This window comes from Theropithecus gelada, chromosome 13 (assembly GCF_003255815.1).
Source record: "Theropithecus gelada isolate Dixy chromosome 13, Tgel_1.0, whole genome shotgun sequence".
Lineage (NCBI taxonomy): Eukaryota > Metazoa > Chordata > Mammalia > Primates > Cercopithecidae > Theropithecus > Theropithecus gelada.
In genome coordinates, this window is record NC_037681.1 from 23,936,957 (window position 1) to 24,008,406 (window position 71,450).

The 71,450-nt window shown below is 46.2% G+C and overlaps 2 protein-coding genes across 4 annotated transcripts in view; both read right to left on the minus strand.

Annotated features, from left to right (window-relative positions):
* Window positions 1-2,063: 2,063 nt before the first annotated feature.
* On the minus strand, window positions 2,064-28,304 carry ADI1 (acireductone dioxygenase 1). Of its 2 annotated transcripts, none has more exons than XM_025354263.1 (4): window positions 27,944-28,304; window positions 22,108-22,227; window positions 4,462-4,641; window positions 2,064-2,694 (listed from the first exon to the last, which is right to left on the minus strand). In XM_025354263.1, exons 1-4 carry the CDS (start codon window positions 28,061-28,063, stop codon window positions 2,575-2,577), a joined length of 540 nt encoding a protein of 179 aa, XP_025210048.1. In that variant the 5' UTR covers window positions 28,064-28,304; the 3' UTR covers window positions 2,064-2,574. The 2 variants fall into 2 exon arrangements, with proteins under 2 accessions (XP_025210048.1, XP_025210049.1); XM_025354264.1 differs by lacking the exon at window positions 27,944-28,304 and adding an exon at window positions 23,057-23,158.
* A 27,120-nt stretch (window positions 28,305-55,424) lies between these two features.
* The window catches only part of RNASEH1 (ribonuclease H1), a 16,136-nt gene continuing 110 nt past the window's right edge, over window positions 55,425-71,450 (minus strand). The window contains exons 1-8 of one of the 2 annotated variants that reach the window (XM_025354956.1): window positions 71,322-71,450; window positions 70,012-70,127; window positions 64,589-64,753; window positions 62,809-62,908; window positions 59,286-59,340; window positions 58,866-58,950; window positions 58,147-58,271; window positions 55,425-55,722 (exon numbers count right to left, since the gene is read on the minus strand). The exon at window positions 71,322-71,450 is cut by the window's right edge and continues 110 nt beyond it. In XM_025354956.1, the coding sequence (XP_025210741.1) occupies window positions 55,636-55,722; window positions 58,147-58,271; window positions 58,866-58,950; window positions 59,286-59,340; window positions 62,809-62,908; window positions 64,589-64,753; window positions 70,012-70,127; window positions 71,322-71,449 (861 nt within the window). In that variant the 5' untranslated portion in view covers window position 71,450 and the 3' untranslated portion in view covers window positions 55,425-55,635. Of the gene's footprint in view, window positions 55,723-58,146; window positions 58,272-58,865; window positions 58,951-59,285; window positions 59,341-62,808; window positions 62,909-64,588; window positions 64,754-70,008; window positions 70,128-71,321 lie in introns of those variants that run through there. The other variant, XM_025354957.1, reaches the window with a different exon arrangement.

A 71,450-nucleotide genomic window follows, 5' to 3' on the forward strand; every position in this document is an offset into this window, starting at 1 on the left:
TTCAAGCGATTCTCCCGCCTCAGCCTCCCTAGTAGCTGGGATTACAGGCACTCGCCACCATGCCCAGCTAATTTTTGTATGTTTGTAGAGATGGGGTTTCACCATGTTGGCCAGGCTGATCTTGAACTCCTGACCTCAGGTGATCCACCCACCTCGGCCTCCCGAAGTGCTGGGATTACAGGCGTGAACCACTGTGCCCAGCCGAGGATCCGTCTTCTCTAACACTCGGCTTACAGAGACGCCCACGACTTTCTTCAGGAAGAACAGCCTTTTACCTCCCTAGGTTCTCTCCCCGCCTAGAGTGCTGTTTCTTACTACAGTCCGTTTCTGTTCGCTTCGTGTTTTTCAACCCTCCAGCTCTCCTCAGACCATTCCAGTGTTTAAGATACTAACAAGCGGCTGCCCTGACCCAGGAGACAGTGTAAGTGTAGGGATCAGGGAACAGAAGCGGGAGCGCAAGACGCCAGACACAAACGTGAACATGCTCAGGATTCTATACGCATCAAATTCTAGAAAAGCCAAAACCCAACCACACGGGTTGCTTAGGATGGGGTGGGCGGGACTAAGAAGGGGCAGGAGAACCTTTTTTGGGGGATGAAAATGTCCTGTGTTGTTCTGCCTGTGGTCATGTTGCATTTGTCAAAATTCAAAAACACTTAAAATGAGTGCATTTTATTGTACGTAAATTATACCTCAATAAAAACGAAAGACGTGAGCAATATCCTGGGAAAAGAAAATGTGATTTCACCTTAAGTGCTTTAGCCGAATTCTATTATAATTCTATTATACCCGTCAGTTCTTACTCTTTTCTTTTTTGAGACAGAGCCTTGCTCTGTCGCCCAGGCTGGAGGGCAGCGAGCACGATCACAGCTCCACAGCCTCGACCTCCCAGGCCCTAAGAATCCTCCCACCTTAGCCTCATGAGTAGCTGAGATTACAGGCGTGAGCCACTGCACCCAGTAACTTACTCTTGCCTGTAAAAATACAGCTCTGAAGTGAAGAAATCCGAGGCGCCACATCAAGGAGGACAAGGAGACAAAACTGGAGTCTGCAGGAAGCCAGCGCCGCACGAGGAGTTTCAAACGCTAAGGATCCTGACAGGGAAAAGTTATATGAAGCAAGAAAGGCAATTTAAGGTGATATTTTATCATATGAATGTTTCATTCTTAAAAATGAACAAGCTGTATTTATAATGCCCATTTAGAAATGAATCCATTAAAAAAAATCAGTAGATCAGCACTTATTTTAATTACTGAAATAGAGTCATACTCGACAGAAGCAAGCCCTGGGGTGTGTATGTTATCATCACACCACCTGTGGATACTTTAATCCTAAAATTGAGACAGAGTTTACTTAAACATTTAAGGCTTGAGTTTCCTCTGTCCAATGTGGAGGTGATTAAAAACTTAATCCTGACATGAAGGTTTTTCATCCAGTTAAAAAAGGAAATATTTTAAAAATGACCTGCCCTTCCGAAACATGAAGTTAACTTGGGTTTTCCTATGATGTAACAAACTAGGCATAATCCTATCTCAGAATTGTTGAGAAGATTTATGTACTAATACTCTTGTTAAAATCCAACAGCTTGATTGTGAAAGAATCCAGAGATCTCACAATGAAAAAATACTAACACAGCTCATATATACATTATTGATATATAAGAATAATTATTCTTAGCAAACTATCACAAGAACAGAAAACCAAACACCGCATGTTCTCACTCATAGGTGGGAACTGAACAATGAGATCACTTGGACTCAGGAAGGGGAACATCACACACCGGGGCCTATCATGGGGAGGGGGGAGTGGGGAGGGATTGCATTGGGAGTTATACCTGATGTAAATGACGAGTTGATGGGTGCAGCAGACCAACATGGCACAAGTATACATATGTAACAAACCTGCACGTTATGTACATGTACCCTACAACTTAAAGTATAATAATAATAAATAAATTTTAAAAAAAAAAGAATAATTATATAAAGAATCTAAATGGGGCAATTTTAACAAACTAGGCAAAATATCATACATACCTGAATATAAGGTAACTCCAAGCCATGAGCATAAGATTAAGGCATTCACTTTATTTTGAACAAGGAAGTGGCATAAGCAACTCAGTGTGTGCCCCTTAAGGTGCGAGCTCTTCCCCCATACCACTCCCCACCCCAAGGCATAATTTTGGGAGAAAAAAGCGTCTTCTATCTGGCTAGCTGTTATCTATGATTGCACCTTCTTACACGGCAGGTACGGTATCACGTCCAGACGAGCATCTATGGAGCTGCATTTCGGGAGATGAAACTTTCATTTGGGTCTGAACTGAATGCATGAACACACACAGGGCCACGGACCCACTAGTCTTGATTGAGTTATAGAAAATGAAGGTGACTCTTTACACTTCCAAGTTGCTTTCTAGATCCTTTCATTACAAAAGATTCTGGTCAAATAATCTTACAAAGGAGAGATAACCTAGCCTCAAGTCTATCCTCTAAAAGCAAAGAGAAAATGGTGGATTTTCTGCTCAGTCATCATACTGGGGACCTTCACGAGGCACGTGTTAGTTCCCAGGCAGCACTGCTAGGCTGTCTGTGCCAGAAATTTCATGTACTGCCCGCGGGCTTCGAAATGGTCAGCAGGCCGGTTGTACGCTGTCCACACCGGTTCTCCCACAAACAGCCGCATGGCCTTCGCGTAGTTCTGGAAAACAGACAAACACGCCCAGCATCTCATTAAACCAGCCGGCCTTCTACTTACTTTTATTTATTAACATATCAACTTATTAACATTAATTGCTATAAACACTTCCCTTGCTATTTTTATTCTGTGTCTTTAACAATTTAGGCCACATTTTATTCTCGGATGGAAAGTTTGTATCAGGTGGTGCAGCTGGCACTGCCTGTCCTCACGCACCAGGTAAGAGCATCTGGAGCCAAGGCTCAGTGTTGAACTCCGCACCTCCGCACTCTCTATAGAGACGCACAGTTAGGAAAAGCACCGGCTCCAGCCCCATGTACCCTTCACCTCCTCTCCACCTCGTTTGGCTACAGTTTTCTTAAGAACTAGCATCAGGGCCCACGTGTTGCTGGTGGGCAGGAAAGGACAATTCAGAGATCTCTGTCCAAACTAAAAACGCATGTGCCTTTTAATTCAGTTTTCACTTTTAGGAATTTACCCCACAGAAAAACACATAAGTGCAAAATGACAAGCATGTCAGGATATTTATTACAGCACTGTTCACAAGAGCAAAAAATTGGGAACAATGTATGTCCTCATTATTGGGGCTCAAGGACTCGCTGAAATAACTTAATGGTTAAATGCAGTAGAGTATGTCCAGCGCCAGAGTACAGTGCAGCTGTAATCAGGGCTACAGGCTGGGAGATACTGATATGAAACGTCCCCAGTGAACATCATGTAGAAAAAAGTAAAACGTAGAACCACAGGCAGAGTCTGCTGCCTCCTGTTTGAAAAGGGGGATAGTAAGAATCCTGACCAGGCCGGGCGCAGTGGCTCACGCCTGTAATCCCAGCACTTTGGGAGGCCAAGGCGGGTGGATCACTTGAGGTCAGGAGTTCGAGACCAGCCTGACCAACATGGTGAAACCCCGTCTCTACTAAAAATACAAAAATTAGCTGGGCGTGGTGGTGGGCCCCTGTAATCCCAGCTACTCGGGAGGCTGAGGCGGGAGAATCACTTGAGCTTGGGAGGCAGAGGCTGCAGTGAGCCGAGATCCAGCCACTGCACTCCAGCCTGAGCGACAAAGTGAGACTCTGTCTCAAAGGAAAAAAGAAAAGAATCCTGACTGACATGCGCTTGGATATACATCAAGTCACTCTAAAAATATTTTTTTAAATGGAATACTGGTTCCTTTCAGGAGAGAAAGTGGGGGGCTGGGAACAGGGGTCAGAGGGATACCTTTCATCGGGTCCCCTCTCTTATTTCTAAATTTTAAACCATGTGCATTTACTATTTATTCAAAAATTACACTTAAATCTCAGCGTTAGCCCCAGTCACCTCCAGTGAACCCCAAAACTACCTTATTTACGTTTATTGCCAATCCTGACTGGACTGCGTTACTGTTCAATTCCAAAACTGAAATGTTTTTAAAAGTGACAGTGTGGCAACATGACAACCCTGCAGATGCCTCAGCACCAAGCACGGGCTGGGGCAGGGCCAGGCTCGTGGGTGTGCCCCGCCTGTACCTGCCCCCACCTGGGTATGAAACGCACCAGGATCGCAGGATCCACCAGGATCGCAGGCAGGGGCCCCGGAGGCTGCCACAGGACAGCAGTCGCCTCGGACACCGCCTGCGGCTCCACAGAGACTCTCCTTGAAGCACAGGTCGAGGAGTCCCGAGCCCGGAGACCACACTCAGAGTCTGCGGAGGCCGTGCAGTTCAGCGGCAGGGATGCCGCAGTCAGGGCCACCACACAGGCCAGGCTTGGGGACAAAGCACAGCGCTCCCACCTTTTCGTCCACGGTGAAGCGGTGATAGATCCCTGCGGGGAGCGTTATCATGTCTCCCTTCTCCATGAAGATCCGGATCCACTTGTCCTCCTTGTCCCTCACGTCGAAGTACCCGCTGCCGTCCAGGATGTAGCGGATCTCATCGTCCAAGTGCAAATGCTCCTCGTAAAACATCTTAATCTAGTGCAGGACGAACATTCCTGTGAGTCTACCGGAGACCTGTCACGCAAGCTCGCACCTGCCCACTCAGCAGCCTGAGCCTCTGGTGGGTCAGAACTCAGGTGAATGGGATTTCTCTCCATAAAAATGAAAACTACACTTGCTAAGAATTATTTTCCTAACAGTATAAGGGCCAGAGCTAGAATATTTTATGAAACCTGTCAACAAATGGGCAGTAACTGAAAGCGAACAGACCTGCAGCAAAGGTTCTGAACACTTCACACGGGCCAACTCACCCAACACGCACGGCCCCACGAGGCTTCACACGGGCCAACTCACCCAACACGCACGGCCCCACGAGGTGGCTGCTCTGTCAGCCCCATTTTACAGATGCGGGAATGGTGGCACAGAGAGGCTGTCACTGGCCCAACCTCACACAGCGAGACTGCCCCAAAGACACCCTGGCCCCAGGCTCACACCCACCCAGTGTGCTGGACACAGCAGTCATGAAATCACAACACACAGGGTGAGTGAGAAGCCAGTGGACATTGCAGGGAAGCAGGCACAGACTCCACAAGCACCTTCTATTTCTTCACATTTGACTTTTGTCTCTTTTTTTTTTTTAGATGGAGTCTTGCTCTGTCACCCAGGCTGGAGTGCAGTGGTGCAATCTCAGTTCACTGCAACCTCCACCTCCTCAGTTCAAGTGATTCTCCTGCCTCCCAAGTAGCTGGGATTACAGGCGCCTGCCAACATGCCCAGCTAATTTTTGTATTTTTAGTAGAGATGGGGTTTCACCATGCTGGCCAGGCTGGTCTCGAACTCCTAACCTCAGGTCATTCACCCGCCTCGGCCTCCCACAGTGCTGGGATTCCAGGCAGAAGCCACCACACCTGGTCTGACTTTTGTGTCTTTCTGAAGGTGTTTTCTTCCTAACATTTTATAATAAAAATATTCAAGTATGCAAAAACATGGAGAGTATTTGACTGTAAATATCCATACCCCCTTCACCAAGACTGTGCCCTTATAATCTGACTCTGCTTGCATTGTTCATATCTCCACATCTCCCACTCGGGGGGTTTTAAAGCTCCATATATATATATATATGTATGTGTGTGTGTGTGTGTGTGTGTGTTGTGTGTTTTAAAGCTTCCATATATATATCACATATAAAATATATACACACATACATTTTATATATATACATACACACATATAAAAGACAGGGTCTCACTCTGTCACTCAGGCTGGAGTGCAGGGGCACAATCATAACTGACTACAGCCTCAAACTCTGGGGCTCAAGAGATCCTCCTGCCTTAGCCTTCCAGGTAGCCAGGACTACAGGTGTGCACTACCACACCTGGCTAATTAAAAAAAAAAAAATTTTCTAGAGACAGGGTCTTACTATGTTGCCCAGGCTAGTCTCAAACTCTCAGCCTCAAGTGATCCTCCTGCCTTGGCCTCCCAAAGCACTGGGATTATAGGCATGAGCCACTGCACCCAGCCTACTTTGTTATGCTTTACAAAATCATAAATAAAATGAAAACAGTATTAGAAGGAAAACCTTAAATTTGAAATCAATCTATTCATAGCCACACAGAAAGAAAAGAGAAACGGAAATAACTTTTTTTTTTCTTTTTGAAATGGAATTTCACTCTTGTTGCCCAAGCTGGAGTGCAATGGCACAATCTTGGCTCACTGCAACCTCTGCCTCCCAGGTTCAAGCAATTCTCTGCTTCAGCCTCCCGAGTAGCTGGGGTCACAGGCATGCGTCACCACACCCGCCTAATTTTATATTTTTAGTAGAGATGGGGTTTCTCCATGTTGGTCAGGCTGGCCTCGAACTCCCGACCTTGGGTGATCTGCCCACCTCAGCCTCCCGAAGTGCTAGGATTACAGGCGTGAGCCACCACACACGGCGACAAACAGAAATAACTCTTGAACATATTATTTTGACTACATCCTCAGGCTAAGACAGAAAAACCGCAACCCAAGCTTAGGTTGCACTCAGTAGGCCTGCTGTTCGTCACGGTCTGGCGGCAGCCATGCTGACGCTGGTGTGTGTGCTGTGGGATTGAGAGGATGGGAAAAAGATTGGTATGACTGGGAGCCGGGCTTCTCACAGTGAGAGGAAAGACACAAATACTGATGAGGAGGCAAAGGAAAGCCCTGTGGATTTCACTGGAATTAGAGTTGTCCGTTTGAACTACTTGATATACACACACACGGACACACGCACACTCACACGTGCACTGTCACACATGCACACGCTCACACACTCACATGCTAGTATTCACACACACCTACACACACGTACACATATGTGTGCATTCACATTCATATGCACATACATGTACACACGTGCATTCACACATCCACACACATGTACACTCACATGTGTGCATTCACACACGCACACACATGTACACACGTGCATTCCACACACAGCTACACACTCGCACACACGTACACTCACGTGTGCATTCACACACTCACATGCACACACACATGCACATGCATTCACACATGCACACACATGCACTCTCACGTGTGCATTCACACACATGCACACGTGCATGTACATATACACACTTGGGTGCATTCACACACATATGCACACATACACACACTCTCACATGCGTGTATTCACACACACACACTCTAATCCCGCCCACTGAAAGCACCTGAGCAGTGACTCTCAGCTGAGTTTCTAAACCCCAGGGCTAGGTGCCAGGAAGAGCAGCTGACGCCGCACGAGGTTGGGAAAAGCAGGAGGTGGGCCTGGACACGCTGTGGGTCCAGAAAGTAATGGGCTGGGGATGCGTCAGGGGACAGACGCCAGCTAACGAGGCTCCTGCTTGCCAAGCCTGAGGTCTGGAACAACGTGAAGATCAAAATAAATTCCAGCAAGAACAGACCCTAGACCAACAAGTGAAACAAGAAGGCCTCGAGCCCCAGTGGACGGCGAGTGAACAGGGAAGAAGGGGACACGCTTCCCGACAGTGAAAACCAACCCCCGGGTGAGTGCCCATTGCACGGCCATGACACTCACAGCCCACAAAGGCAGGAAGCATCAAGACTTACTAAAAACGTTGGGTGAAAGTGTGAGGGGAAATGGGATATTCATGGTCTAAAAGTAACTCTCCACACGTATCTTACCGGTTACAGAGGAAAAGGAACTTCCCCACGGAGAAACCTGACGGACGCGGGCTTCACCCAGGTCACACTGTCATCAGCAGTGAGGGACCCTCGGACACGCTTACTCACAACGCCACCGCCCACTGTGTAGGATTCCCACTACATACAAACACACAACCTGTCTAACACTGAGGAAACCAGTGGCAATCACAAGATCGTCAGAAAATAAGGTTATTTTAGAAAAACAAAGGATAAGCCTGCATCAGCAGGAGGGTTTATACCAGGAGAGAAGTAATTCCAGAAGACAGCGATGGTGAAGCTAATGTAACTTACAACATCAGCAGCAGGCCAGCCTCTACTTTGTGAGATCAAACGTGGCTGAGAAGAGGCCGGCTCACCTAAACTTCCGCGTCAGAGTCACGCCATTTACATCCACCAGAATCTCGTGAATCGTAGAGCACTCAGTGAGCAATAAAGACAATATCTGGACTCTGGCCAGCAAGAATCATCTGACATAGGGCAAAAGGACTCGAATCACACGACAGATCTATTTTTGAACAATTTCCACATTCTTAAGCTCTTCTGCTATTAGTTCTATCTGGTATTGTCAGTTCACCTGCGTATGTTTCTAAGGAGCTTAGAAGTTCCCACTCCATCCTACCAAGTGAAAGCAGAACAAACTGAAAACCAACTCTTTTTAAATCTGTAAGAGAAGTGAAGTCACAGAGCAAACCACCACCCCTCACACTGGAGAGAAGGTAGACAGAAAGATCCACACCAAACCAGAGCAGAAACCCCGATGGGAACCAGGGCTGGGGTCGAGAAACCCAAACTGTACTTGACCAGCTGGGGGCTCAGTGTAGACAAGTCGGAGAGCTAAAAAAAAACTCCAGACCCAGGCATCAGGGGCCTCACACTTTTGTAAATTTTACTTGCAAAAGCTCTACCAGGTCCCAAAAGTGAGTATCAGAGAAAGTTCCCTGTGCTTCTGGCAGAAGGAGGGAAAGGGGGCCGTTCTGAAGTCTATCAGGAGACATGTGAAATCTGTTCTTATGAAGGCCTGAAGTCAGGAGACCTCAGCCAGCGAGATCCCTGCCTGCTGGGCTTTCATGAGAGCCTGACCCGGGTGAAGGGAAACACGCAACTCCAGCGCCTCCAGAATTCCGTGTTATGGACTGAATACAATTACCCCTCTCCCCGGGGTCCATGGGCTGAAACCCTACCCTCTAATGTGGTGCTATTGGCAGGTGGTGTCTCTGGGAGGTAATTAGGATTAGATAAGGTGATGAGGGTAGAGCCTTCATGAATGGGATTAGTGTCCTCATAAAACTCCCAACAGAGCTTGCTTCTTCTACCCACCACGTGAGAACACAGCAAAAACACAGTCATCTATAAACCAGGAAGCAGCTCTCACAAGACACCAAAGCTGCCGGTGTCCTGACCTCGGGCGTCCCTGCCTGCAGACTGTGAGAAATAAATGTTTGTTTTAAGCCACCCAGTTTATGGTATCTGGTTACGGAAGTCTGAGCTGACTAAGACAGGAGAGGAAGGGAAACCCCAAGTCCAGCCGCTATCAGCCATCATGTCCCACTTAAAGGAAGGAGTCTGAGAAACACTGGTGAAGTTCATTGCCCAGAGGCACAGGCTGACTACAAGACTGAGACTGTCCTAACTAACGCAATATGAAGAAATATAAGGCGTACTGATTAGAAAGGAAGAAATAAAACTCCCTTTGCTCGCAGATGATATCACTGTCTAGGCAGGAAATCCAAAAGAATCAACAACAAAAAGCTCCTGGAACTAACAAGCAATTACGGCAAATTTACGGGAGACACACAGGGTTAATACACAGGGTTAATCACTTTCCTATACACCAGAAACACAGCAGGTGATATCTGAAATTAAAAACACAAAACCATATACATTTGCACCCCCAAAAAAGAAATGCTTAGCTATGAATCTAACAAAACATGCATGAGATCTACAAGAAAACTACAAAACTCTGATGAAACAAATCAAAAACTAAATAAATGGAGAGATATTCCATGTTCATGAATAGGAAGACTCAGTAGTGCTAAGATGTCCATTTTTCCCAACTTAATCTATAGGTTCAGTACAATCCAATTCAAAGTTCCAGCTAGCTGTTTTGCACAGATCAGCAAACTGATGGTGAAGTTTATCTGCAGAGGCACAAGACCCGGAATACCCAGCACAATATTGAAGAGGAACACAGTTGAAGAACCGACCCTACCTGACTTCAAGACTTACTATCATGCTATAGAAATCAAGACTGTAACACTGGTGAAATAATAGAAAAACAGATCAACTGATCTTTGACAAAGGACCAAAGGCAATACAATGAAAAAAATAATAATCTTTTCAACAAATGGTACTGAAACAATGGTAAATCCACATGCAAAAAAATTACTCTAGACATAGACCTTATACCCTTAACAAAAATTAAGATAATATGATCATGGGCCAGGTGCAGTGGCTCACACCTGTAATCCCAGTGCTTTGGGCCACTGAGGAGAGAGGATCGCTTGAGGCCAGGAGTTTGAGACCAGCCTGGGCAACACAGAGAGATCTCATCTTTGCAAATTAAAAAAAAGAGAGAGAGAGAAAAAAAAAAAGCCAGGCATGGTGGTGCATGCCTGTAGTCCCAGCTACATAGGAAGCTGAGTTGTGAGGGTCACTTGAGCTCAGGAGTTTAAAGCAGCAATGAACAATGATCACTGACTCATTTAAAAAAGTCTCTTAAAAAAGGTTTTTAATGATTACAGACCTAAACATAAAATGCAAGACTCAGCCGGGCACGGTGGCTCACGCCTGTAATCCCAGCTCTCTGGGAAGCCAAGGTAGGCCAATCACTTGAAGTCAGGAATTCAAGACCATCCTGACCAACATGGTGAAACCCTGTCTCTACTAAAAATACAAAAATTAGCCGGGCATGGTGGCACGCACCTGTAGTCCTAGCTACTCAGGAGGCTGAGGCAGGAGAATCGCTTGAACCCGAGAGGCAGAGGCTGCAGTGAGCAGAGATTGCACCACTGCACTCCAGCCTGGGCAACAGAGTGAGACACTGCCTCAAAAATAAATACAGAAATAAAATACAAGACTATAAAACTTCTAAGACAACTTCTAAGATAGGAGAAAATCTAGACAACCTTAGGTTTGGCAATAACTTTTTGGATATGGCACCAAAGGCACAACCCATAAAAGAAAGAACTGGGCCAGGTGCGGTGGCTCACGCCTGTAATCTCAGCACTTTGGGAGTCCGAGACAGGCGGATCACAAGGTCAGGAGATCAAGACCATCCTGGCTAACACGGTGAAACCCCATCTCTACTAAAATACAAAAAAAATTAGCCGGATGTGGTGATGGGCGCCTGTAGTCCCAGCTACTCGGGAGGCTGAGGCAGGAGAATGGCGTGAACTCAGGAGGTGGAGCTTGCAGTGAACCAAGATGGCGCCACTGCACTCCAGCCTGGGCGACAGAGCGAGACTCTGTCTCAAAAAAAAAAAAAAAGAAAGAACTGATAAGTTGGACTTCATGGAAACTAGATTTTCTGTTCTGCTATCAGGAGAATGAAGACAAGCCACAGACTAGGAGAATATATTTGCAAAAGACATATCTGGTAAAGGACTGTTATCCAAAATATACAAAGAACTCTTAAAGTTCAACCATAAGAAAACAAACAACCTGATTAAAAAATGGGCCAAAGACCTTAACAGACACCTCACCACAGAAGATGTACAGATGGCAAATAAGCACATGAAAATATGTTCCATGTCATATGTCATAGGGGAATGCAGATTACAACAAGAAGATACCACTGTACATCCAGAAGCATGGCCAGAATCCAGAACACTGAGCACACCAGAGGCTGGGAGGGTACGGAGCAGCAGAAATCCTCACTCCCTGCTGATAGGAACAACTGGGACAGTCAACTTGGAAGACGGTTTGGCAATTTCACATAAAACTAAACATACTCTTACCATACGATCTGTGATGGTTAATACTGAATGTCAACTTGATTGCATTGAAGGATGCAAAGTATTGATCCTGGATGTGTCTGTGAGGGTGCTGCCAAAGGAGATGAACATTTGAGTCAGTGGGTTGGGAAAGGCAGACCCACCCTTAATCTGGGTGGGCACCATCTAACCAGCTGCCAACACAGCTAGAACATAAAGCAGGCGGAAAAATGTGAAAAGGCTAGACTGGCCTAGCCTCCCCGCCTACATCTTTCTCCTGTGCTGGATCCTTCCTGCCCTTGAACATCAGACTCCAAGTTCTTCAGTTTGGGGGCTCGGACTGGCTCTCTCTGCTCCTCGGCTTACAGACGGCCTATTGTCGGACCCTGTTATTGTGTGAGTTAATACTTAATAAACTCCCTTTTATATATATACCTCTGTCCTGTTAGTTCTGTCCCTCTGGAGAACCCTGACTAACACACTATCCAGCAGTTGTATTCCTTGGTATTTACCAAAAGGAGCTGAAAACTTATGTCCACACAAAAACCTGCAAGAGGATGTTTACAGCAGCTGTATCCATTAATTGCCAAAACTTGGAAGCAGGCAAGATGTCCTTCAGTAGGTAAATGGATAAATAAACTGTGGTACATCCAGGCAGTGGAATATTACTCAGCAATAAAAAGAAATGAGCTACCAAGCCACAAAAAGACAAGGGAGAACCTTCGATGCATCTTATTATGTGAAAGGAGCTAGTGTGAAAAGGTTATCAACTGCATGATTCCAACTATGGGATATTCTGGAAAAGGCAAAGCTATGGAGGCAGTGAAAAAATCAGTGGTTCCGTGGGGCTGGGCGGGGAGGAGTGGAGAGGTGGACCACAGAGGGTTTTTAGGGCAGAGAAACTACTCTGTATGACTTGAGAATGGTGGACATGTGTCATTATACATTTGTTCAAATCCACAGAATGTACAACAGCAAGAGTGGACCCTAATGTGAACTGTAGACTTTGGGTGGTACTGATGTGCCAGTGCAGGTTCATCAGTTGAAACAATGTACTGCTCTGGGGAGAGAGGTTGATAAGGGGGAAGACTGTGCAGGTCAGGGGGATGGGTGTGTATGGGAACCTTCTATATCTGCTTCTCAATTTTGCTGTGAAGTTAACACTGCCCTAAAAAACAAAGTCCAATAAAACTTTATTTTTATTTTTATTTTTTTGGGACAGAGTCTCTCTCTGTTACCAGGCTGGAGTACAGTGGCGTGATCCCGGCTCACTGCAACCTCCACCTCCCAGGTTCAAACAATTCTCCTGCCTCAGCCTCCCAAGTAGCTGGGACTACAGACCCACACCACCACACCCAGCTAATTTTTGTATTTTTAGTAGAGACAGAGTTTTACCATGTTGGCCAGGATGGTCTCGATCTCTTGACCTCATGATCCACCTGCCTCAGCCTCCCAAAGTGCTGGGATTACAGGCGTGAACCACCGCACCTGGACTTAGTATTTATTTATTTTTTATTTTTTTGAAAAAAATTTTTTTTTTTTTTTTTTGGAGACAAAATCTGGCTCTGTCGCCCAGGCTGGAGTGCAGTGGCACGATCTCAGCTCACTACAAGCTCCGCCTCCCAGGTTCACGCCATTCTCCTGCCTCAGCCTCCTGAGTAGCTGGGACTACAGGTGCCCGCCACCACGCCCGGCTAATTTTTTTTTTATTTTTAGTAGAAATGGGGTTTCACCGTGTTCGTCAGGATGATCTCGATCTCCTGACCTTGTGATCCACCCGCCCCGGCCTCCCAAAGTGCTGGGATTACAGGCGTGAGCCACCGCGCCCAGCTGAAAAAATTGTTTTCAACTGAAAGCATTCAGACGCACAGAAGCTGAAGGAATCCTTAACAACAGATGTGCACTACAAGAAATGTTACACGAAGTCCTTCAGGCAGTAAGGAAAGAATGTCAGACAGAAACATGGCCCCCGCACCACAGAATGAGGAACACTTGGAATGAGAGCTACACGGGTAATCAGAGAAGATTTTCTTCTTCTTATACAAATCTCTTTACAAGGTAACTTACTATTTAAACAAAAATAAAAACACTGTACTGTGGGGTTTGTAAAAGTAAACTGGGCCGGGCACAGTGGCTCATGCCTGCAATCCCAGCACTATGGGAGGCTGAGGCACGCAGATCGCTTGAGCTCAGGAGTTCAAGACCAGCCTGGCAACACAGTGAGATTCTGTCTCAAAAAAAAAAAAAAAGTCAATTGTCTGAAACAATGGCACCAAGATGAGGTGGAGAAACAGAAGCTCAAGCTGTGCCGACATGCAGAGGTGCACTAATACTTGAAGGCTGGCAGGTCGGTCAAGGATGAAACTTCTGGTTTCTGGTTGGACACGTAAAGCACTTGGAAGTTTCACTCCCCTTCTTAGATCCAACGCAGAACTGAGGTCCCTGGATAGATTACCACCTTGAATCTGGAGAGAGACGCGGATACACAGAACCACAGCTGAGATCAGTTTCCCAGGAGCCATGAACTGGTAGGAACACTTCCAAGGCAATTTGGACAAACTGCTGCAGGCTGAGTGTGGACTAGCTTGAGAGAGATCTTGGGCGCCTGGTATGACAGGGACACTGCACTTTTATGGGTTTGCACATCCAGAAACCCCCACCTTGTGCTCACAACAAAGATCCGAGAAAAATCCCTTTATGTATCAGGCAATAAAAGGGAAAAAGGAACCATTTTTTAAAAAACCCAGAACTCTGTCCATAACAAAAACCAAGGGAAACAACTTTGCCGGAGCCTTCTCTGTCATGGGAGAAGGGCAGCTGGCCAACTCCAGCCCTCTCTAGCCCAAAGGAACAAAGAAGAGGCTAAGAAACACTTTGAAGGTCGGCCCAAAAACTCAGGCCCAGTAAAAGACTAAGACCCCTAATCATAAGCCTAAGATTATAGAACACTTCTCCTCCCCAATGCCTCACCCTCACATCAACAGGGCTCCAGAACAATAAGTGAATCAAAGCTGCAAGAAATAAATCTTTTAACAAAGGAGTTTTTAGGAAAGCAAAGACATTCAGGGGAGACAAAACAAGACAAGGAAACCAAAGCCTCTGGCATCTACAGCTACAGCAAACATTCAACACAGCAAAACTTCTACCCGGATAACACAACACCTCACATGAATGGCCTCTTCACCTCAGCTCCTTTTAACAGCTACAGCATATCAGGCTGTCAACAAAAATAACAAGGCATGATATAAGGCGAGAAAAAATATAGTGTGAAGAGACAAAGCAAGCAGCAGAGAGTGACTGGGACGTGTCACGTATTTTGGAATTATCAGATACAGAATTTTAAAAATTGTGGCTATATAGTAAGGGTGATATGGTGTGGCTGTGTCCCCACCAGAATCTCATCTTGAATTGTAGTTCCCATAATCCCCACGTGTGGCTGGAAGGAACCAGTGGGAGGTAATTGAATCATGGGGGGCGGCTTTCCCCATGCTATTCTCGTGATAGTAAGTTCTCATGAGAGCTGATGGTTTTAGAAGGGGCTTCCCCCTTCAGTCAGCTCACAATCTTCTCCTTCCTGACACCACGTGAAGAAGGATGTGTTTGCTTCCCCTTCTGCCATGATTGTAAGTTTCCTCCCCAGCCCTGCAGAATTGTGAGTCAATTAAACTTCTTTCCTTTATAAATTACCAGTCTTGGGCAGTTGTTTATAGCAGCATGAGAACGGACTAATACAAAGGGCTCTATGGAAAAAGTAGACAACATGCAAGAACAGATGGGTAATATAAGCAGAGAGAGGGAAGCTCAGAGAGAATCAAAAGAAAATGCTGGAGATCAAAATCACTCTAACACAAACAAAGAATACCTTTGATGGCTTCATTAGTAAATGGACTAAGTTGAAGGAAGAATCAGCAAGCTTGAAGACATGTCCACTGAAACTTCCCAAACTGAAGTGCAAAGACAAAAAAGAATGGGGAGCGGGGATTGGGGGAGAATAAAATAGCCCTGAACTGTGGAACAATTATAAAAGTTGTAACATATGTATAAACGGTATAACAGAAGTAGAAGAAAGAGAAAAAAGTGAATAAATATTTGAAATAATGTCCACAAATTTTCCAAAATTAATGACAGACACCACACAGATCCAGAAAACTGAGAGAACACCGAGCAGGATAAATGCGAAAATATCTGTACCTAGGCATATCATATTAAACTTGCAGAAAGCAAAAGACAGAAAACCTTGAAAAAGGCCAAAGGAAAAAATGCACCTAACCTATAGAAGAAAAAAAATAAAGAATTACATCAGACTATTCCTCAGAAACTATACAAGCAAGCAAGAAAAAAAAAACTACCAACCCAGCAATCTGTATCCAGGAGAATTATCCCTTAAAAGTGAAGAAGAAATAAAGACTTTCTCAGACAAACAAAAAAGAAAAGAATTTGTCGCCAGTAGACTGACCTATCTTGCAAACAAATGTTCACAGAAGTTCTTCAAATGAAAAAGGAAATTATGTAAGTCTGAATCTCAGATGTAAGTAAAGTGGAAAGAGAGAGTAGAAATAAGCAGAAAACTGAAACACAATCTTTGATTTATTTGTTCTTCATTGATCTAATAGATAACTTTATTCAAAGTAATGTCAGTAATAATGTATTAGGTGATTATGAGATATGGAGAATAAAATAAGTAACAGCTATGTTGTAAGAGATGGGAGGGAGGAATTGGGAATACTCAGTTACTGGGTAAATGTATACTATAAACTCTGAGGCAACCACTAAAGTTTTTTTTTTAATGATAAGCTAAGAGGAGAGAAAGCAGAATCATATAAAATGTTCAATTAAAACCAGACAAGGCAGAAAAAGAGGGGAATATTTAAAAACAACAATAGGCCGGGCACAGTGGCTCACACCTGTAATCCCAGCACTTTGGGAGGCCGAGGCAGGTGGATCACGAGGTCAGGAGATCGAGACCATCCTGGCTAACACAGTGAAACCCCGTCTGTGCTAAAAATACAAACAGATTAGTCGGGCATGTTGGTGGGTGCCTGTAGTCCCAGATACTCAGGAGGCTGAGGCAGGAGAATGGCATGAACCCAGGAGGCAGAGCTTGCAGTCAGCCAAGATTGCGCCACTGCTCTCCAGCCTGGGCAACAGAGCGAGACTCTATCTCAAAACATAAATAAATAAATAAAAATAAAAATAAAATAATAAAGAACAAGCACGACAAATAGAAAACAGTCCCAAATATGGTAGACATTAATTCAACTGTATTAATAACCAATTTAAACACGAATGATCTAAATATACCATTAACAGAAACTATCAAAATGGATTTTAAAAACTAACTATAATACATGTCATCTACAAGAAGCCCTCTCTAAATATAAAGACACAAATAGGTTAAAAGTAAAAGAATGGAGAAAGATATACCATATTAACACTAATCAAAAGAATGCTTCATGCCAGTAATTCCAGCACTTTGCGGGGCCAAGACTAGAAGATCACTTCAGCCCAGGAGTTCAAAACCAGCCTGGGCAACGCAGGGAGACCCCACCTCTATGAAAAATGAAAATGAATTAGCCAGTTGTGGTGGTGTGCACCTGTAGCCCCAGCTGCTTAGGAGGCTGAGATGGGAGGATCACTTGAGCTTGAGAGGTTGAGGCTGCAGTGAGCCATGATGGTACCACTGCATTTCAGCCTGGGTGACAGAGAGATACTTTGTCAAAAAAGGAAGAAGGGAAGAAGGAAGGGAAAGAGAAGAAAAGAAGGAAAGGAGAGGAAAGGAAAGGGAAAGGAAGGGAAGGGAAAGGAGGGGAGGGGAGGAGAGAGGGAGGGGAAGGGGAGTAGAGGGAAAGAAGGAAGGAAGGAAGGAAGGAAGGAAGGAAGGAAGGAAGGAAGGAAGGAAGGAGAGGGAGAGAGGGGAAGAAGCTGAGGGAGCTATCTGAATTTTAAAAACAGCAAAATCATCAGAGATAAAGGGGGACATTATGTAATAATAAAAGGGTCAATCTTCCAAGGGAACATAACAATTTTTATCACATATGTATCTAACAGCTGAGCATCAAAATATGTGAGGCTAACACTGACAGAATTGCAAAGAAAGATAGACAAATCCACTATTATAGTTGGAAATTTCAATACTAACAGTAATTGACATCCAACAAGCAGAAAATCAGTAAAGATATAGTTGATCTGAATAATACCATCAATCAACTGTTCTTATTGGCATTCATAGATTACTTCATTCAACAACAATAGAATATCCATTCTTCTCAAGCTCACAAGAAACATTCACCAAGACAGATACCATTCTGGACCATAAAACAAGTCTCAATATATTTACAAGGACTCAAATTATACAAAGTTTATTCTCTGACTACACCGGAAATAAATTAGAAACAAATTTAAAAATCTAGAAAAATTCCCAATTAATTGGAAACTAACAAATATCTAAAAACAAAACAAAACATCCCCACAAGTCAAAGATAAAATTGAAAAGTAAATTAATTAGAATGTATTTAAAATTAAATGAAAATAAAAAATATATCAAAATTATCAAAATTTGTGTGATGCCACTAAAACAGTACTCTGGGGAAAATTTACAACACTAAACCCCCGTACTAAGGAAAGAAAAACAACGCTCTGCAAGGCCAGCGTGGGAGGATCACTTGAGACCTGGAGTTCAAGACCAACCTGAACAACCTGGTGAGATTCCATCTCTACAAAAACTTTTTTTAAGAAAATTAGCCAGGCCAGGTGCGGTGGCTCATGCCTGTAATCCCAGCACTTTGGGAGGCCAAGACGGGCAGATCACCTGAGGTCAGGAGTTTGAGACCAGCCTGACCAACGTGGAGAAACCCCATATCTACTAAAAATACAAAATTAGCTGGACGTGGTGGCGCATGCCTGTAATCCCAGCTACTCGGGAGGCTGAGGCAGGAGAATCACTTGAACCCAGGAGGCGGAGGTTGCAGAGAGCTGAGATCGCACCATTGCACTCCAGCCTAAGCGACAAGAGCAGAACTCCGTCTCAAAAAAATACATATATATATTAGCCAGGCATGGTGGCACATACCTGTAGTCCTAGCTACTCAGGAGGCTGAAGTGGGAGGACTGCTGGAGCCCAGGCATTCGAGACTGCAGTGAGCTATGATTGCACCACTGCACTTTAACCTGGGTGGCAGAGCAAAATACTACTATTAATAATGTCTGTTTCTAAAATAATAATAAAAATAATGATGAAGAAAGAACTCAAATCAGTGACTTCAGCTTCCACCTAGGGAACTTAGAAAAAGGAGCAAATTAAAACATGTAAAAGAAGACAAATTATAAAGGTCAGAGCAGAATCCAATGAAATTAAAAATAGAAAAAGAGAAAAATCAATGAAACCTAAAGTTTTTTGAGAGGATCAATATAATTGATAAGTCTCTATCCAGACTCACGAAAGAGAGAGAAGACACAAATTATCAGTATCAGGAATGAGAGAAGACAGCACTACATACTCTACAGATATTAAAAGGATAATAGAAAATATTCCAAATAATTTTACGGCAATAAATCTGACAACTCAAATGAAATGGACAAATGCTTTGAGAGAAACAAACAAACAATGCTCATTCAAGAAAAAATGGGTTACCTGAATAGCCCTACTGTCTAGTAAAGAAATTGAACTCACAGTTAAAAACCTTCCCACAAAGAAAACTACAAGCCAAGATGGCTTCACTGGTGAATCTCCGAACATAAGGAAAGAATAATACTATCTACATATACTCTTCCAAAAAACTGAACAGGAGGGACTACTTCCCAGCTCATTTTATGAGATCTGCATTACTCTGATACGAAATTCAAACTAAGACACTGATATAGTTTGGCAATGTGTCCCCACCCAAATCTCATGTTAAATAGTAATCCTCAATGTTGGAGGTGGGAGCTGGTGGGAGGTGACTGGACCACGGCGATGGATTTCTCATGAATGGTTTACACCACTCCCTTGGTGCTGGCTTCACCACAGTGAGTGACTTCTTGCAAGATCTGGCTATTTAAAACTGGGTGGCACCTCATTCTCTCTCTTGTTCCCACTCCTGTTATGTGAGATACCTGCTCCCACTTTGCCTTCTGCCATGACTATAAGCTTCCTGAGGCCTCTCTAGAAGTAGAAGGAGTGGGACATTGCTATAAAGATATCTGAAAATATGGAAGCAGCTTTGGAATTCAGTAACAAGCAGAGATTAGAAGTGTGTAGAAGGTTCAGAAGGAGAGAGAAAAGATGAGGGAAAGTCTGGAACTTTTTAGAGACTGGTTATTTGATTGTGACCAAAATGCTGATAGTCATACACACAATAAGTCCAGGCTAATGAGGTCTCAGATGGAAATGAGGAATTTATCGGGAATTAGAGCAAACATCATACATGTTTGCCTCAGCAAAGAACTTGTCTGCATTCTGTTCATGCCCTAGGGATCTGTGGAAGTTTGAATTTGAGAGTGATGACCTAGGGTATATGGTAGAAGAAATTTTTAAGCACCAAAGTGTTCAAGATGTTTCCTGCCTGCTTCTAACAGCCTGTGCGCAGATGCAAGAGCAAAGGAATGACGTGAAGCTGGAACTTATATTTAAAAGGGAAGCAGAGCATAAAAGTTTGGAAAATTTGCAACTTGGCCACATGGCAAAGAAATAAAAAGTTTTTGAGAGAGGATTTCAAGCAGATTTGTAGAGCAACCACTTCCTTAAGAAATTTACATAACTACAAAGCAGCCAAGGACTGATAGCCAAGACAATGGGGAAAAAACCTCAAAGGCATTTCAGAGACCTCTTCCTAGAGAAATTTGCATAACTTCAAAGATAGCCAAGGCAATGGGGAAAAAAACCTCAAATGCATTTCAGTGACCTTCAGGCAGCCCCTCCCATCACAGGGCAAGAGGTCTAAAAGGAGAGAATGGTTTCATGGGCCAGACCCAGAGCCCCTTTGCCCTGCAGAGCCTCAGGACACTGCTCCCTGCATCCCAACTGCTTGGGTTCTGCTACGGTTCTAGCCTCAGATCAAAAGGGCCCAGGTACAGCTTGGGCCACAGCTCCAGAGGGCACAAGCCATAAGCCTTTGTGGCTTGCATGTGTTATTAAGCCTGTGAGTGCAGAGTGCAAGGGTTGAGGCTTGGGATTCTCCAACTAGATTTCAGAGAATGTATGGAAAAGCCTGGGTGTCTAGGCAGAAGTCTGTTGCAGGGTAGAAGCCCTCATGCAGAACCTCTACTAGGACAGTGCAGAGGGGAAATGTGGGGTTCAAGCCCCTACACAAAGTCCCCACTGGGGCACTGCCTAGGAGCTGTGGGAAGAGAACCACTATCCTGCAGACCCAAGAATGATAAATTCACTGGCAGCTTGCACCCTGCACCTGCAAAAGCTATAGACACTCAAAGCCAGCCCATGACAGCAGCCTCAGAAGCCCCTGCAAAGCCACAGGGGCAGAGCTGCCTAAGGCTTTGGGAGCCCACTCCTTGCACCAGTGTGCCCTAGATGTGGGACATGGAGTCAAAGGGTATTATTTTGGAGATTTAAGATTTAGTGGCTGCCCTGCTGAATTTTGAACTTTCATGGGTCCTGTAGCTCCTTTCTTTTGACCAATTTCACCCTTTTGGAATGAGAATATTTACCTAATGCCTTTACCCCCTTTGTATCTTGGGAGTAACTAAGTTGTTTTGATTTTACAGGCTCACAGGTAAAAGGAGATGAGTATCAGATGAGACTTTGGACTTGAACTTGGGACTTTTGAGTTATCGCTAGAACAAGTTAAGACTTTGGGAGACCACTGGGAAGAGATGATTGTATTTTGAAATTCAAGAAGGGCATGAGATTTGGGAGGGGCCAGGGGCAGAATAATACAGTTTAGGATTTGTGTCTCCATCCAAATTTCATATTGAAATGTAATCCCCAGTATTGAAAGTGGGACCTGGTGGGAGGTGACTGGATTATGAGAGTGGATTTCTCATGAATGGCTTAGCACTATCTTCTTGGTGCTATCCTTGCTACAGTGAGTAATTTCTTGTGAGATCTGGTCATTTAAAACAGTGAGGCACCTTGCTCTCTCTTTCATTCCCACTTCTGTTATGTGAGGTGTCTGCTCCCACTTTGCCTTCTGCCATGACTGTAAGCTTCCTGAGGCCTCGCCAGAAGCAGATGGTGGTGCCAGGAAACAGATGCTTCCTGTAGAGCCTGCAGAACTGTGGGCCAATTAAACCTCTTTTCTTATAAATTACACAGTTTCAGGTATTTCTTTATAGCAATGCAAGAATGGCCTCATACAGACATTAAAAGAAAGAAAATATTGCATTTATTAGTAGCGAATATAATGATACTGCTTTTCCAGGTAATCCAGGGCTCCCTTACCTTTTCTTCATAATTTGGTAGTTTATCTTTGCATATGGTTATGATGTCCATCCAGGAGTAGTTCCTCTCTCTTCGGATCTTTTCTAATTCTGGATCATTCTCATATTTGTCAGCATCCAGCTAAAAGAGTTAACCCACCACAAACAAGAGCTCAGATTAACAAGGAGATGTAGAAACATTCTCTTTCTGGATCTCCAATATGATTTCATACTCTAAATTTATCATTTGTTATTTTTTCAACCATCAACTAACTCTCTTCATCTCTTCTATCCATTTAATGGATTTTCCATTCTCCAATACACCAGCTATACATACAACGGATTTCTGTTTGATTTCTGCCTCCCTTCTCTGCAACAGTCCATCCCGGGGAATTCTTTTTCCCATTTTGAGATGATGGTCTCACCAACTCAAGCCTGTCTGACCTATCCACAGGTCCCTCACTGTGCCCTGTTTCTCTGCCACCATCCCACTCATGAGTCTCATTGATCCTCAATGCCATCTCTTTGGTCAATTTGTTTCCAGGAGCCAAAACATTGTATGCCCTCACAGCTTGCAAATAAAACTCAAGTTAATTAGGCTGAGTTAATTAACCTTCTATCATCTGGCACCAGCTGACTTTTCTACTTCTATCTGTTCCTTGTTTCCTACTTTTTAAAGAACTCTACATTCTAAACCAAATAGGATGATTGGCTATCTTAAAAATATTTGATATTTAACATCCCCACAGCCTTGCTCATGACAGTTTTCTGTGCCTAAAATTCCCATTCAACATTTTCATTTATTACAATTCTATCCCTATTAAGGTTCAATTTTACTGTTCCTTCCTTACGCAGCACTTCCCTGACGAAGCTCCAGACAGAATTAATCTGAACTCTTAAAACCACTGGCAGTGAATTTAGCACACTTTATGTTTTGCAATAAACTGCACACTGTATCATCACTACTTAACTGAACAACAAACTCCAGTGTTGTGGAAAGTCAGGGACCCCAAATGGAGGGACCAGCTTGAGCCACGGCAGAGAAACATAAATTGTGAAGATTTCATGGACATTTATCAGTTCTCAAATCATACTTTTATAATTTCTTACGCCTGTCTTTAATCTCTTAATCTAATTCTGGATCTTTGTAAGCTGAGGATGTACGTCACCTCAGGACCACTATGATAATTGTGTTAACTGTACAAATTGACTGTAAAACATGTGTGTTTGAACAATATGAAATCAGTGCATCTTGAAAAAGAACAGAATAACAGCGATTTTTAGGGAACAAGAGAAGACAATCATAAAGTCTGACTGCCTGCAGGGTTGGGCAAAAAGAGCCATATTTTTCTCCTTGCAGACAGCCTATAAATGGATGTGCAAGTAAGGAAGATTTCTTTTCTTAGCAAGGAATATTAATATTAATACCCTGGGGAGGCCGGGCGCGGTGGCTCAAGCCTGTAATCCCAGCACTTTGGGAGGCTGAGACGGGCGGATCACGAGGTCAGGAGATCGAGACCATCCTGGCTAACACGGTGAAACCCCGTCTCTACTAAAAAAAAAAAAATACAAAAAACTAGCCGGGCGAGGTGGCGGGCGCCTGTAGTCCCAGCTACTCGGGAGGCTGAGGCAGGAGAATGGCGGGAACCCGGGAGGCGGAGCTTGCAGTGAGCTGAGATCCGGCCACAGCACTCCAGCCTGGGCGACAGAGCAAGACTCCGTCTCAAAAAAAAAAAAAAAATACCCTGGGGAAGGAATGCATTCCTGGGGGGAGGTCTATAAATGGCCGCTCTGGGAATGTCTGTCTTATGCGGTTGAGGTAAGGACTGAGCTATGCCCTGGTCTCCTGCAGTACCCTCAGGCTTACTAGGGTGGGGAAAAACTCTGCCCTGGTAAATCTGTGGTGGTTCTCTGCTCTCGAACCCTGTTTTCTGTTATTTAAGATGTTTATCAAGACAATACGTGCACCGCTGAACATAGACTCTTATCAGTGGTTCTGCTTTTGCCCTTTGCCTTGTGATCTTTGTTGGACCCTTATCAGTAGTTCTGCTTTTGCCCTTTGTCCTGTTCCCTCAGAAGCATGTGATCTTTGTTAAACTCTTATTAGCAGTTCTGCTTTTTGCCCTTTGAAGCATGTGATATTTGTACCTACTCCCTGTTCTTACACCCCCTCCACTTTTGAAACCCATAATAAAAACTTGCTGGTCTGAGACTCAGGTGGGCATCACGGTCCTACCGATATGTGATGTCATCCTCGGTGGCCTAGCTGTAAAATTCCTCTCTTTATACTGTCTCTCTTTATTTCTCAGCTGGCTGACACTTATGGAAAATAGAACCTATGTTGAAATATTGGGGGTGGGTTCCCCCAATACTCCAGAATGTATTAAAGTACTAGTCATAGATATGTTATTTTCTACAAAGATGACTCTAAAACTTAGCACATCCACTGCATGATATGCACAGTACTATTTGCTATGGTCTGAATGTGTCCACCCCAAATTCTTATGTGGAAACTTAACACAAATGTGACAGTATTAAGGGGTGGGACCTTTAGGATGTGATTAAGTCAAGTCCTCATTTATAGGATTAGTGACCTTATAAGAGAGATGGAGCTGGGTGCTGCAGCTCACACCTATAATCCCAGCACTTTGGGAGGCCAAGGCGGGCAGATCACCTGAGGTCAGGGGTTCAAGACCAGCCTGTCCAACATGGTGAAACCCCATCTCTACTAAAAATACAAAAATTAGCCAGGCATGGTGGTACATGCCTGTGATCCCAGCTACTCGGGAGGCTGAGGCAGGAGAATCACTTGAACCCAGGAGGCAGAGGTTGCAGTGGGCCAAGATTGCGCCACCAGCCTGGGTGACAAAGTGAGGCTCCATCTCAAAAAAAAAAAAAAAAGAAAAAAGAAAAGAAAAAGAAAAAAAAGAGAGAGAGAGGGAGAGAGGTAAGGGAGCAGTTTGCCCCCTCCACCACATGAGGACAGAGCAAGGAAATGGCTATCTATGAGGACAGGATCATCATCAGACACTGAATCTGCTGGCACCTTAATCATGGACTTCTCAGCCTCTAGAACTGTAAGAAATAAATTGCTGTTGTTTATAAATTGCCCAGTTTAAGCTATTTTTGTCATTTTGTTATAGCAGCAGGTATTTAGTTTATTCTAAAGGGATTTAGTTTATTCAAGCTAAAATAATCTTCCAATTGTGTGTATGCGAAAAGGCTTTTTAGAACTCTGTGTCACGAATAACAGATTAGTAACAGATACACAAACATGTCCATTTGTGTTACCTCTGTTAAAAATTATGGGAGATGTTATATATATATATATAATGTTTATATGGGGTGTGTGTGTGGTTTTTTTGTTTTTTGGGTTTTTCTACAGATGAGGTCTCAAACTTCTAGCTTCAGGCAATCTGCCCGCCTCGGCCTCCCAAAGTGCTGGGATGACAGAAGCCACCATGTCTGGCCCAGCAGAGGTCATTGTTTTGGACTAAGCCACTGCACTAGGTCCCACGAGGAGACCAAACCAAAATGGAGCCACTCATGCCATATGCCACATGATCAAACTAAAACTTTAAAGAAGCAGGTGAGTCTCAGACCAGCTTTTCCTGAGATCAGAAGATTCCTGTCTTCCTGAATAGAATAAGGAAGTCGCTTTTGCTTTAACTCTTAGAAAAAAGTAACCTAACGTAACTTGATGTTAACCAATCAGCTGTTTTCCCTATTGTTATGTTTCTTTGTTGCCACCACACAAAACCCACTGTTGTGCTATTACCCTGTGGAGCTCTTATTCTATTTTGTAGAATGGAGGCTGCCCTATTCACGCATCAAGAATAAAAGTCAATTAGATCTTTAACTAAATTTGTTGTAATTTTGTCTTCCGACATCGCTGATCCAGAATGGATATTAAGCAAGCACACAGGCCAGCTGTGGTGGCTCACGTCTCTAATCCCAGCACTTCGGAAAGCCAAGGACGTCAGATCACCTGAGGTCAGGAGTTCAAGACCAGCCTGACCAACATGGAGAAACCCTGTCTCTACTAAAGATACAAAATTAGCCGGGCATGGTGGCATGCGCCTTGTAATCCCAGCTACTCGGGAGGCTGAGACATGAGAATGGCTTGAAACCGGGAAAAGGAGGTTGCTGTGAGCCAAGATCACGCCACTGCACTCCAGCATGGGCAAAAAAAGCAAAACTCTGTCTCAAAAAAAAAAAAAAAAAAGAATACAAAAAATACACAGGACATTAAAACCACAGAGTAAACATGATTTGATAGCCCTTTGACTCAGCAGAACTAGACAGTAGAAAAAACTGTTTGAGCCCATGTAATAATCTAAAAGATGCCTATGAAATCTTTTTTTATTCTTTGAATACATTTAGAAGTTAACCTGTAATCTCATTCTTGTTCTTAAAACCCTCAAATGCACAATGAAACTCCCCAGGTGTATTAATGTGAACCCTCTGGTTCTTTGGATTGTGGATAAATTAGACATTATACGCCAAAATGTATTCTCCTCTCATTAATGGAAAACTATAAACCACTTGATTGCTTTGAAGATGGTACCCTCCAGCAAGGTAGGTGTTACATCTTTTCCTAGGAAAGGGCAAATACTATGTAAACATTAACACGCATGCCCTGTTTGGCACTGGTATGCCAATTGTCACTTCCCTCTTTTGTTATTTGGGATACAACAAGATGATCTCCAAATATATTATGCTGGAATATTCTTTTCTATAATCCTTTCCCAAGGGAAAAAGTGTGGTAATTGTGTTAACTGTACAAATTGATTGTAAAATCAATCAATGGTCCCGGGTAATCCTGTGTATTTTATTTAAATCACAAGAATGCACATTAGATCCAGTGACCCCTCAGCCTATCCCTGAGATCTCCTCTTGCCCTCTCCTCTGCAGTAAACCTTTGTTACCGCAAAACCACTTGCAAATAAACAAAGGTGAGCGTATCAGGACTGGTGCTGTGCAAGCAATGGGACACCTGTGCAAAGCCTTGCAGCGCCTTGCAAAGCTAGCGTTACAGAGGCAGGGCTGACACCCGGCCCGGCCGGTACCCAAGCCAGCTCCACCGCCTGCTGGAGACGCCCCCACCCCACCACCAAGAGCGACCCCCCAGGACCCTCGACAGACCGCAGCAGGACCCCGCCTGGAGCCGGAGGTGCCTGGTCCCTCCCCCAGGACACTTCCATGCGGAGTCCCCCTTCCTCCGATATAAGAGAAACCCCTGGGCTTTTGACCGGGGGCAGCCAGGCGGGCGCTGGGCGTCGGACAAGGCCAAGCATCCCACGAGCTCGCAGCCAGCCACCTGCAACTCTCGCAGCCCATCCGGCCGACCCTCCAGGCCGCTGCCAATCCCGGGGCTGCGCGTGCGCAGCGAGTCCCCGGTGCGAAGCCCCTCACTAGCCAACTCTGCTGCTGAGCATGCGCAGCACACCCCAGGCCACAGAAACGGACCGCCGACCCCCACTAGCCCCGCTGCTGAGCATGCGCAGCACACCCCAGGCGCCGGAAGCCGACCGTCGACCCCTTAAACTCCGCTGTTGAGCATGCGCAGCACACCCTAGGCGCTGGGAGCCGACCGCCAATCTCTCAATGCCGCTGCTGAGCATGCGCAGCACACGCAGGCGCCGCGCAGGAGGCCCTGACCGTCCAGCCGCACTGCTGAGAGGGAGCAGCCCGCCCCAGGCACCGGGAGCGGCCACGGACCCCCTTTCCCGCTGCTGAGCATGCGCAGCATACCGCGGCTCCCGGGCCGCTACCTGGCACCCGGACGAGGCTGGGCCGTGCGCATTGCTCGGGGGTCGGCGTCGCCCGCACGCTCTGCGAGCTTTCGGGCCGCGTACCTTCCAGTAGAGCACCCCCAGCCGCCGGAGCTGTTCCAGGCCCACCGGGCGGTCGGGGTCGGGGCGGTGGGGTTGCCGCGGGTCGCCCGGGGCGTCGTCCATGTACCAGGCCTGCACCATGACGCGCAGAGCGGAGACTGTGTTCGAACCGTAGGGCCGCGCTCGGAGCCCGGCGGCCGCGCTTTCTTTTATAGGGAGACGTAGACGCGCCGAGAAGCCGGGATTGGGCGGCGGGGCGGAGGCAGGACCGGCGCGGGGCAGGCCCCACGGCTCCGCTTTTCGGAGGCAAAGGCATTCAAACCCCGGCCCTGCCCTGGGCACCCTCGGACCTGCCTGAGGCCCATGGCCCGGGGTCAGCAGTTCTCCAGACGCGCTGGGGGCTGGGTGAAGCTCACCGTAGGCATCGCACGTGCCTTGTGTATGCCGTTGCCGTCTCCCTGCACCTTCAGAGCAATCTTGTGAGGCAAACGACGTTAAACGTGTTTAGAGAAAGGAAAGCAAATGCAAATAATAATAATAAGGATTTTGTTAAGCTCATGCAACCCATATGGGTACAGTTGAGACTTGACAGCTGGGATCCCAGGTATGGGGTGAGACATTGTCCTCCACCTCCCGGCTCTCCAGACTTTTGCAGTATCGGCATTCTGCAATGCCATCCCGTACTTTTTAAACTTCATGTTTTTTCCTCTTTTCCTCGTTTCTCCCTTACCCATACACTGTAATGTGCTAGTCTTTGAATAAAAACAAGCTTCCCCTATCCCATTCTGAACTTTTCGGTGTAGCTAATAAAGTCCAGCCGCTTGACCATCCTAGATGTCTTTTCAAACCAACCAACTCAAAAAGATCCGATTATCTCAGCCATTCCCTCAGTGTCTTTAGCAAATAACAATAAAGCATACAGGATTTAAATGAGACTGCTGTAAGAGCACAACCCCAAAGCATGCAAATGACTCTTGAACTTCCAGAAATATTGCACGGAAAATACACACTTCTTTCATTTCTATTCCCTTGCTCTAATGACTTTGCAAATAATCCTCATTAGAGAGCCTACCTCTCCACCTCTTCATTTGACCAGCTTCTACTCATCCTTCGAGACCGCATCTTACACGTCATTGCCCATTTTTCTGCGGCACTCATGACAGCTTCATGCAAGAGTCTAATGGCAATCTCGCACCTCGCATTTTCTCCTTAACCCACCGCGATAAGGCTTCTCTTCTCACCACTGGAGAACTGCTAATGACTGCCATATTGCCAGATCCAATCACAGCACTTCTGTTCCTTCCAGCAACTTTCATCACAGTTGCCCATGCCCTTCTTGAAATATTTTCTCATTTTCCTTCATGAGGGCATCCTGGCTGCTCCCTCTCAGGCCCCTCGTAGCTCCTGCTCCTCTAACCACTGGTTGGTGGAGCATTCCGGACTCTCCACGTCCTGTCCCTATCCACTCGCTCCAGGCGACTTTCCATGTTGTGCTGCCGGCTCCTACAGCCACATCTCCATCCTGGACCTCATTCCAGAACCTCAGGCTTGAGTATCCAGTTGGTAGTGTCATATACATGGCTGATAAGTATGTCAAACCTAACATGGCCAAAACAACTGATTCCCCACACACACCCCCAAACATGCCTCTCCCTAGCCTTTCCCGTCTCAGTGAACGGCAGCACTGACTGCCCGGTGGCTTAATAAAAAAATCTAGGTGTACTCTCAGTTTCGCTTTCCCTCACCCTCAAGATCCAATCCAATGTATCGGCAAGTCATGTTGCTTTGACATTCGAAATACACTGCAGATCCGTTCACTTCTCTCCAGCCCAATTCTTTCCGCCATCTTTTCTTGCCTGATGGAATTGACTAGTGAAATTGCCGCCCCCCCCCCCCACCGCTTCCATTTTTGCCCCAGTGCAATCCATTCTATGCACAGCACCCAGAGTGACCTTTTAAAAATAGGAGCCAGATGCCAGGCACAGTGGCTCACGCCTGTAATTCCAGCGCTTCGGGAGCGCAAAGAGGGTAGATCGCTTCACCAACCGAGGCAACATGGTGAAACGCGGTCTCTACTAAAACTGCACAAATTAGCTGGCCGTGGTGGTTTGCACCTCTAGTTCCAGCTACTCTGCAGGCTGAGACAGGAGGATTGCTTGAGCCTGGCAGTCTGAAGTTGCAATGAGTTGAGATTGTACCACTGTACTCCAGCCTGGGTGACAGAGCAAGACTCTGTCTCAAAAAAAAACAAAAACAAACAAACAAAAAAAACCATGGAATCCAGTCAAGCCCCTTTCTGCTTCAACCCTCCTTTCTATAGCCTGGGCCTGACCACCTCCCGGCCCATCGCCCTCCTGTCTTGTTCTCTGCCCTCCAGCTACTTTGGCTTTTCAGTGTATTTGAGTCGTATGCTCCTCCTTCCTTTGGGCCCTTCACCCATGCACTTTTTCCACCGAAAACGCTCTTCCTTCCTCCAAGTGCTTTTCTCCTGTACAAAATTCTAATTTCAGCTTAAATATCCCTTTCTTAGAGAAGCCTTCTCTCACCACTCCCTAGACAACCAGATGAGTTCTCCCTTTTAAACACTTTCATAGTGCTAGGTTAGAGTTTGTCAGGACATGTTGACTTAATGTGTTTTCACCATAGGACTGACCACCCCATGTGTTGTTTGGTACTTGCTGAATGAATGGATTTGTCTGCATTGTTGAGTGCCGCATATACCTTGAGGTCAGAGAATGTGTCGTATTAGTCCTTCAGTGCTTGGTACATAGTAGACAATTTTTTTAAAAGTTTATTGAATGAAAATGAAGGGATAGGATGAAGAACACTCCAAATAGTCTTTACTGCCTTACTGTAATTGCACGCCTATCTCATGCTTCTCATTCCCTAGAAAATAGTAATAGTAAGCTGGGTGCAGTGGCTCATGCCTGTAATCCCAACACTTTGGGAGGCCAAGGTGGGAGGATCACTTGAGGCCAGGAGTTCCAGACCAGCCTGGGCAACACAGCAAGCCCCCATCTCTACAAAAAATATTTGTATTAAAACAAAAAGAAAATAGTAATTGTGACAATAATAATAGCAGTGTGTGCTGGGTAACATTTTAAAGATTTTATGCATATTATTCTTTTTACTCCTCATGATTACACTATGAAGTTGGTATGACTTATTATTCACATTTTAAAAATGAGACGTGGGCTGAGGCAGGAGGACTGCTTGAGCCCAGGAGTTCGAGACCAGTCTGGGCAATGTAGCAAGACCCCATATCATTTATTTTTTTTTTTTTTTTTTTTTTTTTTTTTTTTTTTTTTTTTTTTTTTTGAGACGGAGTCTCGCTCTGTGGCCCAGGCTGGAGTGCAGTGGCCGGATCTCAGCTCACTGCAAGCTCCGCCTCCCGGGTTCACGCCATTCTCCTGCCTCAGCCTCCCGAGTAGCTGGGACTACAGGCGCCTGCCACCTCGCCCGGCTAAGTTTTTTTTGTATTGTTTAGTAGAGACGGGGTTTCACTGTGTTAGCCAGGATGGTCTCGATCTCCTGACCTCGTGATCCGCCCGTCTCGGCCTCCCAAAGTGCTGGGATTACAGGCTTGAGCCACCGCGCCCGGCCCGACCCCATATCATTTAAAAACAAATGAGACAACTAGAACACAAACAGGTTAAGTAACTTATGGTCACACAACCAGAAGTAGCAAAGCTGGTATTTGAGCTCAGAGAGCCCAGTCCAACAGTCTGTACACATAACTGCTAAAATCAAGTATAAGAAGTAATGATACAGGTTTCATCCCATTGTAGAATAAACTTCATCTTGAAATTGGAAGAGTCCTTCCAGTTCCCCTGCCACCCCCAGGCTGCAGCAGCCCCACACCATTGTGTATCTACCGTTTGTCAGCCTCTGTCTTCAGTCGATGTTCCTTTTTTCCTATTAGGTATGGGGGAAACAGTTTTGCGCCATAAAAAACATACTTTAGAAAAGCAAGATGATCGAGAGGCTCTGAGGAATCTCCAAGGCAGCCCAGCACTTGCTGCTGGCAGGAGTTCAAGTGGCAGCATCAGATGAGAACAGCACTCATTACTACATACGGACATTGCTGGCCCAGGGGATTCCTGCTTTGAAGGAGAATCTTTGGAACTTGAACTATCTCTTCCAGAAGAATAGCCAGCAGTAGCCCAAAAATATGTTTCATGACCAGAATTTATCACCCCAATGTAAGACACTTGGGAAGAATCTGTTAAGATGTTTTGAAAGACAGATGGTCGCCATCGCCGCAGACCTGCACAGACTGTTATCCGTCTGGGCTTTGTGATGTGCTCCCAACCCAGGGGCACGTTAACAAACCGTGCAGGGATACAGCAGAGCCACAGAAGACCAGGACAATTCAAACTGCTGGGATGTGGAACACAGATAAGGCTCTATAGACAGGGCAGCAAGTTTTCTCTGGAAAAGGCCAGATAGTAAATCCTTTAGGTTTTGTAGACCAAGAGTCAACATTGAAGATGTTATATAGGTACTTGTACAACAACCATATTACAGCGTAAAAACCATTCTTAGTTCATGGAACATAGAAAAACAGGCAGCAGACTGAATCTGGCTCATAGCCTGGAGTTTGCCAATGCCTGTTGTGCACTATTAATAATACCTAATTTTTATCTGATGATCAAGTGTACTTTACTTCTGGCCTTTGGAAAGAACTGCCAAGAGTCTGAGATGTGTACCCTCCTTGCAAGCTAAGAAATTAGCCTGTGCCAGATTCATGGGTGTTAACAGAAGACGTGAGATTACCGACTCAGAGACAAAACACAGCCTATTACTCAGGAGCAACAGTGGTAACAGGGGCCACAGCGTCTGCATTTTTGCACAGGCTCCTGAACACCAGTCCCCACCAGGGGACTTAAAGAGGAATGATACCTGCATTATCAGTGGGTTGCATTGTAGGGGAGGAACTTTGATCTTGGGAGAACCAAAATATTTTCCTCCAGATAACTGGTCATACTCAGGTATTCAGCAGAAATGCTTCCTGTGTACTTCCCAATTTGTCACAGAGAATGTTAAAAAAATGTCTACTCAAAGGTTGAAATTTAATAAAACCAGTCATTTTTACAGCTTCATTAAAGACATTCTTAAGAGAAGCGGGGGTTTATTTTTGTTTCTGTTGCTTCAGTGCGGGTGTGTGAAAAACACAATGAATGCTGGTACAGTGTGTACCATGGTGTGGCTCTCTTGGGCACGGATTGCTGAACTCGTCACTGACTTTGCACCCATGAGAGCAATGCTCAACACAGAGAAGAAGGTACATGTCATCCTGGCATTGTGAGAAAACTAGTTTTGACTTCAAACATCCCTATACTGTAAGAACCACAGCTCTCATCTTTTTTGTTCGGGGTACTTTAGGTTGCAGGTGATAGAAATCCAACAAGTTGGCCGGGCGCAGTGGCTCATGCCTGTAATCCCAGCACTTTGGGAGAGCAAGGTGGGCGGATCACAAGGTCAGGAGTTCAAGACCAGCCTGACCAACATGGTGAAACCCTGGGTATGCACGCCTGTAATCCCAGGTACTCAGGAGGGTGAGGCAGGAGAATCACTTGAACCCAGGAGGTGAAGGTTGCAGTGAGCCGAGATTGCGCAACTGCACTCCAGCCTGGGCAACGGAGCGAGACTCCACCTCAAAAAATGAAAAAAAAAAAAGAAAAGAAAGAAGTTCAACAAGTTACCTAAGCAAACAAATGGAAACAAAGATATGTTGGATCACATAAATGAGAAGGGTTAGAGCAGAACGCACCTCGGGCAAGGCTGGATTCAGGGCTGAAAGCATGTTAACAGCTCTGTCTCTGTCTCTTGGTCTATCTTCTCTGTATGTGTGTGTCTCTCTCTTCACTTAGCTTTTCTTCTCTCCCTCTCTCTCTCTCTCTCATTCTCTTTCTCCCCCCTTTCTCCCTCCTACTGTCTCTCTCTCTTCCTCCCTCTGTCTCTCCTTCTCTCTTTCTCTCTCCCCCCTTTTCTCCCTCCTACTGTCTCTCTCTCTTCCTCCCTCTGTCTCTCCTTTCTCTTTCTCTCTCTCCTCCATATCTCAACCCTCTTTTCTCTGTGCATTGTCTGAATACTCAGCTACTAGAAAGGAGATCTCTGCATAGGTCAGGAAACAGCTGCCAGTAGCTCTAAGACTACACTTGCTTGCAATTCAAGGCAAAAGAGCTCTGTTATGTAATGATTGGATATCCAGTCTCATGGGAGATTCCAGATTGCCCAGCCCTTTAGATCTCTGTGGGAGCCTGAGGTGCAGACTCCACTACCCTGGGCCTGGCCGGGTGCCCAGCCTGGGAGCTGCTCTGCCTGGCAGCCCCTCAGCCCATGATCGGTTAGGGAGAGGGATGTTGGAAGGGCAGACCAACAGGCCAGATGTCCATGACAAATCCTCAGCTGCCAAGGTGCCCTACTTGTGAGTGTTTCCAACAGCTTGCGAGAGAAAGAGACGAGCAAAGCTGCTCTCAACACCATGCCTTCCGGCCTCATACCCTCCCGGCAGTTCCCTGCTGAACCCAGTCTGAGTGCCACCGGGGCAGACACGATTCTGTGGAGGAGGCTGGGTCTACACCACGCTTGCTGGGAGGGCCAAACCTGACTTGATGTCTTCTACATGGAACAGCCTGGAGGGCTTGCTGGGAAATAGAGAAAACAGTAAGGGACCAGGGACATCATAAATAATGGAAGACGGTGGTTGGCTGGAAGCTGCGGAGGAGCATCTGGTGAAAAGATCGTTTCAGGAACAGTTGACAGCTAACGGCTAAAAATATACTATGTTTGCAGTGAAAGTAAGGGTCTCTCTATAAATAAGCCTGGGGTTAACAATCAGACCTGTGTAACGACAACCAGTGAGACTGTCCCAGACCCTACAAGTCAAGGAAGCCTGGCAGGTTCACAGAAGATACCTAAAATGACAAGAGACTGTAATAGATTCCGGTATCAGAGTCAGGCCTAGTACTGCACATGAAAAAAAAAACACTTCCAGAATACCATTCCAAATTAGGTTAGCAAGTGTTGATCATTATTGAAGGTAGGTGACAGAGGTATTTGGATGGCCATCAAACCATTCTCTTGTGTAGTTGAAATTTTTTTGAAAATTCTCAATTTTTAAAAAAGTTATGTTATCTATAGGTTGGGCGCCGTGGCTCACGCCTGTAATCTCAACACGTTAGGAGGCTGAGGCGGATGTTTGAGGTCAGGAGTTTGAGACCAGCCTGGCCAACAAGATGAAACCCTGTCTCTACTAAAAATACAAAAATTAGCTAGGCATGGTGGTACACGCATATAATCCCGGCTACTTGGGAGGCTGAGGCAAGAGAATCGCTTAAACCCGGGAGGCAGAGGTTGCAGTGAGCCGAGATCATTTCATTGCACTCCAGCCTGGGTGACAGACCAAGACTCCATTTCGAAAAATAATAATAAAAAAATTAAAAAGTTATGTCCTCTGTAAATCAAGAAGCAGCCCATCTGTGCATGTGAATTTTCTTAATTGAAAAAGGGAGTGTGGGTATAGATTTCTTCACAAAGAAGCAGCATATTCAGACACAGCTGCCTGGAGGCCACAGTCAGCAAAATGCGGTTGAAATGAATTAAAAGGAAAACATTTCTCTTGGTCTTCATACATCTTTGAAGTAAAGATGGAGGTTTTTTCTGGGAGGAAATGCAGGCTGGTTTACAGCATTTCAGTGAATTACGCCAGACCTCGGTGCCCCCAGGATGAAATCTAACCACACATCCATTCCAGGCTATCTCATTCTGCATTTGTCATCCTTCAAGGTCACAGTGTCCCCAAAACGTTTCCAAAAATGTGTCTCATGTCACCTAAGTTGTGAGATGATTAGCAAAAAGGGTTTTGAAGTTTAAAAAAAAAATGTGAGAAAATCCCGTCCTAGCTCTATCCTGGGCAGCAGGAAGGCTTGCGATGAAGACACTGTTTCAGGTAACACAACTGTTGGCTCTTTGGGGAGAGGCATCTACTGACTCCGAAAATGTTCCGCAGAACATTCTTCGGTGAACACCAGTGTTGGGGGCTGGGGAGGCCAAGGCAGGGAAGCAGAAACCCAAGAACGGCAAACAACTGCAGTCGCTTTAGGAATCAGAGCGGTGGCTCCACACGAAGGCAGAATAACTCGAGTCGTTTTAGGAATCAGAGCGGTGGCTCCACGCTCCTTGGCCTACTCATCACCGGCAGGCCGGCAGCATGGGCTCCACACACCCTGACTTGGGAGCTTGGCGTCCCGGGACACAGGGAGGGCGCAGGGCTCAGAGGCACCCCTCCCCCACCGAGCCTGCACTCTTCCCCAGTCTGCAGGGCACCACCCCCGCCACCCCCAAAAGAGAAAAATCACACAGGGTGGGGCAGAGAGCGAGGCATCAGGTGGGAGCACAGTGCTGTGTGTGCGGAAGGGGGTCGTTGGTGTGTGGTGTGTGTATGGTGTGGTGTATGAGGGGAGTGGTGTGTGCATATGGTGTGGTGTGTGTATGTTGTGTGGTGTGTGTGATGTGTCTGTTGTGTGTGTGTATACTGTGGTGTGTGTGTAATGCCTGGTGTATGTGGTATATGTATAGTATGTTGTGTGTTGAATGTGTGTGGTGTGTGTATGGTGGGGTGTGTAGGTATGGTGCGTTGTATGTGTTGTGTGGTATGTGTGGCGTATGGCATGTCTGGTGCGTGTGATGTGGGTGTGGTGTACTGTGTCTGTGGTGTGTGTATAGTGTGTTGTGTGTTGGGTATGTGTGGTATAGTGTGTTGTATGTGTGTGGTGTGGTGTGCATATGTGGTATCTGTAGTGTATGGTGTGATGTGTGGTGTGTGGTGTATGTGTGGTATGTTGTGTGGTGTCTTTATGGTATGGTGTGTTGTATGTGTGATGTGTGATGTGTGTGTATGGTGTGTGGTGTGTGTTGTATGTGGTGTGTGTGGTGTGTGTGGTATGTTTTGTGTGTGTTGTCTATGGTGTGTGTGGTGTGTGTGCTGTGCTTTGTGTACTCCGTGGTGTGTTATGTGTTGTGTTGTGTATGGTGTGTTGTGTTTGTGTGTGTTGNGCCGTCTGCGTCCGGGGAGCCGGCGGGCCGAGGCCGCGGGAGGCGGGTGGGCTCGGTGGAGTCTGGAACCCCTGGCCGAGCTCCTGGCTGAGCGCTCCTCACCCGCGGGGATCCGCCCTCATCCTGAGCCTCTGGGGAGGACCGGGAATGAACGCGTCTCCAGACGCGCTGTCTGCGTTGGGCACAGCAGCCCGAAGCCGAAGTAGAAGCCGGGCCTGTGGCTCAAGCCTGTAATCCCAGCACTTTGGGAGGCCGAGACGGGCGGATCACGAGGTCAGGAGATCGAGACCATCCTGGCTAACACGGTGAAACCCCGTCTCTACTAAAAAATACAAAAAACTAGCCGGGCGAGATGGCGAGCGCCTGTAGTCCCAGCTACTCGGGAGGCTGAGGCAGGAGAATGGCGTAAACCCAGGAGACGGAGCTTGCAGTGAGCTGAGATCCGGCCACTGCACTCCAGGCTGGGCGACAGAGCGAGACTCCGTCTCAAAAAAAAAAAAAAAGAAGCCGGGCCTGGCTGCTCCACCTCACGGGCCACCTCCGGGGTGTGTCACACTGAGAAACGCGCCCGCCCGCAGAGCGACGCCTAGACCCTGGCCTCGCATCACACTAAGATCCCCGCTGAGGCCTGCGCCCTGCTCCCTGACCATCACCCGTGTGCTAGCGTGCCCCTTCCCGCGTGTGCATGCCTTGCACTCTGCCCGCACGTGCAGGGGCATTCAGGACACTGGGGAACTCTGCGCGTCGCCCTCCTCGAGACTGCAGTGCACGCCCCTGGGGAGCTTGCGAGCCCCCCTCCCCTGTGCCACCTCCCCCGTGCCCACCTTCCTGGGTGCAGCTCTAAACAGCCTTGTCTGGGAAACTCGCCCGCCACATGTTGATTTCTAACACGTTGAGAGCCAAGAGCCGCGTGGCCACACATGGACATCACTTCTTAATGACCCGCAGGACTCCACTGCAACGCGGAGCGGTCGTTTATGTAAATACTTCTATTGTTGCTTTTTAGATTGTTGCCGTTTGTGACTTTACATTACATTCTTGTTCATGCTTTATCCACTGTTATTATTTGCTTAAAATAAAATTAAAACATACGTTATATATAGTTGTGCAAGACATTGCCCTGGGGGGAAAGTGTGTGAAGGAGACCCAGGGCCTCCTTGTACTTTTTCTGCACCTGCCTGTGAATCGATACTTATTCAAAAATACATAGTTTTAAGATCACGTTAGCTTCAACAACAAACGCTGCTGGAACAAGTGAGTATCCCATAAAACACATATGCACACGAAACTTGGGTTATCTTCGTTAGCCTGAAGGAACTAATTTTTTGAATTTAAAATTCAGAAGCTGGATATGTAGTTTGAACCCTGGTCGCAGCCACTCACGAGGCAGAGGTGGGAGGATCGCTCCTGCCCAGGAGGTCAAGGCTGCAGTGCGCCGTGATCGTACCACTTGGGCCAACAACAACCACCACATGTAATTAGTTGTTTGCCATGACTGTTACTGTGCAAATTGTGGAAGAAAGAAATATGTACTAAAATCTCCAGTGGGACCCGCATGTCCCTGTCTGACAGACATTTCAAGACATTTAAAACTCCGAAGCAGTCTCTCATGAATTGCTCAAAACGCCCCCATTCCGTGTGCCTCACATGGTGCAAAGCTCTGGGCCTGGCAGCACTGGCTGCCCTGCCAGCCTCAGGATCACCCAGGGCAAAGCAACGCCCTTCGCTGCCCCCGCCTTCTGTCTCCCGTCTCACCTGCCTGCACTCCTCTGTGTATGGTGCCCTGGGACACAACCCCAGAGATCTCAGAGCGGACACACGCTCTCTCCCTCTAGCCCTGTCAGTCCACCGCTATGCCCTGGCCCAGCCCTGCTGCCACCACTGGGCTGGGTGGTCCACACTGCAAATGCCCCCGGCCCACTGCGGGGCTTAGGCAGGCACCACTTTCTGCTGAAATGCAAGGAATCCTTCTTCCTAAAGGCCAGAAACAGATCTAACTGATGGTGCTTAGCTTGGAGGCACTCACCACCAATTGATCACCTGAACGGAAAATGTTGAGGGAGTGCTAGATGAGGCCATGAGACGTGAGACTGTGTAAGCGACACAGTACGGGGAAGAAGGAATGAGAGTATTATTATTAGCAGGACGGGGAAGAAGGAATGAGAGTATTAGTAGTAGTAGTGCGGGGAAGAAGGAATGAGAGTATTATTAGTAATGCAGGGAAGAAGGAATGAGAGTATTATTATTAGTAGGACGGGGAAGAAGGAATGAGAGTATTAGTAGTAGCAGATAATGGGATTGCATACCTGGCAAACCCAAGGAAATTAACAGGAGAAGTGTTAAGACATAGTAGGAGAGTGAGCAGGTATTGTTACAAAAGACAGTGACTTTTCCGTATAAACAAGAACAGTTTCTAACAGCCTTAATAATTGCATTAAAAAGCAAATTAACTTGGAACAAACTTAATGTGCCCCAAAACTTTGCTGCCACCCTGTGCTTCCAGCATTTGCAGAAATTTGGATACAGCAGCTCTGTCCATTTTACTTTGAGTCCCTGCAAAACTCCGGGACACTCTTCCGAGGGCAGGATTTTCTAGCTCCCCATGCCTAAGACATTGTCTTTGGATCGAGTAGCATATCTCAGCAGATCTAGGATTCCATCGGCCCCAGCGTACACAATCACTCTGGTGCCCTTAGGAAGGGCGAAAGCAGCTCCACAAGGGTGCGGTAACCGTAACGGGCGTATATGACCCAGCAATTCCTCTCTATCCCTCTCCTGGGGTCTCAAGGACATAGCGGTCCTTCCCTCCATCTTGGTCAAATCTCAGGGCAGATTCCATGATCACTGGTTGTGTTTTACCATCTCCTTGTAGAAGAAATGTTTTCTCACCCCCACCCCAAGAAGAGAGCATCGCAGGCCTTCCTCCTGCAGGTCTTCAGGTAGGTTTGGAGGACAAGTGCACAGGGGAGGTGGCAGGAAGAGGACGCAGGGACTCCCACTGCAAGCTACTGCATGGCATCACAGGGAGGTGCCGGGTGAGTCCCACCAAGGTCACTGCTACTAATGAGCCCCTCGCAGAGGCCCTTCTGAGCGGGTCAGCAACGCTGCCATGTTTTCACACGTGTCGCACTGAATCATGACAATGTGGCAGCCGACGAGCTATGGTTGAATGTGCAAGAATCTTTCCCAGAGCCTTTAGAAAAAGCTTAGGGCCCTGCGTTGTAGGATATGTTGTGGAGGGAACCAGGTCACCTTTCACATTCTTTCCTGTTTTGATTCATTCTCTTGTTACCAATAATCTCAATATAATACCTGCCCAGTAGACTCTAAAAAGAACAAAAGGCAAACTTCTTACAATGAAAAGTGACAAACTCACACCTGCAGGCAGACCCTCAGGCACATGGGAGGGTGGCAGGGTCTGCTGAAGGTGGGTGTGAGGTTGGTAAGTGAGAAATTAGAACTGAAATTCATATTGCTATTTTCTGTCCTTTTAGAAAGTCATATAATCTTCTGTGACTCTCTAGAAACGAGTGAGCTTTTGCAAAGAAAAATGTATTTGACAGTAATGTTGAATTAGAGATGAATTAGCACATGAAGAAATAGAAGAAAGCCCCGAGAGTGTTTCAGAAAATTATAAATTGAATAAAGTTATTTACAATCCTAGAATAAACCAATGTGGAGAAAGGTCATTGAATCCCTTTGTAAACACGTGTGTTGCTTTCTCAGGGGGGAAGCACCGGGCCATCACCAGTGCCACCCAAATGCGCATTAGACAGTGTCCAGTCTTTTGCAGATACGCCTTCGAATGCTGATCCCTTGGTCCTCCGGGCAGCTGCATGGGGCCTGAGCCCCCGAACCAGGAGTAACTCTGCTCAAGGCTCCCAGGCGGGAGCTAAGCAGGACAGACAGCCACTGAAGATGCACACATTGGGAAACAGCCAGCCAACGGCATGCTGACGCACGTGCGTCCTCATGTGGCCAAGGGTGCTGGTCACACCCGATTTCAGCAGCTGGCCCCAGACCATGAAGCACCTTCAGGACAAGGGCCTGGGGCTGCTGGGAGCTGGAGGTCAAGGCAGAAGAAGGAGGAGAACAGCTCAGATGGGGGGCTTTGGCAGATGGTTTGGTGGGTCTCTGGGGCTCAGCTCCAGGCAGAGCTCAAAAGCTGTGTTTTGGAGACTGTTCGAGGCTAATATGCCCTTTTAGAGACTCGTAAAGGAGTTGCAGGGTGAGTGACTAATAATGTATGTGTGTTTTGCAATGGAGAGCTTTGATGCTATGAAAAAATTCTTGATCTGGAAATGTTTGAGTGGATATAAAATCTAATTGCAACTTTACATTTCTCCATAAAAAGAAAGGAAGGGCTGTTTAACATTTTCATCTGTTTTTGCATACAGAGTTTCTTATCAGTGGTGACTATCAAGAATTTGGGCCGGGCACAGTGACTCATGCCTGTAATCCCAGCATTTTGGAAGCCAAACTGGATCACCTGGGGTCAGGAGTTCGAGACCAGCCTGAGCAATATGGAGAAACCTCGTCTCTACTAAAAATACAAAATTAGCTAGGCATGTTGGCGCATGCCTGTAATCCCAGCGACTCAGGAGGCTGAGGCAGAAGAATCGCTTGAACCCGGGAAGTGGAGGTTGCAGTGAGCCGAGACAGTGCCATTGCACTCCAGCCTGGGCAACAAGAGCGAAACTCCATCTCAAAAAGAAGAAAAGAATTTGAAGAGGCTGGGCAGGTTGCTCACACCTGTAATGCCAGTGCTTTGGGAGGCCAAGGCAGGAGGATTGCGTGAGCCCAGGTGTTAGGACCAGCCTGGGCAACATACAGAGATCCTGCCTTTACAAAAAAATTAAAAATTAGCTAGGTGTGGTGGTGCATACCTGTAGTTCCAGCTCCTCAAGAGGTTGAGATGGGAGGATTGCTTGAGCCCAGGAGTTCAAGGCTGCAGTGAGCTATGATTGCTCCACTGCACTCCAGCCTGGACGACAAAGTGAGGCAAAAAAGAATTTCAAGAGATCATCATTAAAAAGCTGTGGATGGGAAGTCTACAGCTATTTTAATTATAAACCTGATAGGAAAAAGTGATGTTTCTGGAAGTTGCTCATGAAGTGTTTGAAGAGTGTTTCTTTGGAAGTTGTATACAAGTTTGCTACTTACGGTCTTTGGTCTTCCCTAATACTTTGCACTTTATTGGTGTTATAAGTACAGTTGTTGTAGAAGCCCAAATACCAGGTTCATGTACCTGCTGTGTAGCTGATGCCGAACACTGTGACACAGCTGTCTGGAGACAGAGAAAGGTTTATTCCATTTGGCCAAAGCAAGAAGACAAGAGAGCAAGATTTCTCACATCCGCCTTGACAGAGATGAGGAGAGAGTTCTGATGCCGCTGACGAGCCAGGGAGGGGGGGTTTCGGGGATGCAGGGAAAGTCCGCGCTTATTCCGTGTCGGCTAACCCCGCAAGCGACCAGGCCTCCGGGTGTCCGCACCTGGTCTCAGCACCTGGTCTCAGCACTTTCGAGGCACTCCCTCCCTCTGCAAACATTTCTCATGACCCTGACGTTATCTCCTCCCGTTTGACAAAGAAACAGCAGATCAGCAGTTTATAATGATGTTGTGGCAACAAGAAATAATGGGCGCAAAGCGAGTGGTTCACAGGTGCCAGCCAGAGAGGGCCCGATCGGAACGCTCATTATTTCAGTCACTCACTGAAACATGCTGAGTGCTGAACTCCCACAGGGCCCGGTTACTCAGCCTCACATCCCTTGACAGGGATGGGTTCTAAGGAAGGTGTCCTTGGTGATTTCACACCCCTAGATCGTATAGCCCACTACACACCCAGGCTTTGTGGTACAGCCTATGGCTTCTGGGCTGTAAACCCGTCCAGCGGGTCACTGCTCTCAATCCTGCAGGCAATTGTCACACAACGCTAAGGATTTGTGTATCTAAGCATAGGAAAGTCACAGCAAAAACACGGTGTTATCTGATGAGGCCACTGTTGAATATGCATCATTGACAGAAATGTTGCTATGCAGTGCATGACTGCATCTAAAGAATTTAATGAAAATTTTCACTGAGGCCCTCAGAGGTGCGCCCAACCCCCTCCACTTGGCGCCAATGTGCTGTAGAAATCACATTTTCTAGCCATGCCCTGACATTATAAAGGCCGGGAAGCATTGCACTAACAGGCATGGAGGTGCTCTCCCATGCAGACAGGACGGAAGGAGCTGCTGGCCCTTCAGGCAGAGCGAGGCGAGCAGCAGGCCTCCCAGGCCTCCGTGCCCACAGAGAAGCCGATCATGCTGCCTCAGGGGAAGGGAAAGGATGTAGGAAATGTCACCCAGGCCTCTTCTCCAAAGACAGCCATGAGGCTTGCTCCTTCCTCACACTGCCCTCTCAGAACTCACCTCTCCTGGCACACCCTGGTGCCAACAAACATCCTGCAAGCGTTGACTGAGCCCTGGCTAGAAGTCTGGTTCTGTTCCAAGAGCTGGGAACCAAGAAGGGAGCAGAGAGACAAAACTTCTGCCACAGGGAGTTCATTTTCTAGGTAGAGAAACAGACCAAAATACATACAAATAAAAGACGTTGAAAGCAGGCCACCGGTGTGCTGGTAAATGTCTCACAGCAGCTCTGGGGGATGGCGGCCCCTGACCTGCAGCACTGGCTGATTTCTGCGGAGTGAGTCCTCCCACTACAGCCACCTCCAAACTCCCCGTATGAAGGCACTGACCACGGAGAGGGGAAGGGGCTCACTGCTGGCTCTCCTGGGCGCGGGCGCATCTGATAGTTCCACAGTGATAAGTTACAGGAAGAAGGAAAGTGAGCCAGGAGCTGCAATATTTTCGGGGAGAGATCCGGGAGGCCTCACTAAGAAAGTGCCATTTGATGGCAGAGCTGCTGTGGAAAACAGGATGCCTGCTCCTCCGAGAGCCACACACAGAATGACCACAGGACCCCGCAATCTCCCCTCCACGTCCCTCCCAAAGAACTGGAAAGCAGGGACACGAACAGGCAGGGGCACTCCCCTGTCCGCAGCAGCGTTCTTCACGAAGCCCGAGAGGCAGGGACAACGCAGGGTCCTGTGAATGGCGACTGGATACGCGAAGCGTGGTTCCTCTGAGAGTGGCAGAAGACAGATTCTAGGCAGACTGGGGCAGGTCCCCAGTGAAACCGACCTTCAAGCCAAAGACAGCCTGAAGCTGGAAAACCGGGCTGCCAGTTCCAGGTGAAGTCCATGACCTTTTAGCCAATCAAATGGGGATTTTTCTAGGCCCCCCCATGGACCAATCAGCACACACTCCCCCATTCTGAGCCGGTAAAAACCCTGGACTCAGCCACACAGCGGGGCTACCACCTTTGGGTGGAGACTACTCACCTTCAGGTAGCGGATGCCCATTCTCAGGTCCCCTCAACACTGGGAGCCGATCCCTCATGCAATAAAAAGCTCGCTCTCCGGTTGTCTGCATGAGTTCATTCTTCTGGATGTGGGACAAGAACTTGGGACCTGCAGAACAGTGGGCGCAAAAAAGGGCTGTAACACCATAACCCTCCCCCCTGCTTGCTGAGCAGTGGGGAAAAAGCCGCTGGGTGCCACACACCCCTGTTTGCTGAAGTTGCGGGCAGCGGGAAAGCTGCAGTGTTTCCCAAGAGCCCAGACCTCCGACTCCCTGAACCAGGGCTACTGTAACATGCCCTGATCGCCGAGCCACGGGTGGCGGGAACGGTTGAGCTGTGAGACCCTTGGGGCTCTGCGGTTCCTGGTGTCTCTGGGTTTTTGGGCACCGCCACATTCCCCTCACCCAGACACTGGTGCCCAGGGCAGAAGCATGTCGTGGCACGCCTGGCCCCATCACCGACTGAGCGTACCTGTGGCAAGCGTGGGATCTGGGCCGAGGTGCAGCCCACTGGGCTGAGTGTGCGGAGTACCTCCAGCAGCGGGCCTTGGGCCCAGTGAGGCCAGGCAGGGGCGCCAGCGACCACGGAGGTCTCCGGCTGGTGAAGTGGCACCGAGAAAATCCTGTGCCACATCCACACAGCGGAGTATTCTCCAGCCTTAACAGGAAGGGAATTGTCACACCTGCTACCATATGGAGGAACCTTGAGGACATTAGGGTCAGTGAAATAAGCCAGGCCCAAAAGGACAAATCCTGCATGATTCCATTTATACGGGGTCCCTAGAGGAGTCACACTCACAGAGATGGAAAGCAGAACAGTGCTGCCAGGGGCTGGGGAACGGGGCGGGGGAGTCTGTGTCCAACAGGAGCTGAGCTTCCGTCTGGGAAGACGAGAAGTTCTGGAGATGGAGGGTGCTGAAGGCTGTAGAGCAGTGTGAGTGTACCTAATACCACTGAACTGCACACTTTAAAATGGCTAAGATGGGCTGGCCGCAGTGGCTCACACCTGTAATCCCGGCACTTGGGGACGGTGAGGCGGGCGGATCACTTGAGGTCAGGAGTTTGACACCAGCCTGGCCAACATGGTAAAACCCTGTCTCTACTAAAAATACAAAAAAAAAAAAAAAGAAAAGAAAAAATAGCCAGGCGTTGTGGTGCGTGCCTCTAGTCCCGGCTACTTAGGAGGCTGAGGCAGGAGAATCACTTGAACCCGGGAGACAGAGGCTGCAGTGAGCTGTGATTGCACCACTGCACTCCAGCCTGTGTGACAGAGTGAGACCCTCCTGTCTCAAAAAAAAAAAGATGTTAACTTTGTTATGTATGTTTTACCATAATTTTAGAAATCAATAATGTTTACAAAGAAAGTTCCATCTGAGTAAAGCCCAGGCAGTGGAACGGCAAAGTCCCTGAGGCAGGAGTGTTCCCAGCACGTTGAGGAGCGGCAGTAAGAGCTGCAGTTTCCTGCCTGCAAAATAAAACAAATGGGCCTTGACAAAGACCCTCCCAGAGCAAGCTTGTGTCCACCCCTCTGAGTCCCCCTCGTGGACCAGGCTCTGACTTTGGGCTCTGTCCTGGGCTGGCTCCATTTGAGCAAATCCTGCTGAGCCTGCTTGGGGGAAACCCACGCTGGGCATCTGAGAGTCCTGACTCCTGACGTTTCCACGTAGGAATTTCTGTCCACAGGTCCCCACCCCACTCCAGGGTTGTCAGCTCCCACCCATCCCTGTACTCGGATTTGACCCCCGTCTCTCTCCTTTACTGCAAAACCTCACTGGAGAGGGCCCTTGAATAATGCTTCTTCACACCCCTAACAAGGATAATTCATGTTTTTATTTACCAAGCATCCTAACCTACCGTTTCAGCCTGCTCAGGCTGCTGGGACAGAATACCGCAGGCTCGGGGGCTTGAAACAACGGAAATCTATTTTCTCACAGTTCTGGAGGCTGCAAGTCTGAGGTCAAGGATCCTGCCGATTCTGTTTCTGGTAAGGCTCCTTCCTGGCTCGCAGAGGCTGGCATGTGGCCTGTCCCGGGCAAGTGCCCCTGGGGGCAGGAGGGCACACGAGCACTCTGGGGTCTCCCCTCATAGGGACACCAATCCCATCGGGTCAGGGCCCCACCCTTATAACCTTAACTCCAGTACCTCCTAAGAGGCCCCTCTCCAAACACAGCCACACCAGGGGTTAGGGGTTTAACATGAATTTTGGGGGATCCATTCAGTTCATAACAGCTGTGATCCCCGTAAGTTTTCCTCTGGGTTTCAAAATGTTAGGTTAAAGCATGTTGTCTACCTAAAAGGAGGACACTACATATTATATGAATCTCAGATACACACACATGGTGCCGTGTCACAGTGTTTCACAGAGCGGTTGGGAGCTGCAAAGACTGGGGTGGGATCCGAACACCTCAGCTAGGCACGTGTCCACCCGGGTTTCTGCTGGTAAGAGTTCTGCAGGTAACGTACCCATGCCCTTTACCTGCCCTCTTTGAAGGCAGACTTTTCAAATATTTTTTATCAAATATTTATTAACAGGTATTACAACATGATTCAAAGATCAAGATAACATATAAAAGGCCAGGCACAATGGCTCATGGCTCTAATCCCAGCGTGTTGGGAGGCCGAGGCTGGAGAATTGCTTAAGCCCAGAAGTTGAAGACCAGCCTGGACAACATAGTGAGACCCCAGCTCTAAGAAAAATAAAAATTAGCTGGGCATGGTGGCACATACTTCTAGTCCCAGCTACTCAGGAGGCTGAGGCTGGAGTGAGCTCAGAAGGTGGAGGCTGCAGTAAGCTATGACAGCGCCACTGTACTCCAGCCTAGGTGACACAGCAAGACCCTGTCTCAAAAGAAGAAGAAAAAAGATTAAAGAAAATCTTTTTGGCTGGGCACAGTGGCTCATGCCTGTAATCCTAGCACTTTGAGAGGCCAAGTCGGGCGGATCACCTGAGGTTGGGAGTTTGAGACCAGCCTGATCAACATGGAGAAACCCCGTCTCTACTAAAAATACAAAATTAGCCAGGTATGGCGGTGCATGCCTGTAATCCCAGCTACTTGGGAGGCTGAAGCAGGAATCGCTTGAACCCGGGAGGCAGAGGTTGCAGTGGGCTGAGATCGTGCCATTTGCACTCCAGCCTGGCCAATAAGAGCGAAACTCTGTCTTGAAACAATTTTTTTTTTTTTTTTTTAAGATAGCACACAGGCTGGGCACAGTGGCTCACACCTGTAATCCCAGCACTTTGGGAGGCCAAGGCGGGTGGATCACATGAGGTCGGGAGTTGGAGACCAGCCTGGCCAACATGGTGAAACCCTGTCTCTACTAAAAATACAAAAAAATTATCCGGGTGTGGTGTTGGGCCCCTTGTAGTCCCAGCTACTCAGGAGGCTGAGGCAGGAGAATCGTTTGAACCCAGGATGCGGAGGTTGCAGTGAGCCGGGATCGCACCACTGCACTCCAGTCTGAGCAATAAGAGCAAAACTCTGTCTCCAAAAAAAAAAAAAAATTATATACATATATAAAATAAAAAATAAAAAGACAGCACACAAAGATGCACAGACCAGGAGGTCTCATCATTGCCCTATTCCTACCCACAGCATCCTCTCCCCACTGCCAGTGTAATAGAGGAATAGCTCAGTGTTTGTGAATTTTTATTTATCCTCTTTGACGCAAAAGGCAGCCTGCTGTAACATGAATCCGTACTTTCCTTTTTCCACTTAACAGCGCCCAGAGAACCTTCTGGTCTGTGGGTACTTACGGGGTCTGTCACTCTAACGCTGTTTATTCCATGGCCGCTTCAGGTCCCAGTATTGTTTCCAGTTCTCTGATATTGAAAACCTGGTCTTTTACTTTTATGTGTGTAAGGTGTATTTACAGCAGACCATCTGCAGAGTAGGGACTGGTGGATTAACGTTCAAAGCATTTGTAATTCTGACAGTGGGCAACGCCTGTCTGGTGCTGAGTGGTGCCGATCTGCACTCAGCACCAACACAGGTGAGCACACGTTTCCAGGCAGCCTCATCAATGTATGCACCGTTGCTAATATCATACAGAGAAATGGTGTCTAGGTGTTTTAATCTGCATTCTCTCGTGAGTGAAGTTGAGCATCCTTTCATTCCTAAAGGACCATGTTTCTTTTTCTGTAAACAATTTGGCCAATCCACTCTTCTGAGTTATTAGTTTTTTCAATTTCTAGTTCTTATATATTACGGAAATTAGTCCTTTGTGATATGAATTGCAAATTCTTTTCCTAGTTTGTTTTTGCTTATGGCTCTTCAAAACCCTTTTTTATATTAAGCTTTTTATTTATACGTAGTCTTCTTTCGTGGTTGCTGGATGTTAAATCCTAGGTTAAAGACCCTTGTTTACGGTTGAGGTACTGCCTTTAATATACACGAATCTGTGCATATTTAGGTTTAGAGAACAGCTCTGTCAGCTGGGGGTAGAGAAAGCAGCCCATTCTCCGTTTCCCACTTCATTCATATTTGTCTTTGTCCAAAACCCTACCACCATATACTGGCGGCTTCCCCTATCACCAAAGAATGTTAATTTGGGGGCATATTTTGATGAAAGTTGTTCTTTGACAAATACTTATGTCAACACAATATCAGAGTCGCCTTGTGCCAATTCCTGTCTCTCAATGGGCAATTAAGAAAGAAAGCTGCTGTAACGAGCTGGCCAGGTATTCACCCAGCATAGTCAGTGTCTTCTGTGTGCCAGGAGAACAATGCGGGCAGCTGTAGCCGGCCCTCCCCGTGTTACTCCTGAGTGTTTACGAACTGAGGAACCACAACCACCATGATCACTGCTACACGTTTTGTTCTGATGACATCCTTTTCCTGAGTCCTGAATGTCAGCTCATCACGTTAATAAAAAAGGGGCTTCAGTTGAGTGACCTATTCCTTCTCGCTCCAGAAGTACTAGAATATTAGAATTAGGAAAGAGACTGGAAATCGACACCAAGGTCCTCCTTTTCAGACACATCATCTGAGGCCCAGACTTGCTCAACTTGAAATGAACAGCATCACCTGAATCAGGAGTGCAGATTCCACTGGTTCCTATTTACAGTTACCCAAGCTGTCCACCGGCCACGAGGGCTTTTTCTTTCTCGTTTTGTTTGACCTCCGGCTTCGTGCACTTTTGTGCCTGTCCTACAAGATGGCAGAGTGGCTACCTTCAGGCTTCAGCAATGGGGTGACACCGCGATGCTCCAGCACCCGCAGACACCAGGAGGGAGTTCTGCACAAAGAGCAGGAGGGAGTTCTGCACAAAGAGCACTTCTTCGACGGCCTCTATTTGTACGGCATGAACATCCCATTAAAGTAGCACCAGTTGAAAGCTATATATTCCACAATATGTAGCACAATCTGACATAACAGTCACTCAAATATTTTCTGAGTTGGAGCTGATTAAGATGCAATTATGTATCACTGTAAACTTCTAGATGTAAAAAATACAGCTGATTTTTTGATTCTCATTTTCTTTTAATAAAAAAATTGCCCCCTAAAACTTTATGATTCGTCTTTTAACTAAAAGTGGTTGGACCTTTCCTTCCCTCCGGCTTCATGCGCTTTCTGCTGTACTGACATAGCATTTTTTTGTTTTTTTGGTTTTTGTTTTTTTTTTTTTTGAGACAGAATCTCACTCTATCACCCAGGCTGGAGTGCAGTGGCGTGATCTTGGCTCACTGTAACCTCTGCCGCCTGGGTTCAAGCAATTCTTCTGCCTCGGCCTCCCGAGTAGCCAGGATTACAGGCACCTGCCACCGTGCCTGGCTAATTTTTGTATTTTTAGTAGAGATGGGGTTTTACCATCTTTTTCAGGCTGGTCTTGAACTCCTGACCTCATGATCCACCTGCCTCAGCCTCCCAAAGTGCTGGGATTACAGGCCCAGCCAACATCATTCATATTTGTGAAAATCCCAGACTGTAAAGTTTCTAGAGGCACAACTTTTCATCTCTGTATTTCCAGTTCTGGTTCAACCTTTCTTTTTTTTAAATCACAGATTCTCAGAAGGCAGAGGCAGCAGTAGGAGATTGCTTTTTGAATCTTCTCAAATCCTCACCTAAAAATAGAACTACTAAACAGCAAAACCATAAAACTCACAGACATTTGTAACAGAATGAGGTGACAAGAACTGACAAGGATGTGGAGTGAACTGGAACTCTCCTGCCTGGCAGGAGGGAATGTAAAATTTAAAGTTCACACTTGGAGTTTCAGTTTCTTAAAAAGCACACACCTGCTAGCTCACACCTGTAATCCCAGCACTTTGAAAAGGCCAAGGTGGGCAGATCATGAGGTCAGGAGATTGAGACCATCCTGGCTAACACGGTGAAACCCCGTCTCTACTAAAAATACAAAAAATTAGATGGGCATGGTGGCGGCGCCTGTAGTCCCAGCTACTCGGGAGGCTGAGGCAGGAGAATGGCATGAACCTGGGAGGTGGAGCTTACAGTGAGCTGAGATGGCCCCACTGGACTCCAGCCTGGGCAACAGAGTGAGACTCTGTCTCAAAAGAAAAAAAAGCACACACCTGCCATATGACCCAGGCATTCCTTGTTCCAAGGCATTTACCCAAGAGAAACAGACGACAAAGACAAGGATATAAATGTTCACGGCAGCTTTGCTTTATTTTTACTTAGAAACTGGAAACAATTGAAATATTGGTCAACAAGTAAATAAATAAACTGCGGTATATCCATGCAATATAAAATGTGGATTATTGATATACACAAAACGGGTGAATGCCAAAATAATTATGGTGAGTAAAAGAAGCACCTCCCCACATGGTACTTGCTCTGTGATTCCACTCATATAAAATTCTAGAATATATAAACTAACCTTTAGTGAGAAAGAGCAGACCAGCGGTTGCCTAAGCATGGGGGACACCAGGGACGGTTTAGAAAGGGGTGTGAAAATGCTGTTGGCGGTGATGGACATGTTCTGGTGATAGCTTCACAGGCAAATGCATCAGTCACTTTACATATGTGCAATTCATTCTGTCAGTTACACCTCAATAGAGCTGTTTTAAAAAGCAAGGTGGGGCTGGGTTTGGTGGCTCATACTTGTAATCCCAGCACTTTGGGAGGCTAAGGAAGGAGGATTGCTTAAGGCCAGGAGTTTAAGACCAGCCTGGGCAACAGAGTGAGACACTGTTTCTATTTTAAATAACAAAACAAAATAAAAGTGGTAAAATAACAACTTTTAAAACTCAAACAAACAAAAAAAGATAAAAGAGATTCAAGAGACAGTGGCAAACACTGGAAACAGGCAACTTAGATTTCAACATACAGATAACAGGAAACCCCAAAGAAAAAAGCCAAAGCAAGAAAAATGTAACACTAAACTCCAGTTCAAGCAAATCTTAAAATAACAGATGTGAAGTACACATAGAAAGAGCACACCACACACCTGCAAATACGGACCAGGACAACCAATACCAACACATGCCACGTTCGAATCAAACTGCCGGCTTGACAGAAAAAGGAAAAAATCCTCTGGGCATCTAAGTAAAAACAGCATATGACTGTCAGGGGAAGAAAATAAGATTCACCAGGCTTTTCATGCATCACTTTATGCTGGAAGATAACAGAATAAAACAAGATACTCAAAGAAAATCTGAGGCAAGAATTTTGTATCTGGCAAAACTGAATTCAACATCAGAAACTCAAGGAACACTGTCCCCAAGATGACACTGACTATAGACCGGTTATGAGAACTGAAAACACAGGAATGAGTCAATGGCAGTAAAAGAGAGTGACTTTTCTGACAATGTGCTGTTTTCATCATCACAATTAATGCTACGGTACTATATTTGTTTTAAATGCAAAATGTTACAGAGGAATAGAACAAGAGAGTGATTACGGGATATTCCATGCCATCGTCCTGTGTCTTGAGAAGCAGGATTCTGAGTGCAGGAGGCACAGATATCATATAGAAGAGGCTACGTAGGCCGGGCGCGGTGGCTCACGCCTGTAATCCCTGCACTTTGGGAGGCCGAGGCGGGCGGATCACGAGGTCAGGAGATCGAGACCATCCTGGCTAACACGGTGAAACCCCGTCTCTACTAAAATACAAAAAACTAGCCGGGCGAGGTGGCGGGCGCCTGTAGTCCCAGCTACTCGGGAGGCTGAGGCAGGAGAATGGCGCGAACCTGGGAGGCGGCGCTTGCAGTGAGCCGAGATGGTGCCACTGCACTCCAGCCTGGGCGACAGAGTGAAGACTCCGCCTCAAAAAAAAAAAAAAAAAAAAAAGAGGCTACGTAAAGGCCCCAGAACCCTGAATTTGTATTGGGAATATCAATATAGGCTCAGAAAATATTTTTTCCTTTAAATGTGTGTGCAATGTTTGTATTTTTTTAAAGCTCTGTCCAAACAAAGTCTAGAAACAATGACCAACCCGATAGCAATGAGCATCCTCAACTGTGGATCTGAAACACCATCTCTACCAGAGACTCTGGGAAAAATAATGGATTCCATGTGTTAAACGGAATTAAGTTTGGCCTAAAACTGCCTCTGTACATAGTGACTTATAACCTCACTTAATGTATACACAAACTGGGACCTGACTTAAGAGTACACTTCTGTACAAGCAGCCGAGTCTCACCAATCACACGCTGACGGCTGCCAAAACATGCCTTTGTGAGGCGGAGGCTGACCTGCAGTCAGTCTGGCCAGGTACATGTGTCTTTCCCTTCCTCTGGCTGTAAATACAGCCTGCACACAATGCGCAGGCGAGCGTTCTGAACCACTTTTGGTCCTGAGTGCTACCCGGCTGAAGAAATTATTTTCTGCTCAATTAAACTGCTAACTTGTCTAAGGTTTTTCTTTTAAGACAGGTTTGGAGCAGAAGCTGTATAAAATGGGCCTAGAGCATCTTGACATGCCAGGCTGCACGGAGCTATGAATAACTGTGCATGTGGTCTGTGCACACATGTATGTGCACGTATGCACACTTACCAAAAGAAATCAAGAGCCAAGCTGAAGAGGCTCCCTCTCACTGACCAAATAAGCTTGTCTGAGTTAAATAAAGATAAAAATCACAATGGATTGAAATCCACCAAATATGCTTAACTCCACAAATTCTTTTTTTTTTTTTTTTTTTTTTTAAGACAAGGACTTTCTGTCACCCAGGCTGGAGTGCGGTGGCATGGTCACAGCTTACTGCATCCTCGACCTCCTGGGCTCAAGCGATCCTCCCATCTCAAGCGATCCTCCCATCTCAGCCTCCAGAATAGCTGGGACAACAGGCAGACACTACCACACCCATCTGATTTTATTTTAATTTTCTGTAGAAACAGGTTATTGCTATGTTGCCCAGGCTAGTCTCAAACTCCTGGGCTCACGTGATCCTCCCGCCTCAGCCTCCCAAAGTGCTGGGATTACAGGCATAAGCCACCATGCCCTGCCCATGAATTCTTGTATATAAGTAAAAATCCTTCACCACTCACCTTCCTTGACAGACAACTAGTGCATTATCTTAAAAACTTAGTGTACAAGAGCAAAGAATCAAGCATTTATCCTGCCCTTCCTATATGAACTGTACCACTGCATAACCAAACAAGCATAAAAAAGAAAACACTTTCTTAGAAAACCATTCCAGCTAATAAAGGCAAGCAAAATGACAGAATAAGAATACCACCATTTTACAACCCCAAATAATTAACAGATCTTGGCACTGAGCATCAGCTGCTGTCAACATGGTGCTTTCCAGAGCAAAGCACCTAACCGCCTATTCTTCTGCCAAAGGGATCAAATCTGAGGCTCATCAAGCCTCTGGACCCAGCTGCCAATGTGCAGGAAAGATAGAGGGCCATGCTGAACTGCACCATGACCACGCGGTAAAATCTACCCTGTGGGAAGCCATGGGACAAACAGCCCAGGCTCTTCAACAGATAAATGGCAGGGAAAACAGCGAGACAGACGGGACTGCAAATGGATACTGAATTAGTTAAAAAAACAAACAAAAAAAAGCAGACAAGACTAAACTGCCATCAAGAAACCAAGAAAGTCATTTCTGTAAAAGTTGGGATTACTTCTGGGGTCAAGGAGCGGGAGAACAAGGGGGCTATGGCTGGAGGGGCACTTGGAGAGCCTTCTGGGGTATCTGGCAAAGTACTATTTCTTCCCTGGGTGGTGGACACAAAGGTATTCACCTTACAATTGTAATCATTCATAAGCTAAACATTTGTTTTGTGTTACTTCCTGTATGTTTTTATAATAAAAGTGTTTAAAACTAAATAAATAATCATGTCAAACTTTTATTATTATTATTTTTTGAGACAGAGTCTTACTCTGTCACCCAGGTTGGAGTGCAGTGGCGCAATCTCGGCTCACTGCAACCTCCGCCTCCTTGGTTCAAGTAATTCTTGTGCCTCAGTCTCCCAAGCAGCTGGGACTACAGACCCATGCCACCATACCTGGATACTTTTTGTATTTTTAGTAGAGACAGGGTTTCGTCATGTTGGCCAAGCTGGTCTCAAACTCCTGACCTCAAGTGATCTGCCCACCTTGGCCTCTCAAAGTGCTGAGATTACAGAAGTCAGCCACCGTGCCAAACCAGTGTTTTTTTTTTTAATTTGCACAGTTTTAAACAAAAGAGCCAAATAGATATTTGAAAGATTTATTTATGCATTTTAGTCTTTACAAGTCATAGCTGTTCCCAGAGAATGGCCTAGCAGACAGGGTCGCCTGCAGGCAGGCTTTGCCCTATACTAAGTGCCCAGCAAGCAGGCACATGGGGCTTGAGACCCAGCCTACACCCGGCCCACTGAGCTGTGCGCCCAGGCCCTGGGCAGCATGTTTCTCTAAGGTACCCATGGGCACAAGTCACCTATACAAGCAGGAGACTCAGTCCTGTCTACTGGATGGTAAATGGAAGCTTCCAGAACACTTCTAGATTTCTGAGTTGCATCTTTTAACCAATGGTTCTTTGATTTATCAAAATATAAGCCACAGAATTTTAGGCCATTTGCCTTGCTTGCCTGCAATAAAACAAGCAAGAACAGTATCGAACCCAGTAAATATAATGCAGAAATCTCACATAATTCTCCAATCTCAAAGATGTTCAATTTATTATATACTTAACCGTTTTTTATGAAAACGTGTCACAGAAGGCCACTGTGCCTGATTCCGTGTGAAAGACGCATCTGCCCATCACCGCGATGGTCCCACCTGCAGGCTGTTTTCCACACCAGTAAGCACAAGCAGCAAGACAGCCACTGGTTCAAGTTCCCCCAAGGACTAAAGTCACATGGCTCAGTCTTCCGATTGCTTAGCTCCTTTTCTGGCTAATCTATCAGCTTCTTCATTGCCTATAAATCCCGAATGACCAGGAACGTGCATCTGTTAAGATAAATGTTTTCCTTTTATTTTTACTCATCTTTACATAAGCGACACATGACTATATTCTCACCATAAAAAAACATTCAGAACAGACTGCATAGCGTAAGCTCAACTTCGACGCTCCTCTCCCCAAACGTGATCCTCAGTAGCACGCTGTTGATTCTTCATGCGTTTATGCAACGGATGTATTTACAAACATTCCATTTTGTTTTTCTACAAATTGGATTTTACCGTTCATATTGCTATTTCCTCCCCCACTTATCAATGGGACTTGATAAGCTTTCCAGGCAAAACACATGTATGTACAGATGGGTGGACGGATATGTATGCAACACACACACACACGCTTCCCTTGCAGTGCTGTCAGAAAAACCAATGTACTGTCTACATTTACGTTGCCAAAGCAAATTGACACATCAGGCTACCCAACTGTTATCAGTGGTTCCGGGAAGGCAGAACAAGGCAGGGTTGAGACAATGGTTGCAGTTTAATTTGTTCTGTATTGCTTAAAAAAAACTTTTTTTTTTTATTTTATTTTTTTTTTTTTTTTTATTTTTTTTATTTTTATTATTTTTTTTTTTTTGAGACAGAGTCTGGCTCTGTCGTCCGGGCTGGAGTGCAGTGGCCGGATCTCAGCTCACTGCAAGCTCCGCCCCCCGGGTTTACGCCATTCTCCTGCCTCAGCCTCCCGAGTAGCTGGGACTACAGGCGCCCGCCGCCTCGCCCGGCTAGTTTTTTGTATTTTTTTTTTTAGTAGAGACGGGGTTTCACCGTGTTCGCCAGGATGGTCTCGATCTCCTGACCTCGTGATCCGCCCGTCTCGGCCTCCCAAAGTGCTGGGATTACAGGCTTGAGCCACCGCGCCCGGCCAAAAAAAAAAAAAACTTTTTAATAAACACGATCTATAATTTTAAAAAATGCTTCCATCTTGGAATAAAAGTTCTATCACCAAGGCTTTAATCACACAACCTTACTATTGTTTGAAACAAAATACACTGATAGTTTTATTTAACATTATGATGCATTCCGAAGAAACAAACAGGGTGACATACAGCTGTCATAGTAATGTCATGTGCCCAGGTTAGGTGTTAGTTTGTGTTCTTAACAAAATGTAAGTTTTGTAGAACATCCCTCAAACCACACTGCCTATGTATTCTATGCCTAGTGATACTCTCACTAAAATTGTATTACTTGTGGTTGCAGTGAGCTGAGATTGCGCCACTGCACTCCAGCCTGGGCAACAGTGCGAGACTCTGTCTCAAAACAATAAATAAAAGGTTGACATGATTATTTATTTAGTTGTAAACCTTTTTATCATAAAATAAAAATAATATAGGAAGTGACACAAAACAAATGTAATTCCAGTACTTTGAAAGGCCAAGACAGGTGGATCGTTTGAGGTTAAGAGTTCAAGACCAGCCTGGGTAACATGACAAAACCCCATCGCTACTAAAAATACAAACATTAGCCAGGTGTGTGGGCATATGCCTGTAATCCCAGACACTTGGGAGGCTGAGGCATGAGAATCACCTGGACCCAGAAGGCAGAGGTTGTAATGAGATCACGCCATAGCCTGGGGTGACAGAGTGAGACTCTGTCTCAAAAACCACACCAAACCAAACCAAAAAACCGTATTACTTGTATGATAAGGGAAAGAATCAAATGTGTATATGTGGGTGGGTTTGTTTTTCTGAGACAGGCTCTTGCTCTGTCGCCCAGGCTAGAGTGCAGCGGTACAATCTTGGCTCATTGCAACTTCGACCTCCCCAGCTCAAGTCATCCTCCCACCTCAGCATCCTGAGTAACTAGACTACAGGCATGCACCACTACACCTGGCTAATTTTTTATTTTTTCTAGAAACAGAGTCTTACTATGTTATCCAGGCTGGTCTTGAACTTTGGGCTCAAGAAGTCAGCCCATTTGGGCCTCCTAAAGTGCTGGATTACAGGTGTGAACCATTGTGCCCAGCCTCAAATAGTTTTATTTTTTTGAGACAGAGTCTTGGAGTCTCATATCGTTGCTCAGTGCTGGAGTGCAGTGGCGCGATCTTGGCTCACTGCAATCTCGGCCTCCCGGGTTCAAGTGATTCTCCTGTCTCAGCCTCCTGAGTAGCTGGGACTACAGGCGCACACCACCATGCCTGGCTAGTTTTTGTATTTTTTAATAGAGATGGGGTTTCACCATACTGGCCAGGCTGCTCTTGAACTCCTGACCTCGTGATCCACCCACCTCAGCCTCCCAAAGTGCTGGGATTACAGGCATGAGAAACTGTGCCCAGTCTCAAATACGTTTTAATATACATTATGATATTAATTGTATGGAAATTGTTATATCATGAAACCACTTACATAAACCACTAATCTCTAGTAAACTTAGCTTATTTGGTCATAATAGCCATAAGGCATGAACATTTAAGATACTCACCCACTGAATGTCCATCCCCTGGGTGAGCCTCTCCAGTGCCACGAAGTCCTCTTTGTTGATCACCTCTTTCCCTGCACTTGTCTTCCACCCATTTTCCTTCCAACTTTGAACCCAGTTAGTTATACCTACCAAAATGCATGATCACTGGTGAGTCAATCTTGAGTGTCCTGCCTTTTTCACCTCCTTAGTCTTACCTCTTATAATTGATCCCACTTGTATTCTGAGTCACCATCCTTGACTCTTCACTTCCTTAGCTGGCCTCAGTGCTTTAGCTTTTGGCACAGCCTGAAATACCCACTTCTCTTCCCCTTCCCCTAACTTGTATTCTACCTACAGCTGTCAGCTTAAGATGTCATTTTTCCCAGGAGCCTTCCCCAGTCTCATAAGCATCCCCTACATGCTCCTATTCAGGGCATTTCCCAAAGAAGCAGTCAACACGTCATCTTAAGTGACTTATACACACACAGACTAGAAGTAACACTAGAGCAGAGCCACTTCCACCTCTGACTGCATCTCCAGTGCCTGGCGAAGAAATAAGCATGTGGAAAACATCGGAGCAGAAGGCAGACTCCAAAATCCTCACTCTTTGCTTGATACCTGACACACCAATGTCATCCCCCTCAACGCTCCCATTTGGGTCCTGCCCTGTTACAACACCTCCTACCAATTTCCCTTCACAGTTACTGGAAAAACAGAAGAAATCAAACGTGAAAGCTTACCGTTTATAGTAAACATACTGTCTGTATACAGAACCAGTTTACTGATGTTTTGAGCCTTTGCTTGTTCAATGGCTTTGCAGGCTGCCTTGAAAAGACAAGTCGATAGTCATGCTACAGAAAATGTTCAACTTTGACATTACTGAAGTTCAAAAGTACTTCAAAATTGAAACATCCCCTCTGTACTGTGATGATCGTATTCTCTGTATGAAACACTACTATACATACAATTCTCCTGTGCAGACATCTATCTGAAATAAGTTTTCACAATTTTTCTACAAAATTCGTATTTTTCAAAATTGCTATTAAACCAACGTCTCTTCTTCAAATATCTTGTATATATACATAGAAAAAAAAGAATTAGTTTATAAGTTCATACTCAACGCTCAAAAATGAGAGGCTTAAATGTATCTGATAACTTACATGAATTTCTGCTCTTTGGTTTGTCTGTCGCCCAGGAAGTCTAATGCCTACATTTCTGTTTCAAAACAGTACAAAAGAAAATAAAATTATAAAGTGAATTCTCAAAGTGATTTTTCTTAATGGATAACAAACTAGTGTGTATACTTATTTGAAATATAAAAGTATCATATAAAAATCAAACTAACAGAGAGACTCCCAGAAGCAGACAGGAGCAAACAGGTTTCCACACTCGGGCACGTTCTGACTCTCATGGGTTCCACTAGGGCAGAGGAAGTAAGAGCTAGTTCTCTGCGGACCCTGGGTTAGGCCCTATGGCTGCGGTGGGAAGAATCCCAGGAGAAAACTCAGGAAGAAGAATGGAGAATGAGGTTTCAGACTGAAATTACTAAAAACCTCCAGGGAGTAAAACAGGAAAATGAAATCAAGGAACCAGAAAAAACCCTCAGACAAGTTATTTAAAATTTGGGGTCACCAGGAGATACAATGTTTCCTAAAAGAATGAGCGATTTTTGGGCCAGGCGTGGTGGCTCACACCTGTAATCCCAGCACTTTGGGAGGACAAGGTGGGAGGATCGCGTGAGCCCACAAATTTGAGAACAGCCTGGACAACATAGTGAGACCTCATCTCTACTTAAAAAAAAAAAAAAAAAAAATTAGCTGGGCATGGTGGTGTGGACCTATAGTCCCAGTCACTCGGGAGGCTGAGGCAGGAGGATTACTTGAGCCTGGGAGTTTGAGGCTGCAGTGAGCTATGATCATGCTACTGCACTCCAGCCCGGGCAACAGAGTGACACCCTGTCTCATTAATAAATAATAAGCAAACAAAAAAGAATGGGCATTTTTTGAATGCAAAGAGTTGAGGCAGAAGAATAATAAATGGTATAAAGCAGGGGTCCCCAACCCCCAGGCCATGTACTGGCACCAGTCTGTGGCCTAAGAACCAGACTGCACAGCAGGAGAGAGGTGGGCAAGCCAGCAAAGCTTCATCAGTGTTTACAGCCACTCCCCATCACTCACATTACCACCTGAGCTCAGCCTCCTGTCAGATGGGCAGTGGCACTAGATGTGCACAGGAGCATGAACCCTACCTTGAACTGTGCACCCAAGGGATCTGGGTTACGCACTCCTTATGAAAATCCACTGCCTGATCATCTATCACTGTCCCATCACCCCAGATGGGACCGTCTAACTGCAGGGAAACAAGCTCAGGGCTCCTAGTGATTCTAGGAGCAAGTTGTAAAATTATTTCATTACACATTACAAGGTAATAATAATAAAGTACACAATAAACGTAAGTATGCTTGAATCATCCCAAAACCATCCTTCCGCCCCATGCCCTGTGGAAAAATCGTCTTCTACAAAACTGACCCCTGGTGCCAAAAAGGTTGGAGATTGCTGGTCTAAATCAAGTGCCCAGCATCTCAAACACAGGCACAGAAAGAAGAGCTGGTAACAATGTCCCCAGACGGGAAGTCTGAAGGATTCCTCCTGAACTGCCCACGAGGCCAACCTGAGGCCCAGGAACCTCCATGGCCCCGTGCTTCCAAAGAGGCCACACACGCGATTCTGGATACAAACAAACAGACAACGTCTGTCCTTCCAGCTTCTGAGAACCAGCCCCAGGTCTGTGCCATCCCATTTGCTTTGAGACGCAGCTCCCAGCCCAGCCATGATCTCCATGGAGGTATCCAGACGGGACCCCTGGAACATGAACCCTCTGTGGTCAGCTCTAGGTATGTGTCCTGCCATACTCCCAGTAGCCCCCAGCAGAAACAGAAGCAGCTGATGTCTTCTGACTCTGATCCAAACCCTCAACTTACAGACAATTAGAACCTAGATCTTGATTCTGTATGAAAGACAACAGAATAGCAATTGTATACACTGCGGTACAACCCCATCCTCTCCCAGCCCAGTGTGATGAGAGTAAAATATGAAATCGATGAGGGGAAAAAAAAATCAAACCCACAATATTAAGACTTTGTTGAAAAACACCATGGTATGGTATCATAGAAGGAACACCGGACCAGAAGTCAGAAGTCAGGAGCGAAGTTGAATTTCTGGACCTGAGAGGCATTAGCATGTATCCTGGGCAAGAGCTAAGCCCACGGATACTCAGTGCGACCCACGCTTGCCTCCTCTTCCAGGGTTCCAAGCTAAAATGAAATGGTAACGTGAAAGAAAGTAAAAGAACTTTGTAAACCCTACAGTGCAGCAGAAATGTAAAGTGGTATTATTATGGAACAATTACATCAAATCTGCCTCACGGCGTTCGTGGGCACAGGTAAATACTGGAGAATGCAGGTCGGCATCGGTGCATGGTGATTTTGCAGGGCTGAAATTCCTCCTCTACACTGAATCTTAGGGCTACCCACTACAGTTCAAGTTCATTCACATCCAGGGGCTAGGTGTGTTTGGATAATCGCACTTCACTTCACCCTGTGTGCCTTCTGAAACACAAAGCATCACCTCGAAGACAGTCTGGTGATGTGACGGCTTCCAAGTCCGGAGACTGCCCCTGCCCCCTTGTGCATGCCTCCGAAGACCATCTCCCAGTGTGCCATGTGACTGCAGAGTCAAGAGGAAGTGAGGTCACATCAGCAAGACTAAGCTACTAAAAACCTCCAAGAAGTAACGGAGGAAATGAAATTAAGGAACCAAAAAATCCTCAGACAAGTTATTTAAAATGGGGGTCACCAGGAGATCCAGTTTCCTAAAAGAATGAGCAATTTTTGGGCCGGGGTGGTGGCTCACACCTGTGATCTCGGTGCTTTGGGAGGACAAGGTGGGAGGATCGCGTGAGCCCAGAAATGTGAGCCCAGCCTGGGCTACATAGTGAGACCTCATCTCTACTAAAAAAAAGACTCCTCTTGGGAGGCTGAGGTGGGCGGATCACTAGGTCAGAAGATCAAGACCATCCTGGCTAACATGGTGAAACTCCGTCTCTACTAAAAATACAAAAAATTCGCCGGGTGCGGTGGCAGGTGCCTGTAGTCCCAGCTACTCGGGAGGCTGAGGCAGGAGAACGGCGTGAACCTGAGCAGCAGAGCTTGTAGCGAGCCAAGATCGTGCCACTGCACTCTAGCCTGGGTGACAGAGTGAGACTCCATCTCAAAAAAAAAATAGACTCCTCCACAGGGCAAGAAAGAAATGCCAAAGCCAGGTGTGGTGGCTCACGCCCGTAATCCCAACACTCCGACAGGCCAAGGTGGGAGGATTACTTGAGCCCAGAAGGTTGAGGCTGCAGTGAGCTGTGTTTGTGCCACTGTGCTCCATCCTGGGCAACAGAGTGAGACCCTGTCTTAAAAAAAAAAAAAGCAAAGGAAGTAAAGCTGAGGTACCTGACATTCTGAGAAGCAATGCCGCTTAGCCCTAACACGAACCAAAGCTGCTCCTCTGCTACCCGCTGCCAGAGCTATTCATCTGCAGGTTTTCCCAATAATCAAATAATAAGCAGATCCCGCCTCATCTTTTCACAAGTTGTGGAACATGATTCAGTAAAACTCTGCTTGCTTTGTTTACTTACAAAGGATGGCCCGGCCCCCAGTAAACGCCGATTCCCGCTCGTGGCCTTCTACGCCCATTACTGGAGCAGCAGCCATCAGTGTAGACGACAACAAAGTCTCCTGTGGGAAAAGGGAAGTAAATACTGCTGGGCTGACCTTACTGAAAACTGAAATTCACCTCAAAAATCCCCTAGGTCGAGTTAGCATTTTAACCCGAGGGCATTTTACAGCGCTGCAGACGTTTCTCTCTGGATAAACGTGCTCAATTCCTTACGAGGGGGCACCTACCATCTATGCTAGGAATCCGCTTACATTTTGATCTGGTAGGCCAGGCAGGTTCAGGACGAAGGCAGTCACTTTGTCAAACTAGGCCCTGCTGCAAAGAACTACTGTTCACACCCCACACTGAGGGTTCAAAGGACAATGACTCTGTCTCCATGGCAGGGTCACCTTCACTCCCAGGGAGCATCCTCCCAGAGACAAGCAGTGCCTCAGCATGACGGTGACCCCGCCTGCCAGAGGGCCCAGTCTCCTGACCAGGGCTGGTCCAATTTCTTCCCTGGTATATTTGCCGCTAGTTAAATATGGTTCGTCTTTGCTTCTTTCCCTCTTGATAGAGGGTGTGATTGACACACCAATGCTGTAAAGAACAAGGTAAAAAAGGACGGATGGGGGCACTCTCAGGCCACTCGTGACCAGGACACTTCAGCAGTGTGGTGGGAGCAGAGGTCAGGTTGCAAAGTGTTAAAAGAGCTGGGCGAGGGGGCAAATAGAGGTGACATGCGCAGGAAGTGGAAGTACATGTCCGAAGGACGGCAAACTGAGCTCAGCAGTGGCGAAGGGGCAGGGATGGGGACGTGCTCCTCACAGGAGCGGGGCTGAGAGCCAAGGGGAGCGTGGGTGTCGGGCACGGCTCCTCAGTTCAGCTGGAACTTGACTGTATGAGCACGACTACAAACTTGCCGCCCAGCCACTGAACTGTCTCAGGAGCCAGCACCTGCCACCTGCCATGTTCCAGGCCACTGAGCCTCCAGCAATGGTCAGTGCCTGGAAATGGCTCATCTCCCTGCGACTCCACAAATCTTTGCTTCAATTCCTACTAGTAAATCACCAAATAAAGAATACTTGTTTGATCTTTTTTTACATAACTGCAAAACGTATCTATAAATAATACAGCTTGGCAAAACATTTTCTACTGGTTTCCCTTGAATTAAATTAGAACCTATAAATATACTGATTTATATTTTTTAATGCTACTTATTTCTATTTTCTGCTCATATGTGTAAAAGACACAAAGGAGACTTCTATTCTGTGAGTCACTAAATACATACAACTGATTCCTGGAGTGAAAGGTAGCAGAAAAGTTCACTACTACTTTGCTTCTCAGGATAAAATAGAATCTCCTGTTTTTCAAAGATTGGGTATGAAAGGTTAAAATGCTGGTGCTAATCAATCATAACAAGCAGCGGTGTGCGGGGTGTTTCTTATTTGAAAAAGCTGGAGTCTTCATATTTTATCTTAATAACGTTAAGTACTGCATGCACAGGGAGCACTGGTATTTCAGAAGATTACGGTTGTTCATTTACATGTAAGGGTTTTCCTAAGAACATTTAAGTTTAATTCTGCACCACTTGATCAATTACAAAATAATGGCCTTAGTGATTTCTAAATAATCTTTACACATAAGAATGAAGATAATAAACATCAGCTCAAACTCTCCCCATTAAGTGGGAAACACCTTTTACACATAACATGCTCATGATGGTCCTATTAAAATTTGAAAACCCAAGGAAGATGTACCCATGTAGGAAAACGTGTCTCTGCTAACTGGAGGCGCCGGCTCCATGCTCGGCTTCATGTGCTTTGCATAGGGCTCTGCGCTTTCATCTCCATCTCCATCCAGTGGCTCATGGAGTCGCTTGCTGGCTTTCATCTGCGATTCTTGTCCATGTTGATTTTCCTGCCCTGAAAGACAGAGTCCACTAGTGAGCTGGAAACAATGAACATAACACGAAATGCTAGAGAATGAAGACATTCAGTCTTAAGTTATTTAGTATCATTAAATCAGACTTAAAAACACCCTCTGTATGTGGTCCTACAACGAGGGAAACGAGGCAATGACCCCCCTCCACGCCGCCCCGACTCCCCTCCGCGCCGCCCCAACCCCCTCTCCGCGCCGCCCCAACCCCCCCCCGCGCTGCCCCAATCCCCTCCACGCCATCTCAACCCCCTCCACCCTATCTCAACTCCCTCCACGCCATCTCAGACTTACAAGGGAATGACCCCATTCACACCATCTCAGACTTTGATACTCTGAGAAATAATTCTAAATTTTTCAAGATAAGTTTGGTAAAGACAATGAGAAGACAATAGCAAGGCTTCTGTTGAAAGTAAAATCTGGTTGGTTGGGTGCAGTGGCTCACACCTATAATCCAAGCACTTTGGGAGGCCGAGGTGGGCGGATCACCTGAGGTTGGGAGCTCCAGACCAGCCTGACCAACATGGAGAAACAGCATCTCTACTAAAAATACAAAATTAGGCAGGAGTGGTGGCGCATGCCTGTTAATTCCAGCTACTTGGGAGGCTGAGGCAGGAGAACTGCCTGAACCTGGGAGGTGGGGAGGTGGACGTTGCAGTGAGCCAAGATTGCGCCATTGCACTCCAGCCTGGACAACAAGGGTGATATTCCGTCTCAAAGAAAAAAAAATAAAAGAAAGTAAAGTGTGGTTTTGATGGAGATAATGACACCAAGAGTTCTTGACCCTTTAGAGATCATGGACAGTTTGAAATAAAAGGGGCTCTTTCTCCAGGAAAAACATGGTGCAAAATTGTGTATATAACATGAGTGGTGTTGCTGGGTGCAGTGGTGCATGCCTACAGTTCCAGCTACTTAGGAGGCTGATATATGAGTATCGCTTGAGCCCAGGAGTTTGAGTCCAATCTGGCCAACATAGTGAGACTCCTTTGCTTAAAAATAAATAAATCTAAAAAAAGATGAGTCATGGCCATGGTTCAGCCCTTCCCCGCCTCAAATACAACTACATGGACACTAAATTAAGAACCTCTAGGAGGGCTTAGAGGGTACAGGTTAGTTTAGTTTGAATAAACAGATAATGGGACATATTAAGAAAGGGAAACAGGCTGGGAGGCCGAGGCTGGCAGATCATTTGCGGTTAGGAGTTCAAGACCCGCCTGGTCAACATGGTAAAATCCCATCTCTACTAAAAATACAAAAATTAGCCAGGCGTGGTGGCGCACGCCTGTAATCACAGCTACTTGGAAGGGTGAGGCAGGAGAATGGCACGAACCAGGGAGGCGGAGATTGCAGTGAGCTGAGATCACGCCACGGCACTCTAGCCTGGGCAACAGAGCGAGACTCCATCTCAAAAAGAGAAGGAAATAGAGACCAGAAACTAAAAGGAAGCAACTGGGTCCCTTCATGGGGGGCACTCTTGCAGTTCTTCTTTTGCAACAAAGTTTTTCTTCAGGGTGTACTCAAAGTTAATCCCAAATCGATTTTTTTTTTTTTTGAGACAGAGTCTCACTCTGTGCCCAGGCTGGAGTACAGTGGCGCAATCTCAGCTCACTGAAACTTCCGCCTCCCTGGTTCAAGCAGTTCTCTGCCGCAGCCTCCCAAGTAGCTGGGATTACAGGCACCCACCACCACGCCTGGCTAATTTTTTTTTTTTGTATTTTTAGTAGAGATGGGGTTTCACCATCTTGGCCAGGCTGGTCTTGAACTCCTGACCTTGTGATCCACCCGCCTTGGCCTCCCAGAGTGCTGGGATTACAGGTGTGAGCCACTGTGCCCAGTCCCAAAGAGATTCTTTTTTTTTTTTTTTTGAGACGGAGTCTCGCTCTGTCGTGGCCCAGGCTGGAGCGCAGTGGCCGGATCTCAGCTCACTGCAAGCTCCGCCTCCCGGGTTCACGCCATTCTCTTGCCTCAGCCTCCCGAGTAGCTGGGACTACAGGTGCCCACCACCTCGCCCGGCTAGTTTTTGCATTTTTTTTTTAGTAGAGACGGGGTTTCACCGTGTTAGCCAGGATGGTCTTGATCTCCTGACCTCGTGATCCGCCCGTCTCGGCCTCCCAAAGTGCTGGGATTACAGGCTTGAGCCACCGCGCCCGGCCCCAAAGAGATTCTTAATACCATCTCAGGGTTATCTGGGAAGGGCCCATATCTCACTCACTCGGTAATATTATGGAAACTGAAGTAGAATCACTAAATTAGACCACGACTCAAAACACCAGAGTTTCAATTTGTGTTATACCTTTTATCAGCTGTGAACTCTGTCAACTGAATTAAACCCTCTGGGCTTCTGTAAAATGAAGCCCTGGGCTAGATGATCTGAAATGACTTTTCCCACACTATCATTTTATGGTGTGAAAATAAAGACACAGGAGCCACCACCTACCTGCAAACAACCCTAACCCAACACTACAGGATTCACCTCCAGCTCTCAACTCCTAAACCAAGGATGAAGAAATGGGGCACAAACAGAACACCTACTAGAAAGGCACAAGACAAATCTCCAGCCTAGTGGAGCTTCTCAACCCACACCTCTTGGAGCACTCAGGGAGCCTGGGCGACACTTGACTCTGATCAGCCCGGAGTCAGCAACGCCGGCGTTTCCACTGCCAGGTTTCATTATCACATTCTCACCTCCAAAACCTGCCTCTAGGTGCTCTACTGAAGTAAACACAAATACTCCGCTCCAGGTCAAAGTGTCATTTCGTAGAACCCTAACACTGATACAAATACTGGCTTTACCTACTGTAACAGAGATGGACACTTCCTACAGAACAGACAAGACTTTGAAGGAGGAAAAAACCACACTTGTCAGTTAAGTTTTACTTCACAAAATTGTGGTTTTTAAGTAAATCAACCTTAAATCAGCTTATATAAACCATAAGAACCAGCAAATAGCTCAATAATTCTAAAATAAGGATAAAAGTACTGTTAAAAAACAAAAAACTGTCAAAGGGGCTAATGCTTTTTCTTTGATACAGATCTGAATCATTAAAGGCACTAAATCTCAATTTATAGTCGTAAGTCACTGACTAGGAGATCTCTGAAGTTTTAAGAAGCAGATTCACAAGGAACTAGCTTGCTTTAAGATTTAGAGTACTTAATAAAAACAGAAACATACTTATATTGGCAGAACTGAGATACAAATAAATTACTCATTGGTTAAAAACAAAAAATTCGTGAAAAGGAAAATTATGAAAAGGAAGTATCAGGAACCCAGCAAAGAAGGAAAGAGCCATATTTTCAAACCTGCTTTCTGTCTCAAACTGATTTTTCCATCTGGTAGAAAAATGAACAGCTGTAACAGCGAGGATGAGGCTCAGCATTACTGCCTCCATTCTCCCCTAACATCCCCGTGGTGGGATCGTATAGGCTGAGAGAACTATGGGAACAATTTATAGTTTAAAGCAAGTATGACAGTGGTCCCTTCCCAAAACTAACCTCCAAGGAGATAAAGAGGGAGCACACACAAGTAACAATGTTATGTTGAGGACTTATAGGAGCATCATGGCCTGACCAAGGACAGAGAAGTTTCACAATCCCCTTGGACCTTCGCTGCCATCAGGATGTCTGTGCTCATCGGTCACCTCCTGATCTCACCTCCGCCTTTCTTTCCCCTTCCCTTAACACAGAAGAAGTCTCCAGTTCTATTAACTTAAGATGGTTCCTCAGGACATTAGTCCACCATCTTCTTGGCTTGGTGGCTCTCGGAAAAAAGTTGCCTTCCTTGCCCCAACACCTTGTCTCTCAGCTTATGGGCTGTCATTGCAGTAAGCAGTAAGAACTGTCACATCGATGAGCCTTTTTCATGTGTCCTCATTCTCAAACAAGCAGAACCTCCTTTAAAAGCTATTGAAGAGCGAGAGGGTGGAGCAGATGCACTAAGTGAGGGTCGCCCCTGTTTTGGAAACTAACTCTTCAGGGCTCCATTCTGGACATAACCTTCCTCTCTCTGAATTGTGCTTTGTCCAGGATTGTTATGATGATTCAAAGGAGCAGTTGTTCAGTGTTCAGGCATCTCAGTGGCCTCCAGAGAGGCTGTTCAAGATAAGGTAATTAAAATCATGCTCTGCTCAGTTTTAATTTGCTGTAGTAAAAAGTTTGTAAGTAACATTCATGTAAGAGCACTTCCTCAGTGTAGATCCAGAAATACTTTTAAAGTCTTGTGCTCTAAAGTTGTTACCCACTCATCTGAGTCTGCATAATGGGCTTTAAACTTCAAATTATATTGGGCATTAATCTTATATTGGGCTTTAAACTTTGAATAACCATACTTTATATAACACATAAAATTGGAAGAAACTGGCCAGGCATGGTGGCTCATGCCTGGAATCCTAACACTTTGGGAGGCCAAGGCAGGTGAATCACTTGAGGTCAGGAGTTCAAGACCAGCTTGGCTGATATGGTGAAATCCCATCTCTACTAAAAAAAAATACAAAAATTAGCCGGGTGTGGTGGCACGCACATGTAATCCCAGCTACTCGGGAAGCTGAAGCAGGAGAATCACTTGAACCCAGGAAGCAGGGATTGCAGTGAGCCAAGATTGTGACACTGCACTCCAGCCTGGGCAACAGAGTGAGACTGTCTCACGGAAGGAAAAAAAAAAATTCAGATTGTGTGACTGTCCTCAATAAAAAGGAAACACCATAAAGGTGCATGCCATGAAAGAACCACACTCATTCCTATAAACTGTAGCCCATTCAGTCTAATAACTATGCAAGTTTTTTTTTTTTTTTTGACAAGTCTTACCCTGTCACCCAGGCCGAGTGCAGTGGCGCAATCTTGGCTCACTGCAGCCTCCACCTCCCGGGCTCAAGCAATTCTCCCACCTCAGCCTCCCAAGTAGCTGGGATTACAGGTGCACGCCACCACACCCAGCTAATTTTTGCATTTTAGTAGAAACGGAATTTCATCATGTTGGCCAGGCTGGACAAGTATTTTTTTTAAAAGACAAGGAATTATGGCATAAAAGGCTGAATGGAACAGGAGAACTGAGTCCTGGCTTATCTCTAATACTGTAAGTAATATGAACCACTATTTGTAACTGCTTTCAGCCTGTTCTAATTTGTAAAATGAAAATGATCACTCGAGGTTCTCTACATGCCTAGAGGGTAGCTATATAGATCAAATGCCATCTGGCATATGAAAGCCTTTGAATAGGTTAAAATGTCAGACTGACATGAGAGGTGACTACCTTCTGAAACTTCTGGGCTTGCAGATTTCCTGACAAAGGTCCAGGCCTCATCCTCTGTGGCAAACTTCTTAAATCTGGCAGCAGGAAACCGGTCCACCTGTGCTTTGCACTCATTCCTGGAAAAGATGTGCAATGTTATTTCCTCCTTCCCTAACTTATCCCCTTTTTTATTAAGATTCTTAAAGTTGGAAATACAGTTGTCCCTTGGTATCTGAGGGAGACGGATTCCAGGAAGTCCTCCACCCCCATCACAGATACCACTAGCAGAGGATGCTTAAGTCCTTTGCATAAAATGGTGTATTTGCACATAACCTACACACATCTTCTTGTATGCTTTAAATCATCTCCAGTTTATAATACCTAATACAATGTATATAGTTGTTGTACTGTCTTTTCATGGGTATTTTAAAACTGTATTCTACGTTTATTTTTTCCAAATATTTTTGATCTATGGTTAGCTGAAACTGAGGATGCAAACTGGATATGGAGGACCAATTCTAGTGTGAAAAGGGCAGAATCATGCCTTATAGTTTCATCCTGCACGTCAGACTCTACACCTGTGTTCTACTGTATGCCAGCCAGCACACCAGCACCGTAAGGCTTTCGTCAAACTCAAAGCGTAACAAAATACTGGGGTCTTTGAAAAAAATATTAACCATTTCATTACGACAAAAAGGCCAACTTCTGAGATGTATCTTCCTCAATACTATAGCTGCCGTGGAACACAGGTAACGACCTCTGGTATCTTGTAGTGGGAAGAGTTCTGGTGGTAGAGGCAGAACACCTGGGCTGAAGTCCTTTCTCTGTCAGTTCGTGCCCTGGGAACTTCCTGACCACAGGAACTACACCTGCAAGTGAGAATGATCCCTCTCACCTCCAAGGGTTGTTACAAGGATCCAACTGCAAATACTGGCTTATTCGAATTGACCTTTTTAAAAAGGGAAGATTAGATTAGGTACTGAGTTCCAGTCCCAATTTAGCTGGTACGGAAAAGCTGGTAATGGGGGTTAGTTCTCAGGACGTGTCACTTTTTGTTGTACTTTAACTGCAACAAAGATGAAGGATTAAACACAGGGTTTATTAGGCCACCCCTTTCCAAACAAGTCTTCGGCGCGGTCCAGTCCCCAGCCGTGAGCCTCCTGGAACCCCGCCGGCCGAGCAGGAATACGAGGCGGTCCCCCGACCACCCACAGCCACGGCGCGCGGCACAGACTAGACCCGCCAGGCTCCCGCCGCCGGGGTTAGCCGAGCTCCGGCCTCCCCTCGACCCCGGTGCCGGCATGGAGGCGCCTAGGCGGGCGGGCACTCACCAGGTCAGAAAGACCCCGGTCTTGCGGCCCCTCCTCACGGCATAGAACATCCCGAACCCGCGAGAGCCGCAACGGCAGGACACGGCGGCCAAGGCGACTCTGTGGGCCAGGAACACAAGCCAACTCATC

What these genes read in the sequence shown, in the direction of transcription:
- ADI1 (XM_025354263.1), bottom strand. Translation starts at nt 28,063, where the DNA reads ATGGTGCAGGCCTGGTACATGGACGACGCCCCGGGCGACCCGCGGCAA. An exon ending in TGGGGGTGCTCTACTGGAAG is followed by an intron (nt 22,228 to 27,943) that starts GTACGCGGCCCG and finishes TAACTCTTTTAG; the next exon opens with CTGGATGCTGACAAATATGA. An exon ending in TACCAAATTATGAAGAAAAG is followed by an intron (nt 4,642 to 22,107) that starts GTAAGGGAGCCC and finishes GTCCTGCACTAG; the next exon opens with ATTAAGATGTTTTACGAGGA.